The sequence below is a fragment of the Moschus berezovskii genome, chromosome 17 (genome assembly GCF_049115385.1).
Source record: "Moschus berezovskii isolate FMDL1 chromosome 17, NW_MosBer_1.0, whole genome shotgun sequence".
NCBI lineage: Eukaryota > Metazoa > Chordata > Mammalia > Artiodactyla > Moschidae > Moschus > Moschus berezovskii.
This window is the reverse complement of record NC_142476.1, coordinates 37,197,441-37,257,760: the sequence shown is the minus strand read 5'-3', so window position 1 is coordinate 37,257,760 and position 60,320 is coordinate 37,197,441. Positions and strand designations below refer to the sequence as shown.

The window sequence follows — 60,320 nt, the reverse complement described above, 5'->3', positions numbered from 1 at the left end:
TTTACTAGTATGTACTTTGAAATAGTAATTAATTACTCTGTGGGTGTTCAAAGTCATGCAGCTTCCCGAGTAACAACTCAAAGTCATGCAGCTACCCGAGCAACTCAAAGTCATGCAGCAACCTGAGTAACAGCTCAAAGTCATGCAACTACCTGAATAACAGCTCAGACAGGATTCAAAAAGTATCAGGACCTTTGACACTCCTGTAAATATACCTATAATTCAATGTAACATTAGGTCACAAGATACACCATATCTCTCAAAACTTACTAAAGTTACAGATCTATAGATATAAACATATATTCAGACCCTCACATTAGTGAAATGCTTAAAATGAGATTCAGGAATTCCTTGATAATCACCAGGATCACATGACTAAAAAGTAATAAGAAGAAAGCTTGGAAATAGAAAACAAACTAAATATACAATCATAATTCTGGATGTATGTGTGGCTTGTCTTCTGGAGGAGAAGTTGACATGGGGCATTGGCACAGCAAAATATGGAGACAGGATTCAGGAGTCATTTCTATTAAGGTGAACAAGCTCTATAAATGAATGAAGACTAGTGAATTCTATGAATAAGGTGGTGCCAAAACTATTATTCACTAACTTACTATGTTACAGGCTCTCTGAGAATGAAGAAAAACAAGACAAAGTCCCTACCCTGAAAAAGCTCACAGTTGGGACTTCCCTGGCGGTCCAGTGGTTAAGAATCCTCCTTGCGATGCAGAAAACACTGGTTCAATCCCTGGTCAGGAAACTAAGATCCCACATGCCTCAGAGCAACTAAACTTGAGTGCCATAACTACTGAGTCCATGCACAACTAGAGAGTCCACGCACCACAACAAAAGATTCCGCATGCTGCAACTAAAACCTGATATAGCCAAATAACCAATTAAATATGCTTAAAAAAAAGCTTAAAGTTCATATGTGGAGAATTACATAGAATATAGTACGGAGCTATTTATGCTATGGGTGCCCCAAAGGATTAGTTCCTACTGACATTGGGGATAGAGATCACAGAGTAGAGAATTACAGATTGCTTTGCCAAGGGTTGGGATTGACTTTTTTCAGCTTTATTGAGGTACAGTTGACAAGTAAAATTGAAAGATAGCATTGACTTTCGAAAAGTTCCCCTATCTTGAAGCAGGATGAAGAAGAGGAGCTGGTGTCTCAGCCCATTCAGGCTGCTGTAACAAACCCATCATAAGGTTTGTTCTACCTTATAAAAAACAAACATTTATTTCTCATATTTCTGGAGGCTGGGAAGGCCAAGTTCATGATTCCAGCAGACTCTCTTGAGTCTGCCTTCTAGATGGATATCTTTCTGCTGTAACCTCACATGGTGCAAGGAGCAAGGGAGCCACCTAGGGCCTCTTATATAAAGGGCGTGATCAGCAGCCTCACTGACCTTATCACCTGTCGAGGCTTCGCCTCCTAATATCTCACAGAGGGCATCAAGTTTCAAAATAGTAATCTGGAGGGGGGGACACAAACATATTCATAGCAGCTGCTGGAAAAAGAAAAGTAGTCTGTAAGAAAGTGAAGGAACTATAATGACATAAAGGTGCCAATGTGAATTTCAAAAACAAGATATAAAGATAAATAAAGGAGAGAGTTTATTTTCTACTCGGTCTTATCTAGGAATCTTTGAAGTGAGATTCAGAAATCCTTTTTTGTCACTGGAATTACATGCCTGAAAAACAGTGTCATATTCACGATCAAGGTTCAGAAAATGTAGAATCAGAGCAGAAAGGACAAAAATGGCATCTGACCTTTGCCCAAATTATTGCCGAGCTTAAAGGGAATAGACTGCTCACAATCTACAAAACTGAGAGAATGGAACAAACGCTGGTCTCCTTTTTTGCACTACTCCATGAACACCCACTAGATCTATCAATGAGAGGGCTGAGAGGCACTGCCCTGATCTTCTGCTCAAGGCAACTAAACTTGAATAGCTCATACATTAAAAAAAAAAAAAAAACTCAAAACTTTTACATTTGTGATACAGTGTTATCTCAAAACTGTGCCTGAGAAAATGTCAACTGACAAGGAATTACTGAATTGCTCATTTCTTTTCCTTCCCTTCAACAATGAAAAACTAGCTTTTAGGGTGGGACAAAGAAGAGAATAATTTTCTTCCTATAGTACTTTTCCAGTAAATGACAGAGTAGCAGAAGGTTCAGGGGCTCTTAGACAAAAAAAGGACATTTCAAGTCACTGATATGAAACCAACAATTACATTTAAAACCTAAGTAATATAAAACAGAAGGAAAATGACATGTAATACAGTTAGGGGACAACAGAGAATGAGATGGTTGGATGGCATCACTGACTCAATGGACATGAGTCTGAGAAAGCTCTGGGAGTTGGTGATGCACAGGGAAGCCTGGTGTGCTGCAGTCCATGGGGTCACAAAGTCAGACATGACTGAGCAACTGAACTGAACTGATTGCCAAACCTACAGATTAGGGGAAATCTAAATATAAAACTAAACAGATCTCTGTTTATCAATTTAAAGACAGAAGGAGGTTAAAGAAACAAGAAGATTTACTAAAAGACCACTTGTATGCATGCGTGCTTAGTCACTTCAGTCGTGTCTGCTCTATGTGACCCTGCGAACTGTTGCCTGTCCATGGGATTCCCCAGGCAAGAATACTGGAGTGGGTAGCCATATCCTCCTCCAGGAGATCTTCCTGACCCAGGGGTCGAACCCACACCTCTTACCATCTCCTGCATTGGCAGGTGGGTTCTTTACCGCTAGCACCACCTGGGAAGCCCACTAGGAGACCACATCCCACCAAGATGAATTTTATTTTGGAGGTAAGAAAGTAATATCTGTATAAGCAGAGGACTCTCATCTGAACCATCCTTAATATTTCCTTGCTCCAGAATGTCATCCCATAGCTTTCCTTTTGAGGAAGGGACAACAAATTTTTCCTCTGGAAATAGTCAATGTGTCTTAAAAAAAAAAAAAATCCCTCAATTGGAGAGAAATTCCCTGCCTCAATTACACAGAAAACTGTCAGATTCTCTAAGCAGCTTTTATAACTCCCATCTGGTCTTTGTGAGTGACTCATACTCAAGTGTTCTCCGGAAGAAGCACGTGGAACTCACATTAGAATGACTTGCAAGGGCAGAGGCAAGGCCAGAAAGTTTGGACATAAGCATGCTGAATGGGATAAAACAAACCAAGCATGATTTAACTTCATATTTAAACATTTTTATAAAACCCCACATCTATTTTCTTAACTTCAGTGAGCATAGATAGGTTTGCCTTTATAGATATAGAAGACAATGTGGCCTGTTATTTAAACACATACTCAATAGAAGGTATGATCTTGACTTCTCTTCTGACCATGGCTTACTGTACAGATTTGGCACTTTTCACTTGACCTGAAAGGAAGAAGATTTTAAAATTACATTTCATTAGCATGCTACAGAATACAAAAATGAAGCCAGTTTTTAAAACACTGGGCGTGAAATAAATCAGTATATCCAAGCCTGAAGGAGTCATTAATGAAACCCTGATGTTGGTAGGTCAATTCTCCACCAACCTTTTTCTTTTCCCCCAATATTTAAAGCTGTGAGGTCACACTTCTCATATAAACAGTACTACTGTTCCTAATTGAGCTATTTGAGTAAACTGCTTAACCTCACATGTCTGCACTTTCTTCATTGTAAAACAAAGGGGTCATTTCAGAGGTTCCATCAAGATCTAATATGAAGGTGTAAGATACTGAGGTGCTTGGAGGGGATACAGAGGGCTTGGGTAAAGAGGCAATATTTAAAATTAAAATATAGTATATTTACAATTTTACAATGTTGTGTTAATTCCTGCCATACAGCAAAGTGATTCAGAGAGAGAGAGAGTGTGTGTGTGTGTATAAGCAACTTTTTCATATTCTTTCCCATTATGGTTTCTTACAGACTATAGTTCCCTCTGCTATACAATAGGACCTTGTTGTTTATCCATACTGTGCATAATAGTTTGCATCTGCTAATTCCAAACTCCCAGTTCATCCGTTCACAAACCCCCTCCCCTACCTTGACAAACACAAGTCTGTTCCCTATGTCTGTGAGTCTGTTTTTGTTCTGTAGATAAGTCCATTTGTGTCATATTTTAGATTCCACATATAAGTGGTATCATCATGGTATTTATCTTTCTCTTTCTTACTTCACTTAGTACGATAATCTCTAGGTCCATTCATGCTGCTGTAAATGGCATTATTTCATTCCTTCTCATGGCTGAGTAGTATCCTATTGTGTGTGTGTGTGTGTGTGTGTGTGTGTGTGTGTGTATACCACATCTTCTTTATCCATTCATCTGTCAATAAACATTTAGGTTGTTTTCAAATCTTGGCTATTGTAAATACACTACTATGAAAATAGGGGTGCAGGTATCTTTTTGAAACATACTTTTTTCTGGATGTATGCCCAGAAGTGAAACTGCTGGATCATATGGCAACTCTATTTTTAGTTTCTTGAGGAACCTACATGCTGTTTTCCATAGTGGCTGCACCAATTTACATTCCTACAACAGTACAGGAGGACCTCCTTTTCTCTGCTCCCTCTCTGGCATTTCTTTCTTGTAGACCTTTAATGATGGCCACTCTGACCAGTGTGAGGTGGCACCTCATAGTTTTGATTTGCATTTCTCTAATAATTAGTGATATACACATCTTTTCATGTATCTATTAGCCATCCATACCTCTTTGTTGGAGAAATGTTTATTTAGGTCTTCTGCCTATATTTTGATTGGATTGTTTATTTTTTGGTGTATGATCTTTTTTATGTGTTGCTGGATTCAGTTTGTTAGCATTCTGTTGAGAATATTCGCATCTAATTCGTCAAAAACATTGGCTTATAATTTTCTTTTTTGGTGGTATCTTTGCTTTTGGTATATGGGTGATAGCAGCTTCATAAAATGTCTTTGGGAGTGTTCCCTTCCCTTCACTCTTTTGGAAGAGTTTGAGAAGGTTTCATGCAAGTTCTTCTTTGTATGTTTCACAGAATTTTCCTGTGAAGCAATCTGGTCCTGATTTTTGTTTGTAGAGACCTTTTTATTATAAATTGTATTTCACTTTAGAGATTGGTCTGTTCAAATTACCTACATCTTCTTGATTCAGTTTTGGTAGGTTCTATGTTTCTAGAAATGTGTTCTTTTTTTCTAAGTTGTCCCATTTGTTGGCATATAATTGTTTACAGTATTCTTTCATGGGTTTTTGTGTTTCTGCACTTTCAGTTGTGATTTCTCCTCCTTCATTTCTGATTTTGTTTTGTTTTTTGTTTCTTTTAGATCATCTCTCTTTTCTTCTTGGTGAGTCTAACTAGAGGAATGTCAATTTTGTTTACTCTTTCAAAGAACCACTCTTGACTTTATTGATTTTCTAGAGCTTTTTAAATTTCTACCTTATTATTTCCTCTCCAATCTATATTATTTCCTTCCTTCCGCTGACTTTAGGGTTTGCTTGTTCTTCTTTTTCTAACTGTTTTAAGCAGTAGGTTACTTTATTTATTTCAGACTTTTCTTGTTTCTTGAAGAAGGCCTGTATCATTTTGAACTTCCAAGAACTGTTCTTGCTGCATCCCACAGATTTTGTATGGTGGTGTTCTCATAATCATTTGTCTCAAGGTAGTTTTTTAATTTTCTGTTTGATTTCATTGTTGACCCATTCCTTTTTAAGTAGCATGTTGCTTAATCTCCATGTAATTGATTTTTTTCTTTTTTTTCTATGGTTGATTTCTAGTTTAATGAAATTGTGGTCAGAAAAGATAACTAAAATAACTTGTATACTCTTAAATGTATTCAAGCTTGTTTTGTGCCCTAGTATGTGGTCAATCCTAGAGTGTATTCCATCTGAACTTGAAAAGAATGCATTCTGATTTTTTGTTTGTTTTTGGATATAATTTCTTGAAAAAAATCAATTGTCTGTTAAATTTTGGCCTCCCCAGTGGCTCAGCAGTAAAGATTCTACCTGCAATGCAGGAGACGCCAGTTTGATCCCTGGATCGGGAAGATACTCTAGAGGAGGACAACCCACTCCAGTATTTTTGCCTGGAGAATCCCATGGACAGAGAAGCCTGGTGAGCTACAGTCCATAGACTTGCAAAGAGTCAGACATGACTGAAGTGACAGCACACACGCACACACAGCATGTTGAATTTTATCATTTAGGATCTCTGTTGCCTTACTGATTTTCTGCCTGGAACATCTATTCATTGGTGTGAGTGAGGTGTTAAAATCTCCTACTATTGATGTATTCCCATCAATCTCTCCCTTTACATCTATTAGTATTTATTTTATGTATTTGGGTGCTTCTATATTGGGTGGATATAGCCTCTTCCTGTATTGTTCCTTTTATCATTATACAGTATCTTCATTTTTATCTTTCTTTATGACCTTTAAAGTCTGTTTTGTCAGATATTAGCATTGCTACAACCACTTCCTTGTCATTTCCATTTGCATGAAATATCTTTTTTCATACCTTTACTCTCAATCTATGTGTGTCCTCTGCCCTAAAGTGGGTCTCATATGCAACGTATAGTCAGTTCAGTCACTCAGTCATGTACAACTCTTTGCGACCCCATGGACCACAGCACACCAGGCCTCTCTGTCCATCACCAACTCCTGGAGTACACCCAAACTCATGTCCATTGAGTCGGTGATGCCATCCAACCATCTCATCCTCTGTCATCCCCTTCTCTTCCTGCCCTCAATCTTTCCCAGCATCGAGGTCTTTTCAAATGAATCATCTCTTCGCATCAGGTGGCCAAAGTATTGGAGTTTTAGCTTCAGCATCAGTCCTTCCAATGAACACCCAAGACTGATCTCCTTTAGGATGGGCTGGTTGGATCTCCTTGCAGTCCAAGGGACTCTCAAGAGTCTCTTCCAACACAGTCAAAAGCATCAATTCTTCAGCGCTCAGCTTTCTATATAGTCCAACTCTCACATCCATACATGACCACTGGAAAAACCATAGCCTTGACTAGACGGACCTTTGTTGACAAAGTAATGTCTCTGCTTTTTAATATGCTATCTAGGTTGGTCATAACTTTCCTTCCAAGGAGAACGCTTCTTTTAATTTCATGGCTGCAATCACCATCCACAGTGATTTTGGAGCCCAGAAAAATAAAGTCAGCCACTGTTTCCCCATCTATTTGCCATGAAGTAATGGGACCAGATGCCATGATCTTACTTTTCTGAATGTTGAGCTTTAAGCCAACTCTTTCACTCTCCTCTTTCACTTTCATCAAGAGGCTCGTTAGTTCTTCTTCACTTTCTGCCATAGGGTGGTGTCATCTGCATATCTGAGGTTATTCATATTTCTCCCAGCAATCTTGATTATGTATAATCATAGGGGATTTTATTTAGGTCATAACTGAATGGTCTAGTGGTTTTTCCCACTTCTTCAATGCAACGTATTATAGGCTCTTATTTTTTTGTTCAATCTACCACTGATGTCTTCAGATTGTAGAATTAGTCCATTGACATTTGAGGTAATTATTGATATGTATGTATTTATTGCCATTTTAAACCTTTTTTTCTGGTGACTTTGTATTTTTTCTTTGTTCTTTTTCTTTTAGCTTTTCTTTTTGTGGCTTGATTTCTTTTGTATTATTCTTGTGCTCTCTTCTTTTTGGTTTTTGTGAATCTATTGTATGTTTTTGATTTGTGGTTAACCTGGATTTCAGTATGGTAACCCCTTCCTATATCACTTGCTTTAGACTGGTAGTCAAATAGGTTCAAATACATTCTTAAAAAAGTATTATTTTCTTACTTTCCTCCCCCACATTTTATGATTTTGATGTTCTATTTTACATCTTCATGTTTATCTTTTTGCTGTTCATTGCGGTTATCATCACTTTCACAGAAAAAAAATTTATTTCATTTTAAAAAATCTGTGTACTGCTCTCTTCCTCAGCTCTGCATACAGAAGTGATAGCCATCTCCTACTTGGCACCATGGCTGCCCTCAGACCCTTTGTGAAGTCCAAGATCATCGAAAAGAGGCCAAGAAGTTCATCTGACACCAGTCAAATCAACATGTCAAAATTAAGTGGAACTGGCAGAAACCCAGAAACACTGACAACAGGGTGTATGGGAGATTCAAGGGCCACATCTTGATGCCTAATACTGGTTACAGGAGCAACAAGAAACCAGAGCACATGTTGCCTAGGGGACTCTGGAAGCTTCTGGTTACAACATCGAAGAGTTTGAAGTGCGGCTGATGTGCAACAAATCTTACTATGCTTAGACTGCTCACATCTCCTCCGAGAACTGAAAAGACTGAAAAGCCATTGTGTAAAGAGCAGTCTAGCTGGTTATTAGAGTCAGCAATCCCAACATCAGGCTATGTAGCAAATAAAATAAATAGAGAGCTCATGTACACACTGTGTTTGTGTTAATAAAACCATGAAACTCAGCAAAAAAAAAAAAATCTGTTACTGATTCATTTAATTTATTTCCACCTGTGATCTGCTCTTTCCTATAGATTCTTGCTTCTTTTCTATTTAGAGACGATCTTTCAATAGTTCCTTCAGAACAGGTTTGGTATTGCTCTATTGTTTTACCTTTTACTTGTCTGAGAAACTCGATCTCTCCTTCTATTTTAAATGATAATCTTGCTGGGTAGAGTATCCTAGATTGTAAATTTTTCCTTTCAGGACTTTCAGTATATCTTGCCGTTCCCTTCTGGCCTGCAACATTTCTGTAGAGAAATCAGCTAATAGCTTTATGGAGGTTCCCTTGTAATTAACTCCTCAAGCATTGGACACGACTTAGCGACTAAACCACCACTTTTCTCTTACTGCCTTTACAACCCTCTCTTTAACTTTTGCCATTTTAATTATGTTTTGGTGTAGGTCTGTTTGAATTCATCTTATCTTGTACCCTCTGTGCTTCCTGTACCTGGATATCTGTTTCTTTCTTTAGATTTTGGAAGTTTTCAGCCATAATTTTTTAAAATACATTTTCAATCCCCTTTTTCTTCTGCTTCTGGGTCCCCTATTATGTGTAGGTTGGCACACTTTATCACTGAATCAATGGACAAGAATCTGAGCAAACTCTGGGAGATAGTAAAGGACAGGAAAGCCTGGCATGCTGCAGTCTATAGGGTAACAAAGAGCCAGACATAACTTAGCGACTGAACAACAAAATAATATAAAGGTCTTTCTATATTGCTTGCTTTTTTTTTTCTTTCTGTCCTTTTTCCTTTCTATCTGCTCTTCTGACTGGGTGAAAGTATGAAAGTCACTCAGTCGTGTGTGACTCTTTATGACCCCATGGACTATACAGTTCATGGAATTCTCTAGGCCAGAATACTGGAATAGGTAGCCTTTCCCTTCTTCAGGGAATCTTCCCAACTCATGAATCGAACTCAGGTCTCCTGTACTGCAGGTGGATTCTTTACCAGCTGAGCCACAAGGGAAGCCCAAGAATACTGGAGTGAGTAGCATATCCCTTCTCCAGTGGATATTCCCAGCCTAGGAATCAAACTGGGAGATTTCTTACTGGGACATCTCCATTATTTTAACTTGCAGATCACTTATTAATTCTTCTACATTATCAATCTGCTACATATTGCCTTACATTCAGTTTTTATCTCAGCAAATGAATTTTCTAATTTTTCTTGGTTCCTCTTTATAGTTTCTAGTTCTTTTTTTTACAGTAATCTGCATTTCTAATGAAAGCATTATTTAATTCATTCAGCATTTTCATTATTTCCTTTTTTAAGTTGGTGTCTATTAAGCTGAAGAGGTCTGTTTCATTGTTCTTTCAGGGGAATTCTCTTGATCTTTCAATCAAAGATTAAAAGTGGGAGTGTTTCCTCTGATTCTTCATTTTACTTATATTTCTCTTACTCTATGAGTTTAGGAGAAACAAATTATCTACTGTGGTCTTGAAGGGCTATTTTTAAGTAAAAGTGTCCCTACGTCGCTTGTGTCTGTTTAATATTTTGGTACAAGGGCTGTTTTTTAATATGGATGCCTGCAGCATCCTTCCTCAGTGTGTGCTGGCCATTATCCCGTTGATAGGTTTGACTGATGATGTGGTGACCTGCACTGGATGCTGAGTGGGGCCTCTTCTTTGCTCTGTGGTTGTCACAGTGCTGTTAGAGTCAGGGTCTGTTCCCTAGTTGTTAGAAAAGAAGTCCCCAGAACCATTTATAAGCTTCACTGTGAGGTAGGCAGGACTGCGGTGCTCCCACTGCAAGAGGAGCAACTGAGCATTCTTCCGTTGGAGCTGTTCACCAGGGAGCACACCCTGTGGTATCGCCTGTCACCCATTGTGGGGGCTCACAAAGTACACTATTGTGCACACTACCCTGGGCCCCACCTCCACTGTGGGAATACAGACAATCAGCTCTGTGTCCCTCACACACTATGTTCACAAAGCCACTAATGCAGATCCACAGGCACCAATCTACTGAAGTCAAGCACCAAGACCACAGTAGTTGGACAACTGGGAGATATGGAAGCAGCCCAGACCCCAGCCCCACCTTCATGTGCATGCATACACAAAGCCCAGAGCTGCTAAGGCCAGACCTATCCCAGCCACAGGAGCACCCACTATCCACTTGCATGTCCCAGAGGCACTGAGTTACAAAGCTAGCAACAGTGTTGTTCATATAGCCATTGGGGAAAGGGCTCTGCTTTCAACTCTGCCTCTGAGTGTGGGCATCCTTGCATATCCCAAGAGTTCACACAGGCAGCTCTGAGAAAGAAGCACCTATGGCAGACCCCACCACCCGCTTCACTCCTGCATTAACAATGGGGTTTCAAGGGTGGTGCAGGCCGGCATGAGACTGTCAAAAGTGAGGCTTCTATGACGGGCCCCGTCCTTCCTTTTGTACACCTCTTAACAATGGCATTTCACTTCTATGGCAGGTTGGGCTTCTTCCACGTACACCTCTGGTTTTGGTCCATACAACACTCTAGCCCCTTCAGGTTATCTTCGCAAGGTTAGCCCCAGTTCTTTCCCCAAGTCTGTCCTCTGAAGCATGAGTTTCAGCACACAGCCTATGCACATACCAGCAGGTGCATGTCTCTGGCTGGGGACTGCAGCAAGGCGGTACAGGCCCTCTGTGCTGGTTTCTCTCTGTTCTGCCTGCTATAAACTGACTGCTGTGTTCTCCTCCAAGCCTCTGAAGCTCCCTTTCTGTCCTGGGTGATCTCACCACCAGTGTGACAACTTCCTAGGGCATGGGAACCTTTCCTCTTTTGCAGTTCTCTCCCAGGGGCACAGATCCTGTCCTGTTTCCTTCCTTCTTTTTCTTTTATCCTACCCAGTTACATGGAGATCTTCCCTGCACTTCTAAGTATCTGAGATTTTCTGCCAGTGTTCAATAGTTATTCTGTGAAAACTGTTCCACATGTATTTCTTATGTATCTGTGGGAAAAGGTGACTCCATGTCCTTCTATACCACCAAAGCCTCTGCAATTCTTTCCCAGAGGTGATAAGGGAAAGAGAAATGATTGTTGGGCCAGACTAACAATAGTGATAGCTCAGGGAAAGGTGGGAATTGACTGTATAAGCATCTTGACCATCTCCTTCCTGGACTATACTGGTCTCACTCCCTCTGGTCTCTTCTCCCTCCAATCCATTTTGCAAGGAAAGCCACATTATTTTCCAGTACTTAATCCCTCATTTTTCCTACTCCAAACAAAGCCTTTAATGGCAACCCATGGCCCTGAAAGTAAAGCCCAAACATCTAAGCTTATAACTCAGTACTTTTCATGAAATGATCACAAGCTAACTTTCAATCTTATTTTCTGCTCTTCCCTAATCCAGACTCAACTACAATCAGCCTGATGGATACTGACCACTTCCCTATTTCCATATTTCAATTTTTCATCATCATATTGTGCTTTCATTTCATAATTCCCTATATACTCCACGCTGGCTACCTATCTTTCCAGGAAATTCCTCTTTCTTCATGATGCTTTCTCTTTATGTTTAGGCCTCCCTGAGTTACATAGCATTTAGTGTATCCTTTCAAGTATACATGTTTACTCACAAACTGGGTGATGGACTCCTGAAAGACAAGAACAATGTAAAGGTATCTATTTCCCTTCAGGGACATACAAGAGTGCAGTGGGTATGCTCATTCAATGTTAGATACAGGTGGCAAGGGACAGTCTGTCATACTACTGAGGATATATTCAGTACCTTAACTTTTGAAAAACCACATTTCCTTTTGATAAACATAAATATCTTAGGTATTGGGTATTCACATTCAAAAGAATGAAGTTGGATTACTGTCTGACACCATATACAAATAATAACTTAAAATGAATCATAGACATGTTTAGACATAACGGTCAAAAAACTGTAAAAGTCTTACAAAAAAAAAAAACCATAAAAGAAAATCTTGGAGACCTAAGACAAGGCAATGTTTCTCCGATATGACACTGAAAGCACAACCAACAAAGGGAAAGACAGATAAATTAGATTTCCTCAAACTTAAAGCCTTTTGTGCCTCAAAGAACACAACTAAGGAAATGAAAAGATAATTCACATAAAGGGAGAAAATATTTGCAAGTTATATATCTGATAAGAGCCTTATACCCAAGATATACGAAGAACTTTTACAATTCAACAATAAGAAGGAAAATACAAACATGTGGAGACTAAACAACATGCTGCTAAAAAAACCAATGAGTAAGTCAAAGAGAAAAACAGAGAATACCTCAAAGCAAATGAAAATGTAAACACAACTTTCCAAAATCTACAGGATGTAGAAAAGGAAATTCTACGAGGAAAGTTTACAGGAATACGTCAAGAAACAAAAAATACCTCAAATAAACAACCTAACTTACCTAACCTTCCTTTAATTTCATACAAAGGAATTAGAAAAAGAAAAACAAAGCCCAAAGTCAGCAGAAGGAAGAAAAAAAAATCAGAGAAGAAATAAATACAATAGAGACCAAAAAACTGTAGAAAAGATCAATGAAATCAGTAGTTTCTTTAAATAAATAAAACTGATAAACCTTTAGCCAGACTCATCAAGAAAAAAAGAGAACCCAAATAAACAAAATAAGAAATGAAAGAGGAGAAATAACAATTGATATCACAGAGATATAAAAAAGTCATAAGAGAATATTATTAACAGTTACATGCCAACAAACTAAACAGCCTAGAAGAAATGGTCAAATTTCTAGAAACATAAATTTTCAAACACTAAATCAAAAAGAAACAATTTGAACAGATCAATCAGCCATCATGAAATTGAATTTGTAATTTTCAAAACTTCTAGAAAGCAAAATATAGGACTGAATGACTTCACAAGAATTTTACCCAACATACAAAGAAGAGTTAATTCCTATCCTTCTCAAACTATTCCAAAAATTGAAGATGAGGGAATACTCCCAAATTCATTCTATGAGGCCATCATTATCCTGATATCAAAACCAGACAAAAATAACTTCAAAAAAAAGAAAATTACAGGTCAGTATCTCTGATAGACTATATCTCAGAAAGTCTTGTCAAATTCTATATACAATTACTTACATGTGGAATCTAAAGATTTTTTGCAAAAAACAATGGATGTAATAAAACTAGTAGACTCACAGATATACAGAACAAACTAGTGGTTACCAGTAGGAGGGGAAAGACAGGAGGGGTAAAATAGGGGTAGAATAGTAAGAGATATAAACTACTACACATAGAATAAACAAGCAACACGGATACATTGAACAACACAGGGAAGTATAGTCATTATTTTGCAGTAACTTTAAATTCTATTAACATTGAATTACTATGTGGTATATGGTTTTTCCCGTGGTCATGTATGGATGTGAGAGTTGGACTGTGAAGAAAGCTGATCGCCGAAGAATTGATGCTTTTGAACTGTGGTATTGGAGAAGACTCTTGAGAGTCCCTTGGACTGCAAGGAGATCCAACCAGTCCATTCTAGAGGAGATCAATCCTGGGTGTTCATTGGAAGGACTGATGCTAAAGCGGAAGCTCCAATACTTTGGCCCCCTCATGCAACGAGTTGACTCACTGGAAAAGATTCTGATGCTGGGAAAGGTTGGGGGCGGGAGGAGAAGGGGACGACAGAGAATGAGATGGCTGGATGGCATCACTGACTCTGTGGATATGAGTTTGAATGAACTCCGGGAGTTGGTGATGGACAGGGAGGCCTGGCGTGCTGTGATTCATGGGGTCACAGGGAGTCAGACATGACTGAGCGACTGAACTGAACTGAACTGAACTGATACCTAAAACTAATATATTATAAATCAAGTATATAGTTCAATTAAAAAACAAGCAGACAACTTAGAAATAGGCAAAAGATTCAAAAAGACATTTCTCCAAAGAAAATATGCAAATAACCAGTAAGCACATGAAAGAATGTTTAACATCATCAGTAATTAAGGAAATGCAAATGGGAACTACATTAAGATACTTCATACCCACTGCTGCTGCTGCTGCTAAGTCACTTCAGTCATGTCCGACTCTGTGTGACCCCACAGACGGGGGCCCACCAGGCTCCCCTATCCCTGGGATTCTCCAGGCAAGAACACTGGAGTGGGTTGCCATTTCCTTCTCCAATGCAGGAAAGTGAAAAGTGAAAGTGAAGTCGCTCAGTCGTGTCCGACCCTTAGCGACCCCACGGACTGCAGCCTACCAGGCTCCTCCATCCATGGGATTTTCCAGGCAAGGGTACTGGAGTGGCTTGCCATTGCCTTCTCTGTCATACCCACTAGAAGAACTAAAAAATATTTTTAAGATAATAACAAATGTTGATAACAATGTGGAGAAAATTGGAATCCTTATATATATTGCTTATGAAGATAAAAATTTGGAAACAGTTTGGTAATTCCTCCAAAGGTCAGAAATAGAGGTACCATGTGACCCAGCAATTCCCCCTCTAAACACAGACCCAGAGAAATGAAAACATGCGGCCACATAAAAATTTGTACACAAAAGTTCACAGCAGCATTATTTATAATAGTCAAATGAACAGAAACGCAAATGTCTATTAATGAATAGATAAATTTGAATCCACACAATGGACTATGATTTAGCAATAAAAAGGAATACTGACATATATTACAACATGATGAACCTTAAAAACATTATGCAAAGTGAAAGAAGCCAGGCACAAAAGGTGACAGACTGTATGATTCTATGAAATGTTCAGAACAGGCAATCCATAGAGATAAAAAGTAGATTAGTGGTTGCCAGGGACTTGTGGAACCAAGGAATGGGTAGTGACTACTAATGGGTATGGTGTTTCCTGGGGGTAGTAAAATGGAGAAATTATGCAGTAAAATTAGACAGTGGTGATGATTATATAACCGAAAATATACCAAAAACCACTGAAATGGACATTTTAAAATGGTGAATTTTATGGTATGAGAATTCTATCTCAATAAAGCTGATAGCTTTAAAATCTTAGGTACACGTGCCACCAAGATTCTGATAGTGTACCTTCTCCAATGACAGTACAGTATTCCCACAACAGGCTTTTCAAACTATAGACTTTCATCAATGAAAAAAAAATTTTTTTTCAAATTCTGCCTCTGTGTCTTCCTGAAAGACATGCTTTCTGGTTGAAAATCATTAGTCAAAACCATAGCAAATTACATAAAATTAAATGATTAGTGATGGTAATAAGATTAGTACTAGACATTCTCTATAGAAATAACTCAGTCATTATTTTTAGCTGTTATTAATATTGGAATTCAATGAAACTGAGTTATGGATTAGAGCTTATAATAAGGTTAATGGCTACTTCATGAAGACTGCTGAAATCTGATTATCTCAGAAATAACAACACTGAATCTAATTTTTATCCAACTTTCAAATCATTTTTGTCCAAAACTTACGTGGTGTAGCCATTTTCGTGAAGATAGGAGTCACAATATCTTCCAATTGCTGTTTCTGCTCAAAGAGCTCGTTAATGGAAGCTTCCAAATGGGTTTCCAACCATTCATTTTTTACACGGCATGCACTGAGGAGGATATTCTAGAGACAGAAACAAGGAATTTACTTTCCACTTGTTTATTTAAAAATGAAACTCTATAGTATCTCTAAACCAGCACTGGGCAACAGAACTTTCTATGATGATGGGAATGGTCACAGAAATATCTGCATGGTCTAATACAATCAGATTAGATGCATATAGCCAGTGAGTGTTAGAAAAGTGGCTGGTATGACTGAGGAGTCGAATTTTTAATTTTAATTAATTCTAATTTACAGTCACATGAGGCTAGGGGGTACTGTATCTGACACTGCAGTACTAACACTAGTGAAATATGTGTCTGATGAAACTCATTAATCTAGAGTCATGATGCCTTGGGCCAGTCTACATCCTCTCCCTATTTCTTTATTTTCAGTGAGCTCTGCATTGCAAATAGATGGGGAAACAATGAAAACAGTGACAGACTTTATTTTCTTGGGCTCCAAAACCACCGCAGATTGTGACTGCAGCCAAGAAATTAAAAGACCCTTGCTCCTTGGAAGAAAAGCTATGACCAACCTAGACAGCATAAAAAGCAGACCCCATAAAAAAAAAAAAAAAGCATAAAAAGCAGAGACATTACTTTGCCAACAAAGGTCCGTCTAGTCAAAGCTATGGTTTTTCCAGTAGGCACGTATGAATGTGAGAGTTGGACTATAAAGAAAGTTAAGCGCCAAAGAATTGACGCTTTTGAACTGTGGTGTTGGAGAAGACTCTTGAGAGTCCCTTGGACTGCAAGAAGATCCAACCAGTCCATCTTAAACAAGATCAGTGCTGGGTGTTCATCGGAAGGACTGATGTTGAAGTTGAAGCTCCAATACTTTGGCCACCTGATTCGAAGAACTGACTCATTTGAAAAGACCCTGATGCCGGGAAAGATTGAAGGCAGGAATAAAAGGGGACAACAGAGGATGAGATGGTTGGATGGCATCACCGACTCAATGGACACGAGTTTGCATAAACTCCAGGAGTTGATGATAGACAGGGAAGCCTGACGTCCTGCAGTCCTTGGGGTCGCAAAGAGTCGGACACGACTGAACTGAACTGAACTGTGATAAAAGTGTTTGCAAGAGTTGGAAAAAGTAGGTGGATGGTGTAAACTTCATGCAACTCAACAAACAATGCCAACATTTATTCCTATTCAGGTGATTCACAGGAGGAGGAAGTACAAGAAATGCAAAATGAGCAAAACCTCACTGAAAACCTTTCAATTTGCACTTCAAAACCATCTCTTTGCACATGAGCAGCAAACTGCTGGTATCTGATTTAAGGTGTTCATTATTCTATGATTTGTAATAATAAGGAGACATGAATAAATTTATTACATGTCTTGTCCATATTATTAAATAAGCAACATTATATGCAAAAGTATAAAGAATGAAGTGGATTTATAAAGATGTCCATAATAAATTCTTTAAAGGAAAAGAGAAAATTAAAGAATAATTTGTATAGTATGATCATATTTTTATAAAAGCAAAATCTCTTATATTAATAAAACTATATGTATGCATACATATATTTATATAAGTGAAGGAAAAGTATACTGAGATTAACATAAAATTGCTATTAGAATCACAGGGTAATAAGACTCGACAGGGTAAAAAGAAAATTATTAAGTCTGCTTTAGATGTTTTGCTTTTATTCTAACCATTAGTATAGGTACGTAATATTTTCTAGCTCAAATAATCAAATATTTAAAATCTGAAATTAAAAAGGCTTTTATAGTAACTAGTGGAAACAGTGTCAGACTTTATTTTTTTGGGCTCCAAAATCACTGCAGATGCTGATTGCAGCCATGAAATTAAAAGACGCTTGCTCCTTGGAAGGAAAGTTATGACCAACCTTGATAGTATATTAAAAAGCAGAGACATTACTTTGCCAACCAAGGTCCGTCTAGTCAAGGCAATGGTTTTTCCTGTGGTCATGTATGGATGTGAGAGTTGGACTGTGAAGAAAGCTGATCACCGAAGAATCGATGCTTTTGAACTGTGGTGTTGGAGAAGACTCTTGAGAGTCCCTTGGACTGCAAGGAGATCCAACCAGTCCATTCTAAAGGAGATCAATCCTGGGTGTTCACTGGAGGGACTGATGCTAAAGCTGAAACTGCAATACTTTGGCCACCTCACGCGACGAGTTGACTCACTGGAAAAGACTCTGATGCTGGGAAAGGTTGGGGGCGGGAGGAGAAGGGGATGACGGAGAATGAGATGGCTGGATGGCATCACCGACTCTGTGGACATGAGTTTGAGTGTACTCCGGGAGTTGGTGATGGACAGGGAGGCCTGGCGTGCTGTGATTCATGGGGTGGCGGAGAGTCGGACACGACTGAGCGACTGAACTGAACTGAACTGAACTGAGTTTGACAAAGCACTGTTTGTGCCAGAAAGATTGTTTTGAAAATCTAATAGATACAATAGCTCTTCTAATAGAATTCTATCTATACTTTGTTCCATAAGAGATTTTGTAATATGTTTTACAAACAAGTGAAATATATGTCTTATCATGTTCTCAGACTTGCTGATGTCTTACACTTTTCAGTTCAGTTCAGTCACTCAGTCGTGTCCGACTCTTTGCGACCCCATGAATCACAGCACGCCAAGAGCTAATTCTTTTTCATCAGAATTAAAAGTCACAGAAAATTCACACAACATCCTGCCCAGAAATGCAAGAAACAATTTAAAACCAAACACATTTCTAATACCTTTAGCATACCTTTTTTTTAGTGTACATGAAAAGATATTAACTAGTTCACATGTAGTACTTAGTATACGGCAAATGTGGCAAGCTGGCTTTACAATTAGCTATCTTTACACCTGTGTATTTTTCTATTATGTAAATTTTGATACATGAAAAAATAGTGTATATAAGTATATTAAACATATAGACCAAAATATATGATGTATATATAACTTTTGAAGCAAACTAATGAAATGAGTATCAGCGGATGCCACTAATCAACAGAAGAACAAGAAGACTGCCAGTACTATTAACGCTGCTTCTGTCAACAGTTTAATAAGAAAGGAGAAAAAAGGAAGGAAGGGAAGGAGAACAGAGCAATGAGGACCACCACCTACCTCTAGTGCTTTAGTGTAGGAATTAGATACAAGGGGCAAAAATCTCAAAAGACTTCAGAACAAAATATAAGCACAATGTTGTACCTTGTCTTCCTTATAAAGCTTCCCTGGTCCCTTTTCTGTATCTGTAACAGTTGCAGAGACCTTTGCAATATATTTTTTCAGTGCCAGCCTTGCTTCTGAAAGAACAGGACAGTAAAAACGCTTAATGATAAGGCAAAGACCAAAAAAATTCACTCAACAGTTTATAATGTAATTTTATAAATCCAGAGCTTTATAAAGACTGTGTAGGAGATTTGTTACAGTTTTCCTTGGGGAAATTTAAGAAAGTTAACACTTAACTAACACAGTGATTTGGGGTACTCACTATATTTGTGTATGTGCGAGTGTGTGTGTGTGTGTGTGTGTGTGTGTGTGTGTGTGTTTGTGCACGCACATGCTCAGTCACTCCATCGTGTCTGATTCTTTGCAACCCCATGGACTACTGCCATCAGACTCCTCTGTCCATGGAATTTTCCAGGCAAGAATACTGGAATGGGTTGCCATTTCCTACTCCAGTAGAACTTCAATTGCACTAAAATTTTTAAAGAGCAAATAAATATAAAATGTGATACCAAAGAAACTATAGTCTATCAATATATCTACTCTGGAAAGTGAAAGTGAAAGTCGCTCAGTTGTGTCTGACTCTTTGTGACCCCATGAACTATACAGTCTGTGGAATTCTCCAGGTCAGAATACTGGAGTGGGTAGCCTTTCCGTTCTCCAGGAGATCTTCCCAACCCAGGGATCGAACCCAGGTCTCCCACACTGCAGGTGGATTCTTTACCAGCTGAGTTAATCTGGAAAAAGGAACAAAAAGTATTTCCAATAGAAAAATTATTGGGACTTCCCTGATGGTCCAATGGCTAGGACCCTGCACTCCTGATGCCGAGGGCCCAGGTTCCATCCCTGGTCATAAAACCAGATCCCACATGCCACAACTAAGAGTTTGCACATCTGCATGCTGCAGCTAAGAATGTAGCCAAATAAGTAAATGTCATTTGTTTTACCCTTCAAAATAAATTAAAAATTGCTTCTCTCTTAAAAAAGTGTTTAACAAATTCCAATCTCTATAAGCACCCATCACAAAATTTGCAAGAATTGTTTAAACAAAATCACAACACTGAAAGAAATATAGAGACAGACTTGTTGTTTAATCGCTCAGTTGTGTCTGATTCTTTACAACCTCATGGACTGTAGCCCACCATGCTCTTCTGTCCACAGGAGTTTCCAGGCAAGAACACTGGAGTGGGTTACCATTTCCTTCTCCAGGGGATCTTCCCAGATCAGGGACAGAACCTGCATCTCCTGCATTGGCAGTAGGGGTCTTTACAGCTGAGCCACCTGGGGCTTCTACATGGCTCCAGCCCATGTAGAGTCGGACAGGACTTAGTGACTGAACAACAAAACAGGATTCAGTTCAGTTCAGTCACTCAGTCGTGTCTGACTCTTTGCTACCCCATGAATCACAGCACGCCAGGCCTCCCTGTCCATCACCAACTCCCGGAGTTCACTCAAACTCATGTCCATCAAGTCGGTGATGCCATCTCATTCTCTGTTGTCCCCTTCTCCTCCCGCCCCCAATCCTTCCCAGCATCAGAGTCTTTTCCAGTGAGTCAACTTGTCGCATGAGGTGGCCAAAGTATTGGAGTTTCAGCTTTAGCATCAGTCCTTCCAATGAACACCCAGGACTGATCTCCTTTAGAATGGACTGGTTGGATCTCCTTGCAGTCCAAGGGACTCTCAAGAGTCTTCTCCAACGCCACAGTTCAAAAGCATCAATTAGCAAAGTAATCCAGTACTTAATACTTCAAATTAATTTAACAATTGATCATGTCCTGTGACTGCTGTAACAAATTGCCACAAATCTGGTGGCTTAAAACAATGCAAGCTTATCCTGTAGTAAATTCTAGAGGCCACAAGTCTAGAATCAGTTTAGCTGAACGAAAATCAAGGTGTTGGTGGGGAAGATTCTTTCCATGAGTTCTGAAAGGAGAATCTATTTCTTGCTGTTTTCCATCTCTAGCTTCAGCCTGTACTCCTTGGCTGGTGGCTCCTTCTTCAATCAAAATACACCACTCCAAGGTCTAGTTCCATCATCAAATCACCTCCTCTTCTGTGTCAAATCTCCTGCCTCTCACTTATAATAAAGACACTTGTGACTACATTTAGGTCCCAGCTGGATAATCCATGATGATCTCTCCATCTAAAGATCCTTAGTTTAAGGATCCACAAGATCCCATATGAGGTGACACGCTCAGGTTCCGGATGTTAGAACCTAGATATTTTTGGTAGACATTTTTCAGCCTACCACAGCCTGCCCTCTGACCTCCTCAAACTCACATCTATCCCACATGCAAATACATTTATCCCATGCCAGCATCCAAGCTTCAATCCATTACAACATCAACTCATGTTCAAATGTTCATCTAAAATATCATCAGCTCAAAAGTCTCATCTCCTCATACAAAAAAGGTATGTGTGAGACACTGATATGCTCCATCCATCCTGGGGTAAAATTCCTATCTGCAGACCCATGATACTAGAAAACAAGTTTTCTATCCCAAAATACACTCGTGGGACAGGCACAAAGCAACAGTTACAGACACTGCCATTCAAAACGTGAGAAATTAGAAGGAAAAAAAGGAGTCACCTCAGTCTCAAACAATTCTGAAATCCCACAAGGCAAATTCTATGAGGTATCATAGGCTGGGAGTGATACCTCTTGGCCTGCAGCACCAGCCTCAGTCATCCTTCCTTTTTCATGGAAGATGAAAAATTTTTGCAGCTGAACAGTCTTGTCAATTACAAGATACCTTCAAACCTACCGTTCATGTTGCAAGCAGAATCAATCCTCTAAACTGGAATCTAAGGTTTAGGTTTTGGCTCCACTAGTTGGTGACCTGGAGCCAGTGGTGGTTCCAGAATTTCAGTACAGGAGGAAGTTTCAGTTCAGTTCAGTTCAGTCGCTCAGTCGTGTCCGACTCTTTGCGACCCCATGAATCACAGCACGCCAGGCCTCCCTGTCCATCACCAACTCCCGGAGTTCACTCAAACTCATGTCCATCGAGTCGGTGATGCCATCCAGCCATCTCATTCTCCGTCGTCCCCATCTTCTCCCACCCCCAATCCCTCCCAGCATCAGGCTCTTTTCCAGTGAGTCAACTCGTTGCATGAGGTGACCAAAGTATTGGAGCTTCAGCTTTAGCATCAGTCCTTCCAGTGAACACCCAGGATTGATCTCCTTTAGAATGCACTGGTTGGATCTCCTTGCAGTCCAAGGGACTCTCAAGAGTCTTCTCCAGCACCACAGTTCAAAAGCATCAATGCTTCGGCGATCAGCTTTCTTCATAGTCCAACTCTCACATCATACATGACCACAGGAAAAACTATAGCCTTAACTAGATGGACCTTTGTTGGCAAAGTAATGTCTCTGCTTTTTAATATGCTATCTAGGTTGGTCATAACTTTCCTTCCAAGGAGTAAGTGTCTTAATTTTAGCAGAGGAATTAGTTTGAAGAGGTGACTAAGGGACTTGTCATTAAACTATATTTGTATAATAAGCATGCTGATTTTACTGAGTGCATATATTTATTTTGGGTGACCTGGTAGAGAAAGGAGCTTACCGCATGCGTCTTCTAATGCCACCAGACCTATCAGAGCATTCATGCAGCAATATACCACAGACTGGGGAGTTTATAAACAACAGAAACTCGTTTTTCATAGTTCTGGAGGCTGGCAAGTCCAAGATCAAGCTGAAACATGGTTGCAGTCTAATGAGACCCCTCTTCCTTCACTGCCAGCACCTTCTCACGGTGCCTTCACATGGTAGAAGGGGCCAGTGAACTCTGTGGGGACGCATTTTTATAAGACCATTAATCTTATTTATGAGGGCCCCACCTTCATGTCCTAAGCATCTCCCAAAGACCCCATGTCCTAACACCATCACATCAGTTCAGTTCAGTTCAGTTCAGTCGCTCAGTCATGTCCGACTCTCCGCGACCCCATGAATCACCACACTCCAGGCCTCCCTGTCCATCACCAACTCCCGGAGTTCACTCAAACTCATGTCCACAGAGTCGTGATGCCATCCAGCCATCTCATTCTCTGTCGTCCCCTTCTCCTCCCGCCCCCAACCTTTCCATCAGGCGTTAGAAATTCAATATATGCATTTGTGGGGGAACACGAACATTCAAACCATAATAGTATCTTAACCCCTCTAACCTCAGTTTCTCTATCTATAAAGTGGAAGTATTATAATACCACCCACATAGGGTTGTTCTAAGAATGAAAATATAGTATAATGCATGCAAATTTCTTGACACAGTGCCTGGCACACAGGAAAGTACTCAGTACATTTATTAGGTCACTCTTCGCCTCCATACTTTGTAAGTAACTCCCTATTGGCTACTGAATAAAATGCAGGGTCCTCTAAGACCTAGCTAGTCACAAACAATCTTTCCAGCTTCGTCCCTTCCTACATTCATCCAGACACCCTATCACTCATTTACTTCCTGTTCCCTCTGCCTGCTGATATCAATAGGACTCACTCCTTTAGTTCTTCAGGTCTGTCTTCAAACACCACCTTACCAGAGAGGCCTCTCCTGATGGCCCTCTGTAAGTGTAAGCACACACTCACTCACTCACTTGCTGGCACCTTCATAACCCCCTTGCCACTATATTTTTCTTCACAGCACTTCACAGACAAATAGCTTTAGATCATTTTATTTTCTGTATCTCCCTGCTGCTGCTGCTGCTAAGTTGCTTCAGTCGTGTCCGACTCTGTGCGACCCCATAGACAGCAGTCCACCAGGCTCCCCCGTCCCTGGGATTCTTCAGGCAAGAACACTGGAGTGGGTTGCCATTTCCTTCTCCAATGCATGAAAGTGAAAAGTGAAAGTGAAGTCGCTCAGTCGTGTCCAACTCTTAGCGACCCCATGGACGGCAGCCCACCAGGCTCCTCCTTCCATGGGATTCTCCAGGCAAGAGTACGGAGTCGGGTGCCATTGCCTTCTCCCTACTAGAAAGTAAACTCCATAAACATAGTTTTATGCCTAGTTGTGTAAGTATCCTCAGCTCCTAGAACAGCATTTAGCACATAGAAGGTGCTCAATAAATATTTATAAATGGAATGTTACTCAGCCATAAAAAGGAATGCATTTGAGTCAATTCTAATTAGGTAGATGAACCTAGAGTCTATTATACAGAGTGAAGTAAGTCAGAAAGAGAAGGATAAATATTATATACTAACGCATATATATGGAATCTAGAAAGATTGTACTAATGAATTTATTTGCAGGGCAGCAGTGGAAAAGCAGACATAGAGAACAGACTTATGGACGTGAGGTAGAGGGTAGGAGAGGGTGAGATAAAAAACTGACTCATTAGAGGGTCAGCAAAAAACTGTCTCATTAGAAAAGACCCTGATGCTGGGAAAGATTGAAGGCAGGAAGAGAAGGGGATGACAGAGAATGAGATGGTTGGATAGCATCACTGACTTGATGGACATGAGTTTGAACAAGCTCTGGGAGTTGGTGATGGACAGGGAAGTCTGGCGTGCTGCAGTCCATGGGGTCACAAAGAGTGGAACATGACTAAGTCCCACTGAGTGACTGAACTAAACTGAATGGTTTACACAGAATTTCTTTGCTTATTATGTTTCCTCAACTTAAAATGCCCTCTCTGCCATCCACCAAAAGTCTACTCATTCTTCAAAGCTTACTCAAAATGCACTCCTGTGAAACTCCTAATTCCCCTGGTAGAACTCAGTGTTCTATCATCCATTACATGATTATAATTTGATTTAGCCCTGAGTATAATCTGTCCTGTAATTTTTTATTTTCCTGTTCTCTGCTACTACTGCTAGACTATAAGTTCCTTAAAAGCAGAGTCTGTCTCACCTTATCATATACCACACTAATCCACCATCTCTTTTTCATACAATCATGCCAAATTCCCCACCCCTCACCCACTACCTGGTAGTTACCACATTGCCACCAAAAAGATATGTCAAAAGGGGGAGTCACTCAGTATTTCCTTGACTAACTGAAGAGAAGGACATTCCTGAATATAAGAAAGAACAGAAGTAGAAGCTAGGTTGTATGCTATTAAAATGATAATGATATTACCACGATATATGACTGTAGCTACTTGGCACAGTGGTAAAGAATCTGCCTGCCAATGAGTGGGGAAAGAGACTCTAGAGCCACAGGTTTGATCCCTGGGATGGGAAGATCCCCTGGAGTAGGAAATGGCAATCCACTCCAGTATTCTTGCCTGGAAAATTCTACAGACAGAGGAGCCTGGGAGGCTACAGTCCATAGCATCGCAAAGAGTAGGACACAACTGAGTGCACACACATACACACATGCTTTTAAGTAGATGCTAAAGAGGCAATGGCAACACACTCCAGTACTCTTGCCTGGAAAATCCCACGGACAGAGGAGCCTGGTAGGCTGCAGTCCATGGGGTCGCTAAGAGTCGGGCTAGACTGAGCGACTTCACTTTCTCTTTTCACTCTCATGCATTGGAGAAGGAAATGGCAACCCACTCCAGTGTCCTTGCCTGGAGAATCCCAGGGACGGGGGAGCCTTGTGGGCTGCCGTCTATGGGGTCGCACAGAGTCGGACACTACTGAAGCGACTTAGCAGCAGCAGCAGCAGCAAAGTAACATACTTCAAAAGTATTGGAAAGGATACAGGTAAGTTGTTTCCATGAAATTCTATTAATATAATGAGGATTTAAATTTACTGGCTATCAAAATATTAGCAAAGTCTTCATTTTTTTCATAAAACTTAAAAGGCTCAAACCATTCTGGCAAAAAAAAAAAAAAAGCAAGAAAAAAGTATCCCTAAAAAACCCAAGGTGATTGGTTAGCCAACATCTTTTAGTCCCAGTGTGGTTCTTTATGACATCACTGAATTTATCCCTGAGTCACCATGGCTGATGATGTTATAATGATCATCAGTGTAGATTTTGCGGCCTAGTTATCTTAAGTGCCTTGACTGGAGTACCAGGGCATTTCTGCTCTGTCTCTAAAAAAATTTTTGGCTATAATTTTTTTTCCATTTGAGAAAGAAAGATGTCTACTCAAGGACTATCCCTGATTTTTACTCTGTTGTTTATCTGCTTCTTCAGGGAGAGCTTTTGCATTTGTGATGGTACTACCTGGACAAAGGTTGGATGGGAGATTTTTCCAGAAGAAATGCATTATTTGAAAGTCAAGATAGCTCCATCTCACTGTCTACCTTACCCTCTGGACAAACTATGCTGCAGTTTTGCTAATATGGATATATTTCACGGTGGTTTAAATCTTATTTCTATTTTAGTACAAGCTCTCTTTTTAATCCTGTCTGTTTTGTCTGCACATTACCTGTGGATGAAGTGGAAGAAACACAAGAAAAAGGTGATGCTAATAGTAATAGTTATAGAATATCAAAACGTTTAAAAGATAAAATTATCATCTTCTCTGGAGAGAGAACTGTGTCTTCTTCTTCATAACCTTCCCCACTCCCACCATTCACCCCAGCATCTATCACACTTTCTTGCACATATCAGGAGTTCAGCAAAGGTGTACTGAATTAGAAGGTCTTTAAAATAACCTATTATTTTAGATAGTTTAAAGTTACAAAACACATCAAGAAAGTAATGAGCTACAATTAGTAGAATGTATAGGAAGTGCAGTTATCTGTCTGGGCTCTTAGGTAAATCACTGTATCTTTCTCTGCTGTCTGATCAATAAAATGAAGGATGTGGAACAAGAGGTCTTATTAGATCCCTTCCTGATCTATCTAAGAAAGCTAAGTATACTAAAGTTGGTGTGTATATTTTTTAATGTACTGTAAACTATTTTCTAATTTTTGGATAACTTTCTGCAAAATAACACTCAAACTGATTCCCCACTTTGCCAGTGTTACTATATTTTGAGGCAATCTTAAAAGCTCACTGACCTTTACAACAACTATATATTTATAAAATGCCTATGATTTTATCACATTACCTCTTAAGGCGATTTAGTAAAGGAAAATAATGTACTAATATTCAAATAATTTCTCCCAGCAGAATGCTCTGATAATCATAGAAAGTACTTATTAAATGTTTGCTAAATGGTGATCATGATCATGACAACCTTACACAAGGGCATATAAAAAAGAGCATTTCTTCTGCATTTTTACCTCTCTTCTATAACAACTTTTTCTTTGTATAAATAAGTAAAGTGTGATATTTTGAGCTTAAGCATATATATCCAGAAAACAAATTTAATTTGAACTACAGTAAGGAACCCAGAGAAGGCAATGGCAAGCCACTCCAATACTCTTGCCTAGAAAACCCCATGGATGGAGGAGCCTGGTAGGCTGCAGTCCGTGGGGTCGCTAAGGGTCGGACACGACTGAGCGACTTCACTTCACTTTTCACTTTCACACATTGGAGAAGGAAATGGCAACCCACTCCAGTGTTCTTGCCTGGAGAATCCCAGGGACAGCGGAGCCTGGTCGGCTCCCGTCTATGGGGTCACACAGAGTTGGACACGACTGAAGTGACTTAGCAGCAGCAGCACAGTAAGGAAAAAATTCTGTAATATCATTTGTTTTTTTTCCTCTTTTAGCTAAAGAAACAAGTCTCCTTGGATGCATCTGGTAATGATCTAGAAACCCAGTCTGTCTATAACATTGAGCAAATACTCTGCAGACTGGTGGCCACAACATCAATGATGACCAAGTACCTGAATCAGATGTCCCATCACCCTCAGGCTAAGAAAGCCAAGCGCCGAAAACTAAAAAGAAAGAAGACTGAAGGAGAAGAAAGGAGGCAGAGTATACTAGACACATCCATATGCAAATATAACTCAGTCCACTATGGAGACTACACAAGAAATCTATTGAGGGAAATGAAGGAAGGACAAAAGTGATTCTTTGAGATGCTTTGTAATTTTCTGGCTAAATCTTTATTGAAACTTTCCAACGAAGTCTGTACTGAAAAGTTATTTCTATTCAGCTAAAACAGCATCCGTGCTTACTAAAAATTACTAGGGGAAAGACCATATATAACCACAGCTTCATGTTTAAGTGTTCTGTTCTTTTTAATGTGTTAGATTGCTAATCATTAAGCAAACTGTAGAATAGAATCTTGACTTAAGTGTTTCAATAAATCTCTGATTTAAGCAATTTTTGTGATTTCTCTTAGTTTCCTGAGCAAATTTTAAGGCCACATGGAGATGTTTAATTTCCCATCTCTAATTGTTAAAATAGTATGGAAATAATAAGGACCAGGTTAATTTCTAAGTATAAATGTTCCCCTTGTCAGTATAATAAATGAAGAATTAAGTATCAACTTTTTTTAAAATTTCAAACTTCTGTTGATAAGACATATCAGCCTTAAAAATATTTCACTTTTGTTGATCAGTCACCTCATTTCTTAAAGTATGGTTTCTATATTTTTCAAAAAAAAAAAACTGAGTGACTAAGATGGACAGATTTTCTTAACAACATATAAAAGAATCCCAGAAAAACATGACAGATTTATAATATACCTCCCATCAATAAAAGGAAAAAAAAACTTTAAAAAAATCCTTTGTAAGTAACATAATGCTATACTCTTAACTAATAACAGAAGGGAGTAAGTTCTGCCTTGCATTATTGTGGATTATTAAAAGTTTACTTATGGTTCCACTTTCCAGAATCTGCTCCTTACTTTCACTCTTCCTTAACATTACTCCCACATTTCCATGAATATTTGTTCCATACCTTCAGAGTTCTGAACAATCAACTAATTCTATATATATGTACATATATATGTGTATTTCTTTTAATATAGGACCTTTGAACAATTAAAAAGTCTATAAACCTTGAAAACCCAAAGAAATTGATCTCTAATAGTCAAATTTTCAGTAGCATGGAGGAGTCTCTGGGGTAGGGAGTCCTCAACCCTGTAAACCTCTCCAGGTGACTCCTACTCTGATCATTAGAGCAAGAAATGAAAGTGGTTTATATTCTTGTTAAGTCTTAATTAAACAAATGTTTAACTTTATGTTGAGTAGTTAGCATTTTTGACACTCCACAGCTACATTACCATGAATCCTTAAATTCCATCACTAATCTGGAAACAGAACACTAGTTTATAGCATTATAGTCTTTTATCTTCATTACTAGGAAATGGTAGGTCTAATTCCTCCAAGACAGTTCAGTCGCTCAGTCGTGTCCAACTCTTTGCGATCACGTAAACCGCCGCACGCCAGGCCTCCCTGTCCATCACCAACTCCCAGAGTTTAGCCAAACCCATGTCCATTGTGTCAGCGATGCCATCCAACCATCTCATTCTCTGTCGTCCCCTTCTCCTCCTGCCCTCAATCTTTCCCACCATCAGGTAAGGACCCAAACTAAACAGATGGACATTAGGGAGAAGGAAACTGAAATTAGGAGGGGAGGGCACACAGTGGTCCTCAGGACACAGTGTGCTATGTGACGCAGACTGCAGCCTTCTCCTTGGGGCTCTCCAGGCCCTTCAACCTCAGGATCAGCTGGTGAGCTGGGGGCTGAGGGCTGAGGGCAGGGTCCTGCAGAGCTCCAGAGCCCTCCCCATGGTGCCCACTGGCCAGGCTCAGGCCTTGAAGCAGCTACTGACCCATCCCTATTTCTCTAACCTAAGGGTCGTGATCTCCACAGGTCGTAGTCTGTGGGATCTGGCCCCCATTTGGGCAGACTGAGGGCCAGTTGGTCCTAGGCACCTGGCTCCCACAGTGATGACAGCTGGGCGAGATCTGGGGACCTAGCCCTGAAGGTGCCACCTGCTGAGATCTGACTCCTCAGCTGGACCTGAGTACTGGCGAGAGGACCCAGACTAGGTGCTGGATGAACACTCCTGGGCAGGGTTACTGGCCCATGCAGGGACCCTTCCTCTTAGCCAGGGCCTAGACCTTGGAGGGAAAAAGTTGAGGATCGGGACCTTGGCCTTTCTTGTAGAATAGAGAATAACTCTGCTTTGGTAGAGTTTTACCTAGCTGTGACCTGACCTCAAGAACAAAGGATCTGACACCAAGAAGTCTGCAACAACTAACCACGCGCCCTCCTTCACCTTTTCTATAAAAGGGCTTTGCTGAGAGCTTTCAGGGAGCTCCCAGGTTTTTTAAGGCACGAGCCACCCATCTACTTACATAGCCCTGCAATAAACCTTTCTCTGCTCCAGACTCATGTTTTGGTATTGTTTGGTCTCACTGCATGTTGGGCCCGTGGACTTCCGCTCAGTGACAAAAACCAATGAAACTCTATGCTCATAAGCCCCAAACTTCCAGAAAAGTTACAGCAAAGTTTGTATTTTTTTAAGTACCATGGGTCATTCTTCAAAATTGGATTTTAAATTATGTAATGTGAATTTTGGTAGATTGCCAGTCCAGATTTGATGCATGAGACAGGGTGTTCAGGGCCAGAGCACTGGGATGACCCTGAGGGATAGGGTGGGAGGGAGGTGGGAGGGGGGTTCAGGATGGGGAACACATGTACACCCGTGACTGATTCATGTCAATGTATGGCAAAAACCACTACAATACTGTAATTAGCCTCCAAATAAAATAATTTATTTAATAAATAAAAAAAAATTATATAATGTGAATTTTGGCTTCCCAGGTGGTGCTAGTGATAAAGAACCCATCTGCCAAATCAGAAGACATAAGAGACATGGCTTCAATCCCTGGGTCAGGAAGATCCCCTGGAGAAGGTCATGGCAACCCACTCCAGTATTCTTGTCTGGAGAATTGCAATGACAGAGAAGCCTGCCAGTTACAGTCCACCCGGTGGCAAAGAGTTGGAGACAAGTGAAGCGGCTTAGCACGCATGAATGTGAATTTCACCTAGAACTAATTACTCATGAGGGAATCAATTAAATTTTTGCTATTTTCTTTTTGCTTATGCATCTGATCATAAAACTGAAGGTAACGGACAGAAATATGGCCCCTCGAAAATATTTAGTGCAAGTGGATAACCATATACCAAATAATCTACAAAGTATAACTCATCTTTTTCTTCCCAAATATGCTACCTTCCCTCAATTTCCTTACTTCTATTAATCCTCCCAGTTCCCTTTTTATTTTACTGATAAACAACTCCTTAATGCTGCCATATGAATCTTCCTAAATACCACTTGAACCCTCTTCCTCTTCTATATAAAATCTTCCAGTGGCTACAAAAATGAAATGTAAACACCTTAGCCTGACATTTGGAGGTATAATCTGACTAGAATAATAGCAGCGTCATACTTCAAGTGTGATCACCCAACAGGCACTGTGCTAAGACACGGTTTATAGCATCTCATCGCATTCTCCCAACTCCCCCAAGAGATAAGGACTATTATGGGCCCCCTTTTCTGGAAATTAAGACTGAAGTATAAAGAATTTAAGTATCTTGCCCAAGGTCACATAAGTTTCAAGTAGAGACACCAGTATTTCAACTCAAGCAATTTGATTCAAGGGCCCATGTACTTACTTCTCTTTTATTAACCTGCCTGTGCTGTAGCCTGCTTATGTAAATTATACTGACTTGCTCTTCCAGTAAGGCAATCTCATCACTGTTTCCCCAACACGTCACTTTCAGTCATAAGGTTTTGCTCACACCCTTTCTCCTTAGTCTGTGTATACAAATCCCACCATTTCTTCAAGGTCCATCTCAACTCCAACATATTCTGACTTCATGTTCTCTGACCACCCCATAGCATGACCCATCTGCTCTGCCGATTTTAACTCTTAATTATAGTCTTTCTGATATTGTTATTTAACTGTAAGATGTGTCTATAGTTTATCACCCCACATACTACAAATGTCCAGACAGCAGGAACAATCTATGTACCACAAAGTAGCTATGAACCACAACAATGCATTGCTTGCAATCCTAGAAACACAAATGCAGAGAACTACACAAAATGAATGCCATGAACATCCTTGGTACTAGGTTTTATAACCAATGTTTGTCACATACATAATTACACAGGTGTATCTTCCTGATATCTGTAACCTCTATTCTACAGGTTAAGGAAATATTGTAAGAAAATCAGTAAAACTCAAAATAGTACATAGTTTTTTGACCTTTGATTAAAGCACAAAACACATACAGAAAAGTGCAAAATTTACAAGGGTACAGCTCAATGAATTTTCACAAATGAGCACACCATGTTAACAGTCACCAAATTAAGAAAAAAGAGTATTATTCCCCAGAAGTACCCTCCCTCATGCCATAATGAAACCTGCTATTCAGACTTCCAACACCACGGATTAATTTTGCATAGCAAACTATTTAAAATTATTACAACTGTTTCTACCTGGGGAATCAAACATATTCCTCAAGTACGCCATTCTTTTCAACATTTAAGGAATGGTTCACTCTGCCGAGGTCTCTCAGAAAATGGCCTTGAACCATGTATGTATATTATACACACATTATTATAGAAGATTATTGGAGAAATTGCTAGAAGGTGGTAAGTCAACCAGCTTTGAATATAGTTTCTACTAAACACAATGTTTTAGGCCAATAGCAAAAAAGGCAGATTTGATATATTATCATCAATGGTGACTATGGTTATGTCTACAAATAAAAATTCTAATAGAAGGTGAAAATGTTAATCACCTCTTTGCTTTATTAATGACACAGCCTGTAACTCTGTATTTACAGGAGGGAAACCCAGCAGTGAGTCAGTTTGCTACTACTACCTTGTAAGCTTCCTTACCTGCCCAATCCAGGAACTCAACACACTCAGTCTGGGAATATCGAGCAGCAACATCTCGAGCTCTCTCCTCCCGGAAGTTCAGAGCTTCTATATCAACATCCAGTTCCACCAGTGCTTTCAGAGTTTCCAATCGACCCCAGGCTGCAGCACAGTGTAAGAGTGTGTAACCTAACAAATAGAATGAGGATGGTCAGGTCAAAAAGACTACATTGTTTCAGGCTCTTCTACAGAGTAGAAGATAATAAAGGTAATCAGGTGTTGAACAATTACTACAGGCCAAGTATTATTCTCTGGCTTCCCTGGTGGCTCAAATGGTAGGGGATCTGCCTGCAATGCAGGAGACCTGGGTTCAATACCTTGATCAGGAAGGTCCCCTGGAGAAGGCAATGGCAACTCACTCCAGTATTCTTGACTGGAGAATCTCATGGACAGAGGAGCCTGGCAGGCTACAGTCCATGGGGTCACAAAGAGTCAGACACAACTGAATGACTTTCACAGGTATTATCCTAAGTGCTTTACATATAGTAAATTCATTTAGTTAGTAAAATAAAAAACCCTATGAGGTCACAACTATTATAATCTTCATTTTACGGATAAAGAAACAGAGGTCCAGAGAAGTTAAACTTGCCCAAGGCACAGAGCCAGTAAATGATGGACACAAGGAATCAACACAGGCAATCTGAGCTCTTTAGCATCTTCTGAGGAAGACGGCAATCTCCCTAACAGTCATCTACTGAAACACAATTAGATTATGACTTTAGTCTTAGAAATTTTCATCAACCTCTAATTACTCCATTATTGTTAACACAACCATACAAATTACTACAAGTGTGTATGCCTTTGCTTTGGAAATTAATCATCTGAATTAAAACTGAAATTGTGAGCTATCAAATTATAAAGTTATTTCTTAGATTTACTGAGGCAACTACCCCATAAAACTGGGAGCCAAGAAATACCCAGATATCACCTTCCCGAAGATGTATTTCTTCAGCCAAATGGCCCACGGCCCCTGATTTGTTGGGAAAAGGGACACTATCTACAGAAAAGACACCACGATAGCATGAGCAGGAGGTCATTTCAAATGAGATATTCTCGGTACTTACACTGCTTTTCTCAGGGCTGAAGTTACTACTAAATACAATGTTTTAGACCAATAGCAAAAAAAGAAAGCCAGCGGTAACATCTAAAATTTTTCCTGTTTTTTAATATACATAGTTTAAAAATAAGAAAACATGATTTCTAAACAGAGAGAGGCTTTTGCCAAGGAGTTTGAAATCTTCATATGTGTTTTTTTTTCTCCTCTTGTAGGAGATGGTGTGTTTTCTAGAAGGAAACACACAGATCTTTGTACTACATTAATTCCATAACCTTCCCAGGAGAAGAAGAACATTTAAATAAGATGATTTCAAAAGCATCCAGACAAGAGGGGGGATTTTCCTAAAGTTCTCCCATGATATTGGCAATGAATCAGTTCAGTTCAGTTCAGTTGCTCAGTCGTGTCCGACTCTTTGCGACCCCATGAATCACAGCACGCCAGGCCTCCCTGTCCATCACCAACTCCCGGAGTTCACTCAAACTCATGTCCATTGAGTTGGTGATGCCATCCAGCCATCTCATTCTCTGTCGTCCCCTTCTCCCCGCCCCCAATCCCTCCCAGCATCAGAGTCTTTCCCAGTGAGTCAATTCGTCGCATGAATAATTGAATAATTGAACCCATAAATGAGATACAGAAGGTTACATGTTAGAAATCTCAGCAGGAAGAAAGGGACCAAAAACGGAATACTGAAAAATCAGAATTGGTTCCAAGAGAAAAATAGTCTCTACATGGAAGACTGCTGGTTACTAGAGAGAGTCAACTGAGCATGAAGTTCATAGTAAGGCAAAAGATCAGACAAGAGGAAAAGCAATCTTCTCCTCTACACAGGCACTGTTCTGTGTGCTCCACAAGTATCAACTCATTTAATCCTCTCTACAATCCTATGTACAAAGTAGTATTGTTCCCGTTTATAGAAAAGAAAAAAAGAAGCACAGAGAGGATAAGAACTTTTCTCAAGGTTGCTTAAATTAAGGAAGGTCATTGATAAGGTCAAAATCCCAAAACTGAGATGATGATAGTCACAAACAAGTAATAGGCCATGGAGCAAAATACTCACTTACCTAGAATATTTTTCACAACCTGCCTACCAGACTCTTTGAATTCTCCAAATCACATTGTTTCATGCCTCTATAATTTTGCATATGCTGGTTTTTTTCTGCCTGAGAAATTTTTTTAAGTATAAATTTTATATTTACTTAGCATTAATACCAGTATTTGTAAAATTGAGTTAAGAATTCATTTTTTAAATTAGTGAAACTAATTCCCATTTTATTTTTTTGTTCTTCAAATTTTTTAAATTAATTTATTTTTATTCTTGGCTGCTTTGGGTCTTTGTTGCTTCGCATGAGCTTTCTCTAGTTGCAGTGAGCAGGGAGTACTCTTGCTATGTGCAGGCTTCTCATTGCAGGGGCTTCTCCTGTTGCAGAGCACAGGCTTTAGGTGCACACGTTTCAGCAGTTGCGGCTTGTAGGCTCTAGAGTTCAGGCTCAGTAGTTGTGACCCACAGGCTTAGCTACTTCATGGCATGTGGAATCTTCCCAGACCAGGAATCGAACCATGTTCCCTGCATTGCAAGGCGAATTCTTATCCACTGAGCTGCCAAGGAAGTCCAAGACTAATGCATTTTAAATATATAAATATAAAATATCAGATAAAAGCATAACTATCAAACAAATGTTAAGTATATACTGTCATTCTATTAGCAATATAAACTGTCAGATAAAACTAATAAAAGTTAAAGATTAAAAAGCAAATACTATTAAAAATGAAAAAACTATAATCATGAAAATCACAAATAAAACATTATTTTATTTTTTAAGTGGTTTAGTGGTTTCAACAGGACATTTCTGTGCAAATTTTTTCGGCTATTGAAGTTTTTCTCACTCAACATTAGTTGGAAGTAGTTATAAACCAACACCAAACACTTTCCTTCAAATTATCTCATCTCTAATTTTAAAAGAGATATGACTGAACAGTTTTTTGCTTTTTTAATAGAATTGCAATCTTTCTATTGAGAGTAGGCTGCAATCTTTTTCTCCAAAGAAAACACTGATGGCTCATATTTGTCTTTTTTAGTTTCCACATATAAAGAGAGAGAGTCCATTTCAGTTTCCTTATCAATTTCAAAGTTGTGAGATTCACATTCTACTTGTTTGAGAGGCTTGTGAACTCAAGAATTATTCTTACAATAGAATTTGCAATACCACAATATGGACCATCTACATTAGTAATCTTCAGTTTTCTTTTTATATACACTGGGCAATTAAATCATTGAAATTGTTCTCAACCCAAAAATGACTCTAATTTCATATGTTTAAAATACCATATAAAACTATTACACCTATAAAAAGGCCAGCATTTCATCACCTAAAATAGTGGGTAAGTACACCAGGATAGCAAAAATCTTTTAACACTAAAATCTGCTACTGCAGTTACTATCTGATACTGCAGTTACTGCCACCAGCCACTCCTTATCCTTCAGCTTCCTTTGTCTGATAAACTCTTGGTCATTATTCAAGATTCTATATATTGAACTTCCTTGGTGGTCCAGTGGTTAAGACTCCACACTTCCACTGCAGGGGACAGGGGTTTAATCCGTGGTCAGGGAATTAAGATCCCAAGTGCTATGTGGTACAGCCAAAAAAAAACTCAATATATTGCCTCTTCTATAAATCCTTCCTTGACCATGTACAACACTTTCAGGTAAATCTGACTAATCTCTCCTTTGAGCTATCACTGTACCTTGTCTCATCATATATCATCTATTTACACATCTGTTTTCTGCTAACTGTGAACTTGATCAAAGTTGTTGAATTCATTAATCTTTCTATCTCCAGTTCCCAGGTCAAGACCTGGCTATTCCTCCACCTTTAACAAATATTTACTGATTGTAGGGAAAGGTAGAGTTTAAAAGAGTCTTTAGTTTCAATCATGCTTGTTTGAGTGTGGCCAGGTTGAGAAACCAAAGCCTTACCAGAACCAAAGGGTTTCATCAATAACCTACAAACTGCACACAAATGTCCTTGGCTCAAACAGAAAACAAGGCACTTCCCAACAAACCAGAAGTCAGTAGTACAGAGAGCTCAGACTGTAAGAACTGCTTCATCCTCCTTTTTTTGGACCAAAGAGCTAAAACTGTAAGAACTGTTTCATCCTCCTTCCTTCAGATCAAAGAGATGACATTTTAAGAACTGTTTCATCACCCTTCCTTTGAATCAAAATTGTCCAATTTTCCAATATTTAAAAGGAAAGGAAATCCTGAATACAAATGTGATCTCTGAGAATCATCCACAAATAAATGGCATACATCTTCTTAAAGAGATATCTACCACAGTTCTTCACCCAAAAGTCCCTTTAGGCCAATGACTGCTTATGTTGCAAAAATCAATAGTGTTCACATATCACTGATCCTTAAAAAAAGAAAATTCTATCATTTGTGAAAACATGGATGAAACTGAAAGGCATTATGTCAAGTGAAATAAGTCAGAGAGAAAAAGCCAAATACCACATGGTATCACTTATGTGGGGAAATCTAAAATAAAAAATTAAACCCATAGAAACAGAGTAGAAAAGTGGTACCAGGGGCTTGAGGAGTGGGGGAAATAGGGAGAGATTGGAAAAAAGGTACAAACTTAAGTTAGAAGATGGAAAAGATCCCAGGATCTAATATATAACACAATGACTATAGCTAATAATTGTACTATATAATTGAAATTTCCTGAGAGTAGAACTCAAATATTTTGACCAAAAAAAAAATCTTTGCACTGATCTGTTCTCCCATGTAAACAAGCTCATGGGAACTGAATCAATACCAACCAAATAAGAAATTTACTGGTAAACTGTAATGTAATTCATTATTTTATAATGATTTAAGTAACAGAACTGGACATGGAACAACAGACTGGTTCCAAATAGCAAAAGGAGTACATCAAGGCTGTATATTGTCACTCTGCTTATTTAACTTATATGCAGAGTACATCATGAGGAACTCTGGGCTGGAGGAAGCACAAGCTGGAATCCAGATTGCCAGGAGAAATACCAATAACCTCAGATATGCAGATGACACCACCCTTATGGCAGAAAGTGAAGAACTAAAGAGTCTCTTGATGAAAGTGAAAGAGAGTGAAAAAGTTGGCTTAAAACTCAATATTCAGAAAACTAAGACCATGGCATCTGGTCCCATCACTTCATAGCAAATAGATGAGGAAAAAGTGAAAACAGTTGGCTGACTTTATTTTCTTGGGCTCCAAAATCACTGCAGATGGTAATTGCAGCCATGAAATTAAAAGACGCTTACTCCTTGGAAGGAAAGTTATGACCAACCTAGACAGCATATTAGAAAGCAGAGACATTACTTTGTCAACCAAGGTCCATCTAGTCAAGGCTATGGTTTTTCCAGTGGTCATGTATGGATGTGAGAATTGGACTATAAAGAAAGCTGAGTACCAAAGAATTGATGCTTTTGAACTGTGGTGTTGGAGAAGACTCTTGAGAGTCCCTTGGACTGCAAGGAGATCCAACCAGTCCATCCTAAGGGAAATCAGTCCTGAATATTCACTGGAAGGACTGATGCTGAGGCCAAAACTCCAATACTTTGGCCACATGATGTGAAGAGCTGACTCATTTGAAAAGACCCTGATGCTGGAAAAGATTGAAGGCAGGAGGAGAAGGAGATGACAGAGGATGAGATGGTTGGATGGCATCACCGACTCAATGGACATGAGTTTGCGTAAACTCCAGGAGTTGGTGATGGACAGGGAGGCCTGGCGTGCTGTGAATCATGGGGTCGCAAAGAGTTGGACACGACTGAGCGACTGAACTGAACTGAACTAATAATCACCAAGTTGACTGGTACTATTAGGTTAGCCAGTTCATGTAAACATTTCATTATAAAATCATCTTCACTGAAATGGCAAACAAGCTTACAATTTCCCAGAACATCATATATCATCTAAGTCCTGGTTCCTTTTAATTTAGCAATTCTTCTCTCAATTTCTCTGTCTCCTCTGGCATTTTACTATAAGCAGCAAAAAAAAGCAGGATGCACCTTCAACTTCTGCTAAATGAGATTTCATGGTAAGCATTAAATCAGAATGAAGATATGGATTATATTAGAGTACATCATCAAACTTAAAAGACTTTACATCTATCTTCACACATTGGAAAATATCTAACAAGAGGATGGCAATACCCATATCAATTAGTCAGAGCACCCTCGCCCTGGAGTGCTGGAGGTACACCATCAGATATTTGATTTAGGGCTCTCATTTTCTTTTATGTAGTATGATTTTCAGACTTTACTATTAGTCCCATTTTTATGGATGTAATACTATTAGTCCCATTTTTATGGATGAAGAAACTATAGCATGCAAAGATTATATAACTTGCCCAAGTTAAATAGCTTAAAATTCAATATTAGATAAATTTTGCTACAAGTTTTCCACAGCCTTAAGAAAGGCTTCTTCTGTTCCTATTTACCCAAAAGCTTTCATCATGAATGAATGCTACATTTTCTTCCAAAAGACTTTTCTACATCTATTGGTAGAAAACCAATCAGGTGGTTTTGTTTATATAATCTTTTAGTGTAGTGAATTATACTAACAATTTTTCTAATGTTAAAGCCATCCTTGAGGTTTCCCTGGTGGCCTAGTAGTTGAGAATCTGCCTGCCAATGCAAGAGAAACAGGTTTGATCCCTACTCCAGGAAGATCCCACATGCTGTGGAGCAACTAAGCCCATGCACCACAGCTTCGGAGCCTGCACTCTAGAGCCCAGGAACCACAACTACTGAAGCCAGAACACCTAGAGCCTGTGCTCCAAGAGAACCGCTGCACTGAGAAGTCCATGCACCACAAGAGAAGGGCCCCCACTCTCCACAAGCACTCGAGCAGCAACAAAGATCCAGTGCAGCCAAAACTGATAAATTAATCTTTAAAAAAAAAAGCAAATCCTTGCATAAATGGGATAAACCCAAGTTAGTCCAATAAATGTTTCAACACACAACATTAGATTCAATTTGTTAATATCTTAAGATGCTTGCATCTGTGTTATTAAATGATTGGCCTGTAATTTTCCTTTCTAATGCTTGTCCTTAAGTTTTGTTATATAAGTTATCTCTATCAATTCTGGTTTCCTCAGTGTGTATGCCCAGGAATGTGATTTCTGGGTCATATGGCAGTTCTACTTCCAGTTTTTTAAGTACTGGGATGAACCAGAGGGATGGGATAGGGAGAGAGGTGGGAGGGGGGTTCAAGATGGGGAACACATGTACACCCGGGGCAGATTCATGTCAATGTATGGCCAAACCAATACAATAATCTAAAGTAATTAGCTTCCAATTAAAATAAATAAAATTTTTAAAAAGTTATCTCATAAAATAAGCAGTTGTCCAACTCTCTTTACATTCTATGGAAACTTTGTATAAGCTAGAGATTATTTCTTCTTTACAAGTGTGGTAAACCATATCTTTTAAAACATTTAAGTTAGGAATTGGAAAGGGTGGGAGAATCAGGCAAATTCTGATTACTTATTCCATTTTTTAAAATAATCATTGATCTAATCAAGTTTCTATTTTTTTTTCTTGACTCAATTTTGGTAATATATATTTTATTGAAGAGATTGTCCATTTCATCCATGTTTTCAAATGTATTATCATGAAGTTGTTTATGATATTTTCTAATAATTTTTTAAATCTTATTTTTTCCTGTGTGAATGCTTCATTTTAAAATTCCAAATATTATTTACATTCTCTCCTTCTTATAATAGCACATATCAAAAATTATCAATATTATCAAATGTTTTTTCAACTTTTTTTCACTAAACCAGATTTTGGTTTTGTTGATTCTCTTTATTGTGTTTGTTTGGGCTGTACTGTGCAGCTTACCGATCAGGAATCTCACTCCACCAGGGATCAAACCTAGCACTCTGCAGTGGAAGGCAGACTCTGATCCACTAGACTGACAGGGAATTCCCTTTCTATTGTTTCTTTATTTTCAATGTCATTATTTTACTCTATTATTTATCTTCTTCTTTCTTTGGATTTCCAGTTGTTATTTTTCTAACTCCTTGAGTTAAATACTTTGCTTTCTAATTTTCAATAATTTTATTCTAATATATGTATTAAACTAGAATTTTAATTTTAGTTATATTTCACAGGGTCTGACATAGCAATCCTGTTGCCACCTAAATATTTCACAATTTCTATTATATTTTCTGTGGACCAACAGATAATTGAAAGTGTGTTCCTGTTTCCAAAATTATAGGGATTTTCAGTTATCTTTTTGTCACTATTTTCCAATTTTATTTTACTGTGGTCAGAGACCACAGACTTCATGCTATCGTTTATTTGATAATTGTTGACACTTTCTTTATGGCCTAACACATGATCAGGTTTTTTAACTGCTCCATGTAAGCATGAAGAAAATTTATATTTGCTATTTGCTAAAGACCATTGTTTCATTTTCTGCAATGACCATGTCTTATAGTTCCAATCTGAAAAAAACAGTGACTTAATTTAAAGAGCCAATTGAATAATGACTGCAAAAATGAATAAATCTTCCAAGGAAATAGGCAATAAGATTATTGAGCATTTAGTATATACCAACTTTGTATTATAATACTTAATCCTCATAACCTACAAGGAAAACCCTATAAAGAAAAAACAATCATCCCCATTTAGTAGATGAAACAGAGATACAAAATGATTAGGTAACTTGCCTAAGTCACCCAGTTAATAAATATAAAATTCTGTATTCTTAATTACTATGCTATACTACAATAACATGCATATACACACATTCATATATATATATACACACACATAACATGCAAAACATAAAGCAGGCACTTCAAATTTATCCAAATTTAAAGACAATACATGGTATCTTTAGGTAGTTATAAGTAATAGTAATGAGAGAAAAAAGAAAAAATACCTCTGGTGGTTTTCTCATTCAGATTCACACCATATTTGGCCAAAGCTCTAATCACATCACTTTGCCCAGCCATGCAAGCTGCATACAACAAATTTCTCCCAACGATGTCTTCCTCCAAGAGTAGCTGCATGGCCTGCTCATGGTGAGAGTTCTCAGGATCCTCAAAAATCTTCTGCAAACCTTCTACATCCCCTGTGAGAGCAGGTGGTAAGAGGGGGTTAATGGTGGCAGTTTCCTCTGCTTCTTTGAATTCTTCTTCTTCACTATCATCTTCTTCTTCCTCTTCTTCTTGCGGTGACGAAAATATTAATTTTTCTGAACTCTCTGACTCTGGGGGTACTTCTGACTCCATTAACTCCAAAAATACCTGAGATCAAAAAAGAGAAAAAGTAATAGAAACATACTCAAACAAATCAGCATTTGTTTATATTTGTGTGATCAGTCAACTGACAATATGAATGGAATGAAAATAACTGAGTTGGTTCAAAATAATTATAAAATAAGATACTTCATACAATAAGTAAAGTTTATCATGCACCAATAGACTGCCTGAATACATACTAAAATGCTGAATGTGTGATGCAGACAGTAAATTCAATAGGAACAGGAGAAAAAAACATCAATGTGGGTGAAATTCATTAGGAAAAGACTGAAAGAGAATGTTAAACAGACTCATTTGTTTAAACAAGGATCCATGTTGGGGAGAAGTAATAAATACATTTGGATCATTGAAGCCAGATTATTAAGACCTTAAAAATTAGGTCACTTTGCTGACAAAGGTCCATCTAGTCAAAGTTACGGTTTTTCCAGGAGTCAAGTACAGAGGGGAGAGTTGGACCAAAAAGAAGGCTGAGTGCTGAAGAACTGATGCTTTCCAACTGTGGAACTGGAAAAGACTCTTGAGAGTCCCTCGGACAGCAAGGAGATCAAACCAGTTAATCCTAAAGGAAATCAATCCTGAATATTCATTGGAAGGACTGATGCTGAAGCGGAAGCTCCAACACTGTGGCCTCCCGTTGCGAAGAGCCGACTCACTGGAAAAGACCCTGAAGCTGGGAAGGACTGAAGACAGGAGGAGAAGGGGCAACAGAGGATGAAATGGTTGAATGGCATCAACAACTCAATGCACATGAGTTTGACCAACTCCAGGAGATAGTGAAGGACAGGGAAGTCTGGCGTGCTGCAGTCCATGGGATTGCAAAGAGTCAGATACAACTTGGCAACTGAACAACAATGTCAAATGAGAAAAACTGTGTGGTAGTTTGAACATTCTTTGGCATTGTCTTTCCTAGGGATTGGAATGAAAACTGACCGCTTCCAGCCCTGTGGCCACTGCTGCTGCTGCTGCTAAGTCACTTCAGTCGTGTCCGACTCTGTGTGACCCCATAGACGGAAGCCCAACAGGCTCCCCCGTCCCTGGGATTCTCCAGGCGAGAACACTGGAGTGGGTTGCCATTTCCTTCTCCAATGTGTGAAAGTGAAAAGTGAAAGTGAAGTCGCTCAGTCGTGTCTGACCCATAGCGACCCCACGGACTGCAGCCTACCAGGCTCCTCCATCCATGGGATTTTTTAGGCAAGAGTACTGGAGTGGCTTGCCATTGCCTTCTCCGGGCCACTGCTGAGTTTTCCAAATTTGCTGGCATATTGAGTGCAGCACTTTCACACCATCATCTTTCAGGATCTGAAACAGCTCAACTGGAATTCCATCACCTCCACTACCTTTGCTCATAGTAAAGCTTCCTAAGAGCCACCCGACTTCACGCTCCAGGATATCTGGCTTTCGGTGAGTGAGCACACCATTGTAGTTCTCTGGGTCATGAAGATCTTTTTTGATCACAGATAGTTCTTCTGTGTATTCTTGCCACCTCTTCTTAATATCTTCTGCTTCAGTTAGGTCCATACCATTTCTGTCCTTTACTGAGCCCATCTTTGCATAAGATGTTCCCTTGGTATCTCTAATTTTCTTGAAGAGATCTCTAGTCTTTTCTTGTTTTCCTCTATTTCTTTGCATTGCTCACTTATGAAGACTTTCTTATCTTTCCTTGCTATTCTCTGGAACTCTGCATTCAGTTGGATATATCTTTCTCCTTCTCCTTTGCCTTTCACTGCTCTTCTTTACTCGGCTATTTGTAAAGTCTCCTCAGACAACTTTTTAGATATTGAAAAAACTAATATGTTTGTTTTAGATAATAGTTTTTCCCATAAGAAATATGTAACTTATGTTTACTACACAGTGGGTTTATACTATTGTTAAAATAATTAACAAAACTTTCTAAAATTCTGTTTTAAGTTCTAATTCTTACTAGATTTGTAATAGTTACTGTATGGATAGATATTTTCTTGGCCCAGAAAAGTTCTAACATGAATCAAAACTGCAACCCCACCACATATAACCAACAGTTCATACAGAACATGACCATGGAGAGGACAGGAGGTCTGGAACTCTGAAAGCAGAATGGCAGAGCAGACTATGAGTCAGAAGACCCATGCTTTAGTCCTGGTTTATTAATAATGCAACTTTTCTGAACTCATTCTCAACAATGAATTGAGAATAATTCTGCCTTACTAAATTAGTGGGCTTCCCTGGTGGCTCAGAGGTTAAAGCGTCTGCCTCCAATGCGGGAGACCCTGGTTCGATCCCTGGGTCGGGAAGATCCCCTGGAGAAGGAAACGGTAACCCACTCCAGTATTCTTTCCTGGAGAATCCCATGGACGGAGAAGCCTGGTAGGCTACAGTCCACGGGGTCACAAAGAGTCGGACACGACTGAGCGACGGAACGGAACTAAATTAGTGTGAATTTTAACTATAAAAGTTGCATTCTTTGGAGCCTGCTAAGGCCCTCATGGGGCTTCCTGGGTGGCTCAGTGGTAAAGAATCCACCTGCCAATGCAGGAGATGTGGGTTCCATCCCCGGGTAAGGAAGATCCTCTGGTGAAGGAAATGACAACCCACTCCAGTATTCTTGCCTGGGAAATCCCATGGACAGAAAAGCCTGGTGGGCTATAGTATATAGGGTCTCAAAGAGTCCGATGCCACTTAGAAACTAAACAACAACAACAATGCACTCCTAATATAAAATCACATAGGTCTCTACTTCACAGACATCAGAGTCTGGTGGGAAAGACACAAGCAAATCAGCAATTACGCAGTGGGATGAAGGACGTGATAAGCAAAGGGTGCTTGGAAAGGAAAGAGACTGGACCTCTAAGTGAGACTCAGACTGGGGAGGCCCCCGGAAGGCTTCCCAGAAGAGATGACACTTGGTATTGAAGAGCAGTATTCTTAAAAGCAGGTAATGGGATAAGCAAACACAAAGGGCCAGGAAGGCAGACAAGGCTGTATGAAGTTGTGGTAGAGGGATAAATCTCAAGGGCCTTTTAAACCAACTGAATTTTTTCTTCAAAATATGTAGTCCCTTGAGGATTTTAAGTGCCAGTTCAAGGAGAAGGCCTCAAAGGGTCCTAGGGTTAAACAAAGGGAAAGCCGGAGGACGAGGATGCGGAGAGTGGCAGCCTCAGTGGAGAGCTGGGAGTGGGCCGGAGGGAACACCTGAAGCACAGGGTCGGCCCTCGGGGCGCGACCCGCGACGCAGCGCTCGGTTCTGAGGCAAAGCCTGAGGACGCCGCGGTGGCGCCCACTCTTCTCTAGCCAAACCGAACAAAGTGGCAGGGACATGCCAGTTCTCCTCAACACCCACGCGGTGCGCCGACCCTCGCCCCTCTGACCGCGGACCCAGACCCAGGACCTTCGGATTCAGACTCACCGCTCCCGAGGCCCCAGGATTGCGTGGTTACCATGGCGACGGCGCACCCGGCGCGCGGCAGCGCCACCGCAAGCACTGCGGCTGCGGCGCGCAAACGTCAAGGTTGCAAGGTGCAGGAAGCGAGAGGCGAGAGACGCGGGCGATTTCGTCAAAATTCTTTAATTCGCTGTGTTTGGACGGTGGAGTGCGGGGTTTTTCTGCATTTTGTAAGTTTACAGTTATACTGCTGCTGCTGCTGCTGCTAAGTCACTTCAGTCGTGTCCGACTCTGTGTGACCCCATAGACGGCAGCCCACCAGGCTCCCCTGTCCCTGGGATTCTCCAGGCAAGAACACTGGAGTGGGTTGCCATTTCCTTCTCCAATGTGTGAAAGTGAAAAATGAAAGCGAAGTTGCTCAGTCGTGTCTGACTTGTAGCGACCCCATGGACTGAAGCCTACCAGGCTCCTCTGTCCATGGGATTTTCTAGGCAAGAGTACTGGAGTGGCTTGCCATTGCCTTCTCCGTTATACGGTCCATATTTATTTTACAACTTAAAAAATAAAAGTTTAAAATGAGATACGTGTGTTGGTTGCCAGCCAGTCTTAAAGCCAGTCTGACCTTTGGCCTTTAAACGGAAGAATTTTCTGGAAATATGAGGATGCAGTCTAAATTAGGAAAGGTTGTAATTATAACGGCAACTTGCTTAATTTTCTGGTTTACTGAGGCTCTTTCTCCTATGGTTTATGGTCATTGTCACCAACAAGAAACCTTACAGGAGACCTCACAAGTGCCAACTACGGCAGGAGTGGAAGCACCTTGGAAACTATTTCTCTTTTGATTCAGGAATTTAAGATACAAAACAGTTGACTTTTAAAAAAGCGGGGAAGGATGGAGGTGGGATAGGAGCATCGAAAGAAACCAGCAGAGAAGGGCAAAGCTTGCCCAGAAATTTGTAAATACTCACATCAATCACGGAGTGAAAACCGGCAAGTTTTTGTACTGAAGAGGAAAACATTCATTTCTTTACTATTTCTACAAGGAAATCATTAAGGAGGAGGTAATATTTTAGAGGAACTCTAAACGTTTTAGCTGGAGGCTAAATAGCCTAGTGTTAAAGCGAATATTTGGCTTAGGCCCAAGCAAACTGTCACTATCATAGTTCTGAACTTCTGGAATACAAGAGTAATTTTGAAAAAAAATTTGAAGTATAATATTAAAATTTCTTATTCAAATAAGTTGTGGTAATCAGAATTGTAGAGTTGACACTGTAGTAGGAAACAATATTCTAGAAGCTTTGTCAGCTCTTGGCTTGCTCCTGCGATCACTAATATAGTACATTTGCTTTTCCAAACACTCATTTCCTACTGAAGTTGCTGGAAGAGCAAGACATGTTAGGTGTTTCACTTTTAATATGTTCCTTTTCGTAGTCTTTTTCAGAAGAGTCTTTTAGTGTCTGGATGCAAGATGACTTATGATGCATGATTGTGCATGATTCTGTTTTTAATTAATCTTCATTGGATGTATTTGTGTATTCCCAAATACAAGTATTTCTTGAAAGTCTAAAATTGAATTGAATAACTAAAAAATAAATAGAGTGCTTAAAGATTATTTGTAGTACTCTGAAAGCCAGGAAGAATGGGAAGACATTAAATATTTCTGCTGCTGCTGCTAAGTCGCTTCAGTCGTGTCCAACTCTGTGCAACCCCATAGACGGCAGCCCACCAGACTCCCCCGTCCCTGGGATTCTCCAGGCAAGAACACTGGAGTGGGTTGCCATTGCCTTCTCCAAATACGTCTGAGAATACTAGAAACAGAAGAGCCTTGTTCTCTTAACTCCATGTCAGAAACAGCTGCATGATTCATTGGTGCAGGCTAGGTTTGAAACTGGCCTTAGGAAAGAGATTCCTGCCTCTAGCATGGACCAGGTGCGGCAGATAGACTCCTACCATCACTTCTAATTCCCATGCCCCTCACCGAAAGCTTAGGATGAGAGTATTGAAGAGAGAGCATTGGATCTGAAGGAGACAAATTAATGTAGTAGAGGCATATCAGCAACAACCTGTGAGTGCTAACAGTGGGGGTCAAGGAATACAGTGAAGGCCTGTTGTACAGAAAACCTAAGGAACAGAGAAAATAAGCACTCTTCAGGCCCCCCTGAAATTCAGTTCAGTTCAGTCCCTTAGTCGTGTCTCTTTGCGACCCCATGAATCACAGCACACCAGGCCTCCCTGTCTATCACCAACTCCCGGAGTTCACTCAGACTCATGTCCATCGAGTCGGTGATGCCATCCAGCCATCTCATTCTCTGTCGTCCCCTTCTCCTCCTGCCCCCAATCCCTCCCAGCATCAGAGTCTTTTCCAGTGAGTCAACTCTTTGCATGAGGTGGCCAAAGTATTGGAGCTTCAGCTTTAGCATCAGTCCTTCCAATGAACACCCAGGACTGATCTCCTTTAGGATGGACTGGTTGGATCTCCTTGCAGTCCAAGGGACTCTCAAGAGTCTTCTCCAACACCACAGTTCAAAAGCATCAATTCTTCAGCGATCAGCTTTCTTCACAGTCCAACTCTCACATCCATACATGACCACTGGAAGAGATGGGAATACCAGACCACCTGACCTGCCTCTTGAGAAACCTGTATGCTGGTCAGGAAGTAACAGTTAGAATTGGACATGGAACAACAGACTGGTTCCAAATAGGAAAAAGAGTACATCAAGGTTGTATATTGTCACCCTGCTTATTTAACTTATATGCAGAGTACATCATGAGAAACGCTGGGCTGGAAGAAGCACAAGCTGGAATCAAGATTGCCAGGAGAAATATCAATAACCTCAGATATGCAGATGACACAACCCTTTTGGCAGAAAGTGAAGAGGAACTAAAAAGCCTCTTGATGAAAGTGAAAGAGGAGAGTGAAAAGGTTGGCTTGAAGCTCAACATTCAGAAAACGAAGATCATGGCATCTGGTCCCATCACTTCATGGCAAATAGATGGGAAAACAGTGGAAGCAGTGTCAGACTTTATTCTTTTGGGCTCCAAAATCACTGCGGATGCTGATTGCAGCCATGAAATTAAAAGACGCTTACTCCTTGGAAGGAAAGTTATGACCAACCTAGATAGCATATTAAAAAGCAGAGACATTACTTTGCCAACCAAGGTCCGTCTAGTCAAGGCTATGGTTTTTCCAGTGGTCATGTATGGATGTGAGAGTTTTTCCCCTGAAATTAGGTCAGCTTCAAGAAATTATGGTAGAAAGCTTTCCAAATTGATTGAATTTAAATTTTTTCTACTCTATGAGAATGGGTCCTCAGAGTAGAATTTATTTTAATTATTATATTTCTTGAATTCCATACTTTTATACTAAGAATTACATTCTTTTAAAAATATTTTTTTAATTTAAAAAAATTTTTCGCCACACCACATGACATATGGGATTCTAGTTCCCTGACAAGGGATTGAATCCACATCCCCTATGTTGGAAGCTTGGAGATTAACCACTGGACTGCCAAGGATGTCCCAGAATTATATTCTTTATGCAATTTTATTTCTGATAAAATAATAGGATAAGTTAACTAGTTGAGAAAGTTACTCTAAGGTAACTCAATGTACTGTGTTGTTGTTTAGTTGCTTAGTTGTGCCCTACTCATTGCGACCCCATGGACTATAGTCCGCCAGGCTCCTCTGTCCATGGGATTCTCCAGGCAGGAATACTGGAGTGGGTTGCCATGCCCTCCTCCAGGGGATCTTCCCTACCCATGGATCAAACCCATGTCTCCTGCATTGGTAGGCTGATTCTTTACCACTGAGCCACCAGGGAAGCCTCTTATTGTACTATATTTATATTTCTTTTACTGAAGTCCTATCATGTGCTGAATACTGTGCTAAGTGATTCATATAAATAGTATCCAATCCTCAGAGAAACTCAATGAAGGTGGTATTTTATTCTTCAAACTGAGCAAACTCAGCAAAGTTGAGTCACCTACCTAAGACCACACAGCTAGGAAAGGGCTGAACCAGGATTTGAACCTAGGTCAGTCTGGGTTTAAATTACCACAGGATTGCCAACCAGTTAGCTATAGACTAATTATGTGTTAGAGGATGCCTGTCCAAACTGATAAGTTAATTTTAAAATATTTTGAGCCATTATTTTGGCAGTAATTAGATAATATCAGTACCACTCCTGGTGTTTGACAAAAAGACTGTTTCTGCATATAGCTAATCACCACAGCTGAAACTTGAGGGAGGAGGTACTGAACACCCATTGTTTGTGCCTGCCCATCCTTCCTCTTCTGGTAACAGCACACAGTTTTCTAGTACAGAATCCCTTTCACATACTCGCAACCTGTGTTGTTTGGGTTGGGCTGATCCCACTCCAGATCAAGTCCTGGCCAAGCAGTGTTTTCTTCACCCCTGGCCACAGTGATTAGATCAGGAAAAAGCCTGGAACACAGATCAGTGTAATCAAAGCTAGTCCTGAATTTTTGCCCACGCAGTAAGTAAATAGGCATTCTTTTTTCAGCAAGATTTGATGAAAGGAGGTCAGGCTGAGTTGCCAGTACCATCTTGCCACCATGTGGAGAGAGCTTGACAGAACAACGGAAGAGCCAAGAAGTGAATCCTGAGGGTGCCACTTGAGCTCTGGAGCTAGAATACCCAACGCCATTTTTTACCTTCCTTTTTCAATTGTGTAAATCAATAAATTACTTTTTTCTAATTAATCCAAAAAAGATTGGATTTTTTTTACTTGTAACATCATTGCCCCATAGTATGGAGGGGGCAGGAGGGGGAATATGTAGGATGGCTTTATTTTAGAAGCATGCTGTCCTTAGGGGTAAATACCTGAAATTTGGAATGGATAATATTGCAGTTATGTGTTTCACTTACAGATGAGCAACTGTGCTTGATATAGGTTAGTTGATCAATGTTAACCTGGAGGCACGTTTCTAGTAAAATGCCCTAATATTCTGTCACCCTCTTGATTTCATCATCTTTGAGTTAGTGACTTAAGTGTAAACATATATACTTATCAGATAACCAAAGGCTTGTAATAATGAATAATAGCGATGGCAGAGTGAAAATCCAAACTCAAAAGATAACTAGAAATTCAACAAGCACAGGAGTGGAAAAAGGCAATCCAAAAGAAATGTAAAATTCACGAAGGCACAGAATAAACAGCAAAGTGCAGTAGTGAAACCTAAGTGGGTTGAAACAGCAAGAGAGTATGTGTTTGGGAGAGAGGTAAGAGATGCAGTTAGAGACATTGGAAGAAGTCAGACAGCAATGGGGAGAATGGTTTGGAAAGGACAAGATCGTAGACAAAGAGGAGCCTAAGCTGTTGCTGGGTTTCTGTCTCTTGTGACCAGGTGGCTTGTGGTTTCCTGAACAGGGATTTTGAAAAAGGACAGGGTCAGAACCAGGATAATGAGTTCAGTCTTAAAAAAATAAAGGTAGATATATCAGTCTGCCTGATATCAGCGGACATACTATTTAAATCCAAAGCTTAGTAGACACGACTTAGTTGTTTTTTTGTCACTAAGTCATGTCTGACTCTTTTGTGACTCCCATGGACTGTAGCCCACCAAGTTCTTCTGTCCATAGGATTTCCCAGGCAAGAATACTGGAGTGGGTCGCCATTTCCTTCTCCAGGGGATCTCCCCAACCCAGCGATGTAACCCGCTTCTCCTGCATTACCAGGCAGATTCTTTACCACTGAGCCACCAGGCAAGCCCTAGTAGACAAGTGAAAAGTCACTCAGTCATGTCCAACTCTTTGTGACCCCATGGACTATATAGCCCACCAGGCTCCTCTGTCCATTGGGATTCTCCAGGCAAGAATACTGGAGTGGGTTGCCATGCCCTCCTCTAGGGGATCTTTCTAACCCGGGGATCGAACCCAGATCTCCCTCCCACATTGCAGGCAGATTCTTTATCATCTAAGCCACCAGGGAAGCCCCTGGTAGACAAGACTAGGATATAAATGGAGATTTGGGAGTTACAGATTTGTAAATGTTATCAAAAACCTGCAAAGAAGATGAAGTCATTCAAGGACAGTGAATTAAAGAACAGAGGGCTGAGGACAGAGCCCTGGAGAACAATTATTAATACATCTAAGAAGTAGGCAAAGTAAGATAGGGAAAGAACGATCAGAGAATGAACAAACCCAAGTGAGTGTGGCAACATAGAAGCCAAGGAAGAATTTCAAAAGAAACTAAGAAAATAGCAGTGGAATTTGGCACTTAAAAGTACTTTTGTGAAGGGTAGTAGGCAAAATCAAAATTTCAGTGGACTGAGAAATGAAAGAGAGGTCAGAAAGTAAAACCTCTAAGTTTAAAAAAAAATCTTTTTTTTAGGCTCTAAATGCGGAAAATACCTATATATATATATATATTTTATATCCATGCTTTTATTATTTTTTTAATCTTTCTGGATTTAATATTAATTTTTTTTCAAAAAGAATTTTAGGAATCTTTACTTAAAAACAACCTTATCTTAAAATGAAGTAACTTTGGTTTTACGAGCAGCAAGCAAAGTACAGAAGCAAAAATGCATTACAGGAGCATTAAGTTCTATATTAGGTCACAGCGTCTAATCTGAAATCACACCCATAATATCATTTTTCAGGATATCTGGGAAATAGTTATTTCCCAGGATGTCTGAACCATAGCTACTCTATTTTGACTTTTAATTGTAAAAAAAAAATTTTTTTTTAATAGCCAAAGCAGATTTCACCATTAATGACGTCAGTGTTTTTCTAGGTATGAGAAGATGCAAGAATTGAAACTCATAAAACCTTTTTCTGAAAAGATCTAACTATCTGAAGGCCTGTTGTGCCAGGTTTTTTTGTTTTGTTTTGTTTTGTTTTTCAGAGCACAGTTCACCCTGAACTTCTTTCAGGGGGTGTTGAAGGTCAGCAGCTTGCAATGGTCATGATGTAATCTTTGTAGAGGCAGCTGGCAAGTACCAACTTCCAGTCAGCAGGGTCCCTTCATAGCCACATATCTGACCATGTGACACCATCTCATGGCCATTGTATCCTGCGTTGCTGGGAAGGCTCATTTCCAGGTCTAGGGAAGTGATGGGCCACTCAGTGTGCTAAAATTGGACCAGGCCTTGCAAGTAGCAAAAGTCTCTGGACCACTGTCTCACTAGCCTCCTGGTCCAGGAAAATATTTCCTCTTGTTGCTTTTTCCCATACCCAGAGTCACATTATTACAATTATTGATCTCATATGGAACTGTCAGTTCAGCATTATATCACAGACTCAGTGAAACAAGTGACATAGAAAATAATATAGCCATAGCTAGCAGCAATTAGTAAAATAAGAATTATAAGTCAAGAACTTTCATTAGATAAAGCCTGGTATACCCCAAGTCACCTGACTTCATTCGTTAAATGATTATAGTCTGGTGTTAATCTCCTGGTTGTACATTATGGAGCATCCGACCTTTATATGAAGATTGGTTACTGAGATAAGCCTTAGAAACTAACCTAGAGTGTCCTTTTTAATAACTTAATTAAATCTTTTAGCAGTATCACGTAACAAGGAACTGTCTCAGCAGTGAGTCTTAGTAAACACTGCTGCTGCTGCTAAGTCACTTCGGTCATGTCTGACTCTGTGTGACCCCATAGACGGAAGCCCACCAGGCTCCCCCGTCCCTGAGGTTCTCCAGGCAAGAACACTGGAGTGGGTTGCCATTTCCTTCTCCAATGTGTGAAAGTGAAAAGTGAAAGTGAAGTCGCTCAGTCATGTCCGACCCTCAGCGACCCCACGGACTGCAGCCTACCAGGCTCCTTCATCCATGGGATTTTCTAGGCAATAGTAATGGAGTGGCTTGCCATTGCCTTCTCCGTAGAAAATACCTATTTTCTAAATGTAAGATAATTTTGGCATTTGTCAGATATAACATCAGGGTCATTGATTTAGCAACTATAATTGGAAATGAGGAAGTGGTGGCTTCTATTCTTTTGAGAAGTTTGACTAAGATGTGGAGGGAAGAAATTGCTCAGAAGTTAAAGAAAGACAAGTATTAAGAGAGATGTCTTGGCAGAGAAAGGACCACAGAAGCCTGAATGTATCTGTAGGGTGATAACAAGGAACTAGTAGGAAGAGAAGATTAAGAAAAGAGATGACAGGCTTCCCTGGTGATTTAGTGGTCAAGAATCCCCCTGTCAGTGCAGGAAACAGGGGTTCAATCCCTGTTCCGGGAAAATCCCACATGCTGCGGAGAAACTAAGCCCATGCACCACAACTATTGAGCCTGTGCTTTAGAGTCCAGGAACCATAATTACTAATCCCTCAAGCCACAGCTACTGAAGTCCATGTGCCCTAGAGCCCATGCTCCAGAATAAGAGAAGCCACCACAATGAGAAGCCTGACCACTGCAAATGGAGAGTAGCCCCTACTTGATGCAATTAGAGAAAAACCCATGCAGCAACAAAGACCCAGCACACAACCAAAAATAAGTAAATAAATAAAATGTTTTGAAAAGGAGATGACTGATAAAATCCTGAAGGAAATTGGAGGGGAAAGGGTTAAGGTATAGATGGGAAGGTTGGCTGGCCTCAAACAGAAGGAACTTAGCTTGGTCCTCTAATTCTTAAGTGGAAAAGATAGCAGTGATGTGGATACAGGTAATTTTCCTGGACTGTGGAATTGTAAATTAAAGAAACCAAAAAAAAAAAGAAGAAGAAACCAAGCTTGATGGCCTTAAATTGAGTATGCTTAAACTGAGAGAGGAAGGAACGAGTGAGGGGCTTGAAGATTTGGCAAAGTTTTAGAATGTTGATGGCGCTGAAAAGGTGATTGAGGTTGAAGACCATGAATTTCAGTGACCCCCAACCTGCAGAGTCAAGTGATTTTCTCCTGCAATGCTCAGTCACCCAGCTTGATTTGAAGTGGGTGTAAAAGAAGGGTAGAGGTATGTGAGAATGAAAAGCTTTGCTGAGAAAATGAACAGTAAAGGATTAACCTCGTGTAAAGCAAAGTGGATGTGAGAGTTGGACTGTGAAGAAAGCTGATCGCCGAAGAATTGATGCTTTTGAACTGTGGTGTTGGAGAAGACTCTTGAGAGTCCCTTATACTGCAAGGAGATCCAACCAGTCCATTCTAGAGGAGATCAATCCTGGATGTTCATTGGAGGGACTGATGCTAAAGCTGAAGCTGCAATACTTTGGCCACCTCATGCGATGAGTTGACTCACTGGAAAAGACTCTGATGCTGGGAAAGGTTGGGGGCGGGAGGACAAGGGGACGACGGAGAATGAGATGGCTGGATGGCATCACCGACTCTGTGGACATGAGTTTGAGTGAACTCTGGGAGTTGGTGATGGACAGGGAGGCCTGGCGTGCTGTGATTCATGGGGTCGCGGAGAGTCGGGACACGACTGAGCGACTGAACTGAACTGAAAGCAAAGTTGGCCCTTTCCCCCCAGCTTCTTGGAGATAACCTCCAAACCCTTGATATGTCCTGCCTGTCTGTTTACCTAGGGACCTTGGACCATGCTACATAGTCTGTGCTAATAATATGCTTTATGGCAGATCCATGCAGTATCAGCTCAGCCTCTGGAGTCATCTCTAATATCCCCAGTACGATCAATAAGCCCAGTTTTTTATTGGCATCTCCTACTGAGTGACTGAACTGAACTGAACTGAACCATCAGTCTGCGGAGAAGCCAGTGACACCCCACTCCAGTACTCTTGCCTGGAAAATCCCATGGATAGAGGAGCCTGGTAGGCTGCAGTCCATGGGGTCGCTAAGATTCGGACACGACTGAACGACTTCACTTTCACTTTTCACTTTCATGCATTGGAGAAGGAAATGGCAACCCACTCCAGTGTTCTTGCCTGGAGAATCCCAGGGACGGGGGAGCCTGGTGGGCTTCCGTCTATGGGGTCGCACAGAGTCGGACACGACCGAAGCGACTTAGCAGTAGCAGCAGCAGGTACCCTTCTCTCTAGCACCTTCCTTATTACTTTGGTAAATGGTATCTCCTCTAGTCTGTCCCATGGATATTATTGCCTTGTGGGTCTTCCAGGCTTATGTCCATTTTAGCATGCTCACTTCTTTGAACTTTAAATCCCTTGTTCTACTGTCTTGCATGGCAGTTCAAGCATCTTCATTTAGTATGAGTCATCATCATACTTCCCATATGTATGAAACCATTCTGACAGCATATTTACCCCATCTCCTGAGATCCTTGCCAGGTTGTTAAATCCTGTATCCCAAGAGAGTTGCTTCCAAATTATTAATTAAACTCCCTTAACCCATTCCAGTGTTCTTGCCTGGAGAATCCCAGGGACAGGGGAGCCTGGTGTGTTTCCGTCTATGGGGTCGCACAGAGTCAGACACGACTGAAGTGACTTAGCAGCAGCAGAAACTCTGTATTCTATCCACATTGATCAGCACTCTCAGAATTCAGTTCCATGTGTACTCACCAAAACATCCTGAACTCCTAGGATATAGTTCCTTTTACTCCATCATCATATATACCCTCCTGGATCCTGAACATCTTGAGGTATAGTCCCTTTCCTTCATTTTCAAGTCCATTACATCCCCAGCCAGGTTAGTTAGTGACTTAATTCTCTTGGCTCAAAGGGTTCATGGATTTTTCAGTTCAGTTCAGTTCAATTCAGTTCAGTCGCTCAGTCATGTCCGACTCTCTGCAACCCCATGGATCTTTAGGAATTAAATATTTCTAGGTACATGAACCCAGATATCCCCATTCCATGTGTCAAGGTCCCACTTTTTCCTAATTAGCGCCATGTCCTTGGCATACTGGGGACTTCCCTGGTGATCTAGTGGTTAAGAGAATCTGCCTTGCAATTCAGAAGATGAGGGTTCAATCTCTGGTCAGGGAACTAAGATCCTACTAAGATCCAACATGCTGTGGAGCAACTAAGCCTGCACACCATAACTAGAGAGCCTGCAATTAAGACCCAATGCCCACACCATCTTACCTGTCTCCTGAGAAACCTGTATATGGGTCAAGAAGCAACAGTTAGAATCCTGTATGGAAGAACTGATTGGTCCAAGATTGAGAAAGGAGTACAACAGGGCTGTCTGCTGTCACCCTGTTTGTTTAACCTATACGCTGAGACATCGTGAGAAATGCTGGGCAGGATGAGTTACAAGCTGGAATCAAAATAGGCGGGAGAAACATTAACAACCTCAAGTATGCACGATACCACTCTAATGGCAGAAGGTGAAGAGGAACTAAAGAGCCTCTTGACGAGGGTGAAGGGGGAGGGTGAAAGAGTTGGCTTAAAACTAAATATTAAAAAAACATCCAGCCCCATTACTTCATGGCAAATAGAAGGGGAAAGGGTGGAAGTTCTTTCAGATTTCCTTTTCCTATGTTCTAAAATCACTATGCATTATAAGATTCACTATATGCCAATTTGTCATTCAGTTAGGCCCAGTTGTTTTTCAATATTCAGGTATTGCTTTTTTCTCTTTTGATTAAATTTTGTTTAAAAATTGTTAAAGACGTTTAAATAAGATGTCTTTAATTTTATTGAAATAAAAAATGTTATTTAATAATAAGATAATAAGTAATAAATTTTATTTAAGTAAAAATATAGCTTCCTTAAATGAATTTTTAGTTATTAAGAACATTTAATAAAAATATAAAATTGAATACTTTCAGAGATATCTGACTTCCATCCCTGATTTATCTGTTCCTTCCTTTCCCCTCCAGCTAACCATTTTTATTCTAAGTTTATCTTTCTATTAAAAAAAATAAGTACATATAGTATTTATATCACACATATTTCTACACCCTTTTTAAATCAAAGTTAACATATTATAAACACTGTTCACTTAGGTTTTATTCCTTAACAATATATCCTAAAGATCTCACTGTGCAAGTATACAGAGATCGTCCTCATTTCTTTTTTTAGCTGAATAATCCTATTATGTGGCTATCCTATTGCTTATTCAATCAGTCCCCTATTGAGAAGCCTTCGGGTTGTTTCCATTCATTTGCTTCCAAAAAGAATCCTGCAGTTAATAATCTGGTGCATAATTCTTTTTTCATTTTTGCAAGTATTTCCTTGGGATAGTGAGATTGCTGGGTCAGAGGGTAAATGTAAATGTAATTTTGCTAAATCTTACCAAAACCCTGCCCAGAGAAGTTCAATCATTTTGCACACACACCAGCGATTAATGAGAATGCCTCCTTCCCCGCAGTCATGCCAACAAAGCAGATTGTCCATTTCTGGATTTTTGCCTACTGGTAGGTCTTAGTGTAGCTATAATTTTCAGTTTATCTTATTATGAGCAAGACTGAATATATTTGCAAGAGTTTAAGGATCATTTCTATTTCTGTGAACTGCCTGTCTGTATGTTTGCCAGACTATCTGTATTATTTCTTCTTTCTCCATTTTTAGAGCCATAGATGTAGTGCATTCAGTTCAGTTTAGTCGCTCAGTCGTGTCCGACTCTCCGCGACCCCATGAATCACAGCACACCAGGCCTCCCTGTCCATCACCAACTCCCGGAGTTCACTCAAACTCATATCCACAGAGTCGGTGATGCCATCCAACCATCTCATTCTCGGTCGTCCCCTTCTCCTCCCGCCCCCAACCTTTCCCAGCATCAAACATTATGAATCCTATATTGCAAATATGTTTTTCCTAATTGTCATTTTCTTACTTCGTTTGTAATATTTTTTCCATGGAAATTTTTTTATGCAGTCAAATTTGTCAGTCTTTTTGCCTCTAGATTTTGATTTACAGTCAGGAAAGTTTTCCTGCATATTTAATAAGAAAAAAATCCATCCTTGTTTTCTTGTACTATTTTTAGACTTTCATTCAGTTCAGTTCAGTCGCTCAGTCGTGTCCGACTTTCCGCGACCCCACGAATCACAGCACGCCAGGCCTCCCTGTCCATCACCAACTCCCGGAATTTACTCAAACTCATGTCCACAGAGTCGGTGATGCCATCCAGCCATCTCATTCTCCGTCATCCCCTTGTCCTCCCACCCCCAACCTTTCCCAGCATCAGTTTTTTCCAGTGAGTCAACTTGTTGCATGAGGTGGCCAAAGTATTGCAGTTTCAGCTTTAGCATCAGTCCTTCCAATGAACACCCAGGATTGATCTCCTTTAGAATGGACTGGTTGGATCTCCTTGCAGTCCAAGGGACTCTCAAGAGTCTTCTCCAACACCACAGTTCAAAAGCATCAATTCTTCAGCGATCAGCTTTCTTCACAGTCCAACTCTCACATCCATACATGACCACGGGAAAAACCATACCCTTGACTAGACGCACCTTGGTTGGCAGAGTAATGTCTCTGCTTTTTAATATACTATCAAGGTTGGTCATAACTTTCCTTCCAAGGAGTAAGCGTCTTTTAATTTCATGGCTGCAATCAGCATCCGCAGTGATTTTGGAGCCCCAAAAAATAAAGTCTGACACTGTTTCCACTGTTTTTCCATCTATTTCCCATGCAGTGATGGGACCAGATGCCATGATCTTTGTTTTCTGAATGTTGAGCTTCAAGCCAACCTTTTCACTCTCCTCTTTCACTTTCATCAAGAGGCTTTTGAGTTCCTCTTCACTTTCTGCCATAAGGGTAGTGTCATCTGCATATCTGAGGTTATTGATATTTCTCCCAGCAATCTTGATTCCAGCTTGTGCTTCTTCCAGCCCAGCGTTCCTCATGATGTACTCTGCATATAAGTTAAATAATTAAGGTGACAATATACAACCTTGACATACTCCTTTTCCTATTGGGAACCAGTCTGTTGTTCCATGTACAGTTCTGACTGTTGCTTCCTGACCTAAATACAGGTTTCTCAAGAGGCAGGTCAGGTGGTCTCGTATTCCCATCTCTTTCAGAATGTTCCACAGTTTATTGTGATCCACACAGTCAAAGGCTTTGGCATAGTCAATGAAGCAGAAATAGATGTTTTTCTGGAACTCTCTTGCTTTCTGCATGATCCAGCGGATGTTGGCAATTTGATCTCTGGTGCCTCTGCCTTTCCTAAAACCTGCTTGAACATCTGGGAGTTCACGGTTCACATATTGCTGAAGCCTGGCTTGGAGAATTTTGAGCATGACTTTACTAGCGTGTGAGATGAGTGCAATTGTGCGGTAGTTTGAGCATTCTTTGGCATTGCCTTTCTTTGGGATTGGAATGAAGACTGACCTTTTCCAGTCCTGTGGCCACTGCTGAGTTTTCCAAATTTTCTGGCATATTGAGTGCAGCACTTTCACAGCATCATCTTTCAAGATTTGAAATAGCTCAACTGGAATTCCATCACCTCCACTAGCTTTGTTCGTAGTGATGCTTTCTAAGGCCCACTTCACTTCACATTCCGAGATGTCTGGCTCTAGGTCAGTGATCACGTTATCGTGACTATCCTGGTCGTGAAGATCTTTTTTGTACAGTTCTTCTGTGTATTCTTGCCACCTCTTCTTAATATCTTCTGCTTCTGTTAGGTCCATACCATTTCTGTCCTTTATCGAGCCCATCTTTGCATGAAATGTTCCCTTGGAATCTCTAATTTTCTTGTAGAGATCTCTTGTTTTTCATATTCTGTTGTTTTCCTCTATTTTTTGCATTGATCACTGAGGAAGGCTTTCTTATCTCTCCTTGCTATTCTTTGGAACTCTGCATTCAGATGCTTGTATCTTTACTTTTCTCCTTTGCTTTTCGCTTCTCTTCTTTTCACAGCTATTTGTAAGGCCTCCTCAGACAGCCATTTTGCTTTTTTGCATTTCTTTTCCATGGGGATGATCTTGGTCCCTGTCTCCT

The 60,320-nt window shown here is 40.0% G+C and overlaps 2 protein-coding genes and 1 pseudogene across 2 annotated transcripts; 2 read left to right on the top strand and 1 right to left on the bottom strand.

The window, feature by feature from the left end:
• Positions 1 to 2,978: 2,978 nt before the first annotated feature.
• ANKRD45 (ankyrin repeat domain 45) lies at positions 2,979 to 42,183 on the bottom strand. Its single transcript, XM_055418810.2, has 5 exons — positions 41,822 to 42,183; positions 32,795 to 32,962; positions 19,133 to 19,227; positions 15,841 to 15,979; positions 2,979 to 3,397 (listed from the first exon to the last, which is right to left on the bottom strand). Exons 1-5 carry the CDS (start codon positions 42,171 to 42,173, stop codon positions 3,366 to 3,368), a joined length of 786 nt encoding a protein of 261 aa, XP_055274785.1. The 5' UTR covers positions 42,174 to 42,183; the 3' UTR covers positions 2,979 to 3,365.
• On the top strand, positions 7,910 to 8,378 carry LOC148775118 (putative large ribosomal subunit protein eL32' pseudogene; annotated as a pseudogene).
• Positions 26,169 to 27,909, top strand: TEX50 (testis expressed 50). Its single transcript, XM_055418813.1, is given in 3 exon segments — positions 26,169 to 26,492; positions 27,693 to 27,890; positions 27,892 to 27,909. Coding segments are annotated over 3 exon segments (540 nt in total).
• Positions 42,184 to 60,320: the final 18,137 nt, after the last annotated feature.

What these genes read in the sequence shown, in the direction of transcription:
- ANKRD45 (XM_055418810.2), bottom strand. Translation starts at nt 42,173, where the DNA reads ATGGAGTCAGAAGTACCCCCAGAGTCAGAGAGTTCAGAAAAATTAATA. An exon ending in TGAGTTCCTGGATTGGGCAG is followed by an intron (nt 19,228 to 32,794) that starts GTAAGGAAGCTT and finishes CTGTTCTTTCAG; the next exon opens with AAGCAAGGCTGGCACTGAAA. An exon ending in CACGAAAATGGCTACACCAC is followed by an intron (nt 3,398 to 15,840) that starts GTAAGTTTTGGA and finishes TCTTCCTTTCAG; the next exon opens with GTCAAGTGAAAAGTGCCAAA.